General features: G+C 46.1%; 1 protein-coding gene across 3 annotated transcripts; it reads right to left on the minus strand.

Moving 5' to 3' along the window:
- Window positions 1-21117: 21117 nt before the first annotated feature.
- Window positions 21118-45633, minus strand: LBH (LBH regulator of WNT signaling pathway). 3 transcript variants are annotated; one of them, XR_013994625.1, is made up of 4 exons: window positions 45388-45633; window positions 42708-42810; window positions 23442-23777; window positions 21119-23006 (listed from the first exon to the last, which is right to left on the minus strand). XR_013994625.1 is itself a non-coding variant. In XM_081068565.1 (4 exons), exons 1-3 carry the CDS (start codon window positions 45411-45413, stop codon window positions 23589-23591), a joined length of 318 nt encoding a protein of 105 aa, XP_080924691.1. In that variant the 5' UTR covers window positions 45414-45633; the 3' UTR covers window positions 21119-22988; window positions 23567-23588. The 3 variants fall into 3 exon arrangements, 2 of the variants coding, with proteins under 2 accessions (XP_080924690.1, XP_080924691.1); XM_081068565.1 differs by having other exon boundaries at window positions 21119-22988; window positions 23567-23777; XM_081068564.1 differs by having other exon boundaries at window positions 21118-23777.
- Between the last annotated feature and the right edge of the window lie 26215 nt (window positions 45634-71848).

The raw sequence follows: 71848 nt of genomic DNA on the forward strand, positions 1-71848 counted from the left end.
CTGGATTTCAGGGTCTCACCTCAGAGATGCCTGCCTGTAACCCCAAACTTGACAAAACATGGAAATCTCCGTGTGTGTGAATAGGCCCAAAAGGATCAGGGACTCTCTCCCAGACGTAACCAGATGGCAGGGACATGTAGGTCAAGGACAGGTGAGGACCCACAGCTGGGGCCTCATTTCTTTTCCTCGCCTACTTTTCTTCCAGAATAGAGCAATCACCCACAGTCCACCACACAGGTAAGTACTCCAGAGCTGTCTGAGCAGCCCGACTCTCCCCGGATTAGTGCCACCGCCACCAGCCAGGCTCTCTGAGCCTCCATTTCCTCACTTTTCCCCTCCACCCACCTGTGAGAGTTAGGTTCCTGCAAGTCCCAGCTCCCTCTTATCACAGAACAAAACCCATAATTTTCAACTTGGAATGCTCTGTCAATCCTTATTTTTCCCTTAGCATAGTGATGTGCATTCATATCTGTTTCCCCACTAGCCTGCCTTAGCGAGGGTACCCCAGAAGGCAATGTTAGCGGTACACACTGATAAGCTAGTGCTTTACTAGGGGGTGAGTTCTTGGGAAGCAAGAGAAAATGAAAATGGGGGTGAGTCAGGAAGTCGGGAGGGCCAACATGCAGTTCGCTACTGAACTGGCCCCCACTTACATCGAATAAACCAACTCCTTGGCATTGTGGGGCCACCTTTCAAGAGGTATATGAACCTCTCAGAACCGTCTGTTCAGGGCAAAGGAAGGGGGAAGAATGTGTCCATTATCTCCTCTCTCCACCAAAGTTCTGCCCAACCTTACCCTTTCAGGTTGTGCATATGAGGCCCCTTCACAGCATCTCACACCTCAGAGGAAGCATGGAAGCCCCAGGTAGGAAGGAGAGGTATGCCGTGCAGGGATGAGGCGAAGGGCTTGCAAGATTGTGCCTCCTTGGAAATTCGCCGGAGCTGCTGCTCAGCTGGTCACCTCAGAAACAGCTGGGTGTGGCTCAGAGGGTGAGGTGGTCCATAAGCGGTGTCCCATGTACACTTTAGCCCTGCATCTACCACATGCTGAGGGTTCCCAGAAAATATGTGAGGAGGGATATGTTCTTAAATAGGACAATCTGTGTAAAGTGCTTGGCCAGCTGCTTTGGAAATGCTCAATAAATGTTAGCTACTATCATTATTACCGTATCATCCACAATGTCAACCTGGCTCCAGCTCTCTGATCCGGAAAAGGGGGGTGTATTTTTACCCTCCCACCTCACCCCTCCGCTCCCCTGTCCCCAGCACTGTTCCTAATACAAGGCAAGTGGTCCTTTTCCAAGGCCATTCCCCTCCCCAACATCACCCTTGTAATTCAGGCAGTGGAACTGGCCAAGGGAAGAGAAAGTGGGCCTGAGGGTAGGCAGGGTGGGGCTATGCTATGCTGGGAGGTGGGGGCCCTCAGCTGTATTTCGCCAGATGACTTCCCCTGGCTCTGCCTCGCCCTGCTTCTGCTTCTCTCCACTTGGTTGACAGACGTGAACCAACACCGTCAGCCTCCCACCCAGCTGCCTGGGGCCAGGACCCACATATATACAGTGGTAGTTCTGAGGGTGCAGAGGCCCTTCCTCAGACTGAGTGCCTCGGGAAAGAGGGAGCAGCTGCTGGAAAATACCAGGAACTTCCATTTTAAGAGCCTGGCCATGAAGCATCTCTCCCTCATTTCTGCGCCCTTGATACAGACCTTCTCTTCACTCCATCCTGGCCTTGGTCTCTACCTATCACCCTTAGTCTGGAACTAAGGCCTGCTAGCTTTGAACAATTCAGTGGTTCCAAGATGGGACCTAAAGCAGAGTCAGGCTCCCCCAGAAAAACAGCTCACTAGTAATGGGTGAGTGGACAGGGCTGGGACTGCACCTTCCCTTTCCATCCCCAGGAGCAGAATGCCATCGCCTTCCCCACTCTAGAAGCCCAGTCAGTAGCCTGCATCAGAGACCTGCTCCAGACCTATTTAGAGAAGCCCAAAAGGAAAATCCCGGAAGCTCTGACCAGACGGGTTGCAGCACAAAAACTTTACATGTGACTCAAGTTTAGCACATAATGTTGTGGAGCAATTCGTATTTATGTTCATTGCTTTAAATTTAAGTAATGGGATCACTTTAGCTCATTTATTGGTTTATTCAGCCAGCAAATGAATTATCAACACTAGAAGAAAGACATAATCACGGAGTTCCGCTGCAGCAGGAAGAAGGTCCATAAGCAAATACCTAAAATGCCACAAGAAGGAAAAGACGATCAGTTTACAGAGAAGAAGGAAACTAATTTCTGCCAGAGGGAACCAGGGCATTGTGGAGATGGGCTTTTAAACTGCGTCATGAAGAATAAGTAGGAGTTTTCCAGGAAGAAAAATGAGGAGGTTGTGGACAATGTTGGTGCATTTCAGGCAGATGGAAAAGTGCACCAAACTATAGGGTCTAAAGGAACATGTATTTGTTTGTTATCATTCTGTAAAAGTTTATTAAAAACCTAGTAGGTTCCCAGTAACTGGGTTAGGTGCCAAGATGCAGCAATAACAAGGCAGATATGATTCTTCTCTCATTCTAGTGGGAAAACAGAAATTAAACAAACGAAAACCACACAGGTAACTATATTTACAATTGTGCCAAGTCCGTGAAGGGGAAGAGAAAGCTAAGGGAGCACTGAATGAGGTGAGAGAGGGGCCCATTTGATCTGGGAATCAAGAAAGTCCTCCCTGAGGAAGAGAGAATTAAGCTGATTCCCGAAGGATGAGTGGGATTGATCAGGCAAAGTATTCCAGGAAGAGGGAACAGCATGTGTGACGGTCCTGAAGTAGAAAGTGCATAGGGTCCAGAGTATCTGAACATGTGCCAGAATGGATAGAGCCCCCAGGCTTGCAGGAGGCAGGCAAAGTGAGATGGTACAGGACAAGAAGGCTTTGACCTTTATCCGAAGAGTTAGGGGAGTGAGGTAATGAGACTTGCATTATGAAAAACATCCCCCTGGCTGCCATATGGAAAATGGACTGGAGCAGTAATGGATGTAAGGAGTCCTGTTAGAGCAGTAAGTCTCTTAGCTGTAAGTTAGAATTAACTGTGGAGTTTTTAATAAGGATGATTGGAGCCCACTCCCAGAGATTATTTTACTTAGTCTGGAATGAGGCTTGGACATTAGTGAATTTTTAAAGTTCTGTAGGTGACTTTAAGGTGTACGTAGGGTTGAGGACCCTAGCGTTAGAAGGATGTTGCTCTAAAAGAAAAAGAAAAGAAAGAAGGATATTGTTTTACTCCCACTGATAGAAGATGGTGGTTTGGCCTAATGGTGATGGAGATGGAAAGTAAGCAATGGGTACTTTTCGGAGGCAGAATAGTAGGAACCAAGAAGGACTGCCAGATTTCTGGTTTGGGCAATTTCTTGAGAAATAAAACATTGGAGAAGTACCAATTGTGGGATTCATGACATGAATTCAAGTTTGGACATGTTGAAGGTAGGGTACCTACAAGCCATGTGAGTGGACAGCAGGCAGTTGAATGCATAGACCTGGAGCTCAGAGAAGCTTGGGTTAGGGGTGTACATCTGAGAGTCATAGGTGTGGAGATAGTATGTGAGGTGTGGCTGGGATTGCCTAGCAAAAGGAAAGTGTGTGGGGTGGGAGGAGAGAGAGGGCCTAGGATCGGACCTGATGTAGTCCCACATTGCAAGTTAAGTAGAGGAGAAATGGACTTGGCAACAGAACAGAATCTCTGAACAAGAGGCTGGGGAGAATCTTGAAGCCCTCCAATGTTCATGGAGGTCAAAAAAGATGAGTTCTGAAAAACGTTGATTTGGAGCATGCATTATAGGAGATAAGGCTAAGGAAGGGCTTTGGTAAGGTTACAAAGGGCTGAGGATCCAAAGTAAGGGATTGGAGTTTCACCCTGTAGACTGTTTGGAGTCCTGGGTGGTTCTGAGGCAGGAGAGTGGTACAACAGGTTTTAAAAGGCTGACTCTGGGGCAGGCTGGATGATGGCTTGGTTAGGGAGAGCGATATTTGAGAAAGAGAACCAGAGGCCATGGCAATAGACTCGAGAGAGGATGGTGACTTAAAGTGAAGATTGAGAGTGGTTATGAGAAGGGAAAAAAATGGATTCAAGAGACAGCTGAGTAGTCTTACAGGTTTCCCAGCCAGCCCTCTTCGTTGTGGCCCAAGGGGACTCCCCTGATGAGGAATCAAGCTGGGGTGTTGGGTATTTTAAATATCGGGAGGAAGGGCAGTGTGGAATCTCCCCAACATGGGTGGGGGACGGCTAGCTGTTTCCGTCTTTGTGACATGAGCATATGCAGCGGGGGAGCCTCTGAGAGGGTGGGTAGGGTTGTAGGTGGGCCCAGTTGTTCAGGGAAGGTGGGGATTTTCATAGAGCAAGAGGAGCTTTAGGAAAAAACAGATTTTGAGAAGCAAGTGAAGGGTGGGCTGATTCAGAGTAACCAGCTCAATAGGAAAACTTAAAAGGTAAGAGGAGGAGGAAACAGGAAGCAGAGAGCTGCCGGGTGGAACCCAGGCTGGGTGGGACTGAGGTGAAGGTTCAGCCGCAGAGCTGAGTGACAGGGCACGACGCCAGGCGAGCCAGCTAAGCCACGGGCCTGTGGTGGGCTGGGGGGCCGCCTGGGGCAGGGTTACAACTACTTGCATCATTAGCATTTGGCAATGGGAGAACTTGTCCACATGGGTTCCATTGTAATCTCACAACAGGGTGGAAAGACAGGCAGGGGTACAGCCTTCACCTTCCTGTGAGAGGTAAAGAAAGAGAGGCTCAAGGAATGCAGGTGACACGTTCATGGTTATGCAGCTCGTACATGGCTGAGTTGGACGGTGAACCTGGGGTACCTTGGTCCAGGCCAGTGCTCTCTCTGCTTCATCGTGCAGGCCTGGAAGGCCCCACTCCTCCAGGGGCCCAGATGGACAAGAGAGAGAGTGCCTGCTAGCCAGAAGAAGCAGCAGCAAGGAGAAGGATCCCAGAAGCTGGACTCTGGAGCTCACTTAGGAGAAACAAGGCAGACGTGAGAGTCATTATGGAGATACAGAGATAGCTGGTAGAATCAAAGTGTACGAACGCAGTGAGGCCTCTCCACGGAGGCATGGGAACCTGGAACCTGAAGCTGTTAGGAACCCCAAAGGCAGTCTCTCTTCCTCTCTCCCAATACCCCATCCCCTAATATCTCCCCACCACCCCCGGCCCACGTCAAGCTCTGTCTCAGGCCTTACCTCCTTCTTTCTCTCTGCACATCTGCTTTACCCACTGTTTCCTTGGCTTCTGTGTATGTGTGTATGTGGGCTGCACACATGGGTGCACCCCATGGCTCCAGAGGCCACGTCAAAGCTCTACCTGAGAACAGACCAGACCCCTAATAGAATCTCCTGGGCAATAGGATCCAATAGGCCGAGGAAGAGCAAACACAACTGCCACCCCTGTGACTCCTAGAACAGGGGATCACTGTGAGCTGGGGCCTGAGAACTGGAGTCTGCAGCAGGGAGTATGAGAGACTGAGGCTATACAGAAGAACCAGGGACACGAGAGTGACTCATCTGGCCAGGCCTGCTCCTGGCCTCAGGTCTTTTCACTTGCAGTTTTCACTCTCTGGAATGCACTTCCCAGATGTCCCTATGGTTCTGCTCCCTCAGGTCTTTGCTATCTTTTCCTATGTATCTTTTCCTATGACACCTTTTATGAACACCCAGCCTAGAATTGTACTCCCAACCCCATTCGGCATTCCTTATGCCCTGCCTCATTTTTTCCTGTTAAATATCACTATCATTTTTTTAATTGTCTCTTCTCTCCTTTTAGAATGTAAGCACCACAAAGGCAGGGATTTTCAACAGTTTTGTTTACTTTTGTATACCCAGTGCTTAAGCATACAGTAGGTGCTCAATGAAGATTTGCTGAATGAATTAATAAATAAAATATCTCTTGTCTTTTCAAACGTCCTCTCCCTGGAAAAGTAAATGTAAAATGACTGTCTTGTGAGTGGGGTTCCCTGAATGAAAAAAATAAGAAAGCTTATGAGCCCAGGGACAGATCTGTAGAGAGGAAATGTTTTCTTTTCTGATTCTTATGGGTTGGCAGAATTAGCTAATGGTTTGGGAATGAAAACAAAGAGATTTTCTAGGTAAAATAAGAATAATTAGAGATGTGACAAACTCCATGAAATGGAAGAAGTGGTGTAAATGTTATCAGTGAGGGCTGCCATGGGGAGGGGTTCACCATGGCCCTTCCAGCGACACCCCATAGGCAAACACCTAGCCTTTTTATGACTAACGCTGGCTTCCCTCAGCCCAGACTCCTTCCCTTAGTAACACAAAGCGTGCTACCAGATGAGGAACTCTTGGCCTTAGGTGTCATTGCTCAGATGCCAGGAAGAACCAGGTCAAGACTTGGGCAGGGCCAGGCCTAGGGTAAGGCAAGCCAGGTGCCCAGGACACAAAATTTAAGGAGGCACCTGCTCTGGAGTCAGTAACAGTGCAGGGTCAGTCCTTCCAGGAACCTGAAAATGAGAGCCTCCTTAAATCCTGTGCTCAAAATAGGATGTTTACTCTTCGGGCAGGATCCATGATGACTTCTTTAAAATATATGTATTAAAATTATATTTCTGAATTGCATTGATATAGAGACAAATATAATCCAAGCCAGATTATATTCACTTTCTTTCTTCTGATTTTAAAATAAATTAAAACTCTTCATGGCCCCTATCATTGTCCTGGACCCCAGGCACTGTGCTTACTGTGCCCTGGGGAGGGGGGTCGTACAAATCTGAGAATGAGTCCTCAATTTTGTACCCTAGATGCCTCACTTGTCTCACCTTGGTTCCAGCCATGGGCACAGGAATATTTACAGTCCTTAAATTAGCAACCTCCATTGGGTGATTTCATTTCCTTCATTCTCTGAGTTTCAGTATCCTCATGGTTAAATTGGTTATAATCGAGTCAAAAGTTTTTTGTCGCAACATAAATAGGAGAATGTAATAGAATCACCGTATGATCCAGAAATCACACTCCTAGGTAAAACCCAAAAGAATTGAAAGCAGGAACTCAAACAGATTCTTATACACCCATGTTCATAGTATCATTATTCACAATAGCCAAAAAGTAGAAATAACCAAAAATGTCCAAAAAACAATGTACTGCATAGGCAAAATGCAGTACTATATACGTATAATGAAATATTATGCAGCCATACAAAGGAATGAAATTCTGATACAGGCTACAACAGAGATGAATCTGATAACATTTTGCTAAGGGAAACAAACCATACACAAAAGGACACGTACTATATGATCCCACTTATACAAAGCACCTAGAATAAACAAAAGAGATAGAAAGTAGTTCCGTGTTTCTGATTGGGATGATGAAAAAGTTCTGGAAATAGTGATGATGGTTGCACAATATTATGAAAGTACTTAATGCCACTGAATCGGACACTTAAAAATCATTAAAATGGTACATTTCACATATATTTTACAAAGTGCAAAAAGGAATATACGCATACGCACTTTACACAGGGTAAAATGTCATGCAAATGTAAGAAATCATTACTATCATTATTGATAATTACTGTGCTGCTTGGCAGACAAGCGCTTCAAAGTTCCCAGACAGACAGGCGGGCATAAAACTGCTTCGTAAACACAGACTTCTCCAGCCTAGACCTGTTCCTCACTGCCTGCAGATTTAATGGCCAAGTCAGAGAGTGAATGGACAATAGCCGAGATTCTAGAAGCACTGGGTATCACAGCGTGCACTTTCATCCTGGAAATCTGTCTTTCTTTGCCCTCCATTAGCATTCCCTTTGGGGGACCAGGGATTATGGACTTGGCCAAGATATCTAAGTTAGTGTTGGTGCTGGTGGCACGAGGAATGACCTGTGAGAGGCCAGGCCTTGACAGTGAGCACTTTGTGCTGAGGTTGGCCTGATCCGATTTCCTGGTGTGGAAAGAATGTCCTGGTATCTGACTGAGCTAAAAGGGGAGCTCTGGGAGCGTTATGACCTGGGACAGGGAGGGACCCATAGACCACAGTGTTGGAGCAGCTTCTCTTTCCACTGGTAAACCCTATTGGCCAAGATGAAATCTTAGAAAACACACAAAAGGGGTGAAGTGGGAGAAGGATCCCCAGGAGAGGAGGACACTTCGCAACAAATCCACCCAGGGTTTTTCAGATAACAAGTCTGTCCAGTACAATTTGGGTTCCAGGACACCCCGCCTCTCAGGGGAGCCTGTGAATTTCCTGGAATTTGTAAGCAATATGTGGTATTTGAGGGGAGAAAGTCTATAGCTTCCCTCAGATTCTCAAAAGAGTGTATGGCCCCCAAAATGCCACTGTTTCTGTGAATTTAAAATGTGATCTTAGAGATCAGTGTTTAACTTCTAGCCAGTTTTCAGGGGGTGTATTGAATTTTTCAAATGATGTCTTAGACGTACACATCTGGAGTCAGAAGAGGTACAATGCTTGGGTTGGGGGGAAGAAATTGCTCAATCCTTCCACTCTCTTCTCCTAAGTGAAGCAACTTTTTTTTAAACAAGCAAGCTTTACATCTGTGCACAAATGCTCACCCCAAGGGACAGCACATTTCCTTAACACGATTCCTCCCGACTTTTGCACCTGTGTGTAAATGACACGCCCAAATCACCAATCAGACCAGAGCACTGAGCCCATAAAAGAATGACCCTCCATGCACCACTGATCCCTTTCATAACTCTTTGCGGTCTATTTTAAGTTTCCCCAAACAGATCTTAGTCGATCCGTAGGGACTTTTGTCCAGGCTAGCAAGTGCCAGGCAAAAGCCAGCTTGCAGGGCCCTGTACTTTCCTGCACAGGGAGGTGAGGCCATAAGGAGAAGGGTCGCATCGAGTGGGTAATTTACAGGCTCTAAACAGTGACTCAGACATGCCAATGGGGCTTTTATTTTTCCTTTTTGTTAATGTGTGAATGTAATCGTAGTAATTTTTTCCAACGAGTTGGTGAATAGTGATTGTCCATGGAAGCTTGTGAGCTGGAGCCATTATCGAGGATGAGTCCACAGGCCAACATTCTTCTCTCTCCTACCCCCACACCTAAGATAACCACCCCAAGCCTGAGGCTAGAAGTTTCTTGGCCCCAGGAATTTTAGCAATGGTGCAGGCTGCCAATGTCAGAGGAGGCTGTCTGGGAAGGGTGGCCATAGAGGAGTATTGGGAGCTTGTGAGCTCAGGCCTGACCTCCAGCACCCCCCCCCCACACACACACACCCTTTGTTACTAGGGATGAAGGAAAAGCGGATAAATGGCTTGTTCTGAATCAGAGAGATGCTCATCAAGAAAGGGACAGGAGACACAATGTTTGGTGAGCACCTTCTGTGGGCCAGGAGCTCAGCCAATAGACCGCTTTCACATGCATCTTTTCATGTAATACTCACAGCAGGAAAGAATTGTTTAAACCTGAATGCATTCTAGATGCCAAACATTGTATATAACTGATCTCTGCAATAATTACACCACTCAATTATTGCCATCTCCCTCTAATTTGCAGACGAGGAAACTGAAACATAGAGAATTAAGTCACATGGCCTGTGAGTGAGTGCTGGAGGAAATGGGATTTGAACCCAGGTCTGTTTAACTCTAAAATCTATCATCTTGCCACTGCACAAGGCTTCCCCCCCATCTGAGAGCTGGCCTTGTTGGCCCATGATGGCCCTGCATGCCCAGCTGTGGCAATTTGTTAGCACCTTCCAAAGAGGTCATGACGTGTAGCTGCTCATGGTTCCCTCCTACCAACCACAGACACACAGACTCCCAAAGAGCACCTACTTTTCTCCTCACTGGTCCTGGTTAACAGACCTGCTAAGGCATAACAATGGGCAAAACTAGCTGGGGGGTCCTGCAGGGTGGCATTGCTATCTGCTGTCATTTCTCCTGGCCTAGGGGAAGGGGCAGGACAGCAGTTCTTATATTGGTATCACAATGCCAGGGACATAGCCCGCACCTCCGTGGAGAAATTCTCTTTGGTGGCAGGACTGTTGGGGGACCCTCAGGCCAGGACTCCATTACCCCAACTAGCCAGTGGTGTTGAGGGCGGGGCGCTGTTTAAGGGCATTCTAGATGGACGGCTCTCTCTAACCTTCTTGGTGAGACGCCCTGCCATAGCAGTGGGGCCAGCCTAGTGGTAAGAGATGGAGGGGCATTTGGGAAGGAAGTGTTGGTGAAGGTTTGACTGGGCCAAGCAAGGAGTCAGGGGACTCAGAAGTGAACACAAGGTCTGAGGCAGAGATTAGAAAAGCGGCAGGACCTTTGTCCAGTGAAGTTTGTACTAAAGACTGGGTGAGGTTTGGACCTCCACGGTCAATTTTTAATTAAATCCAAAAGCTTAATACTCACAATTTTAAACACAGATGGGTAGGGAGGGGCAGGTGATTTAGTCAAGAGAGTCCTGGTGCCTTGGAGTTACAACTGGCAGTAGCACTGTGGGTCTCTGCGCTGCTGTTTCTCATCGTTAAAATGGGGTTACTACTCCTCAAAGGTGGAGTTTTTAGGGGGCCTGGGGGTAGTTCAGGAGTCACTTTAATATTAATTCCACTGAAGTTACTTGTTTTTCTTTCTGGCTGCTTTTAGGATTTCTTCTTTGTCTTAGGTTTTCTATATTTTAAGTTGTTGTGTCTAGGTATGTATTTCTCTTTATCTTTTTGAGGAAATTCAGCAGCTTTCTCAAATCTGTGGAGTGTTGTAGCTAACCACGTATGACAAATTCTCATCCATTTTCTTGTTAACTATCATATCCCTTTCATTCTCTTTCTCATCTCATTTGGAAGCCCCAATGGATGCACATCAGATATTCTTTCTCTACTGTGTCTATACTCAGTGTTTTTATATTTTTAACCTCTTTACTTCTCTACCCTCAAAGTTGTTGATAACATCTGGCACATGGGAAGCACGTGACAAATCATTGTACCCTTTCCTAGTAAAGGTGGGTAAATATAAAATTATTTGGGTGGGTGATTGAGCCTTATGTTTCAGAGACCAAGTGAAAAACGTATCATTGCAAAATGTACTTATCTGAAGAAGCTTTGGGGCGGCAAAAGGACAGGGGCAGAATGGTCCTTTGTGTCTTTGCTCCTCAAGGTGTGTTTCCTAGACCTCACCAGTAACATTGGAATCTCCTGGCTGGTTTGCAGAAGTGCAGAATCTCAGGCCACATCCCAGACCCTTGGGAATAGATTCTGCATTTGTGACAAGAGCCCCAGAAGATTCCTATGTAAAGTTTGAGAGGCGCTTCTGCTGTACAAACTTGGGTAAGAATATTGGAACCTCCCGAGGAGTTTTAAAAACTACTGGCGCCTGGGTCTCCCTCCCAGAAACACTGATTTCCCTGGTCTGGGGTGAGGCCTGGGCACTGAGTTTTTTTTTTTTTTAAGCTTGTCTGTGATTCTGATGTGCAGCAAGTGTTGAGAACCACAGTTCTGCCACCCTGTAGATTCAAGCTCCAAGGGGCATCTGGTGGGGGAGGAAGAGAAAATGCTCGTGCAGCCTTTCCCAGGCAAAACCCTCCTGGCCTGAGAGTCTGCCTTGACTTTTGCCCCAAGGAGGCAGCAGGGCTTAAAGGAAGGATGCTGCCCTGGGATTCTGGGTTCTAATTCCAATTCACCTCTCCGAACAGGCTGTGTACCTGAGCCCAGTCACTGCTGGTCAAATGACAGGTCTGAACTGTGCCTCTCTGAATCCTGGAAATGAAGATTCAGGATTCAAATGAGTCTCACTTGAAAATGAGGCTATTTATTCCCTCCAGCCATGAGGCCTAATGTTTCCCTACATTCTCTGTACCGTCCTGTGTCATGCTCTTGCTGAAGTGGACTTCTCCCAGCCGGGCTGTCAACACCGAGACCATTAGCAGCTTCTGGAGTATTCATATAAATGGACATGATTCCATTTATATGAAGGTGGCTGGGGTCAGAACAGTGTTACCCTTCGGAGGAGTAATTGACAGTGAAGGCACACTTGGAAGCCTTCTGGGGAGTGATAAGATTCTATATCTAGACCTGGGTGGTGGTTTTAGGGTGTATGAGCCTTCAGTGAGCTATTCACATGGGAATCGAGCTCTTTATGTAAATGACGCCTCAATTAAAAACAAAGAGGAAGTCGTGCTCTACAGGCACCAGGAGAAGGAAAAGTTCAAATCACTTGACAGCCAGGATCTGGAGACTTCGGCTAGCTTGGGAGCTAAAGCAGAAGTTGGGTAAAAGGGGAGAGAGTGAGAGCCAGAGAGAGACCCAGAGAGATGTGTATACACAGAGATGGACAAACAGACAGAGAAGGTGCTTATGGGAATAAGTTGACCCAAATCCCAGGCAGTTGAACTAGTCCTAGGTAAAACGGGTAGGGGGGCTTCCCATGATCCCTAGTTTTACCGCCAAAGTCTGGGAAACGTCTCAGGCCAAAGCAGTGGGGACTGCTTATCACCATAATCCCAGGCTGCTAGGGAAGTAGAGCAGGCCCAGGGAGAGACCACCCTACCCAGGGCCCCATGACTTTTCAAGAGAAGCTGTCAAGGGGTTAAGTACCCGGGCTCTTTCCTCCTGGGCCAGAGGGGGCTGTGAATCCACCGAATCTGAAATGAGGTAGTGGCTCCCTGCTTTGTGGCCCTCTCAGGTATTCCCCAACTGTGTCTGTCTATACGCTCTCTACCTGCACAGCACCCACCAGGTTAGTTTGCAGTTGTTTATTTGCTTATGGGTTTTTCCTCTTGGCTTTGAGCCCCTGGGGGTATGGGTGAGGCTTCCTTGCTTTTGCACCCTCTACTCCAGCTCTGCTCAGGCCCCAGCACCAGTCTCATGGGGGTTTTAATCTTTGTATGCAGTGGATCCTTTCAGCAACTGGAAGGAGTTTTAGTCCTCTTCTCAGAACAATGCTTTAAATGCATAAAATAAAATGCAGAGTGTTGCAAAGTCGGTGAGACCCAGCTATCAAAAGATTTTTTAAGAAACACATTTGTGATAACTCATAAGCGTCCTCCTTTATTAATGCTTTACCTAATGCAGCCCAGCAGCAGGTATGGTGTGGAGGTAGCAGTGACTGAATGGCAATTTGTGACACCTGCCACAAGCGTACTGGGAAGACGAAAATCGGTGTGGCTCTTATTGGTGACATCACAGGTACTACTGACACCACTGTGCTTTGTTCTCTACGTCCTAATAGCAGGAAATGTTCAATTTCACTTCGTAGTTAATGAAAATATAGATGTGATTTTTGCCCAACCAGATTCACACACACTCCTCAATTCTACCCGTGGGCCAGGTGAAAAAATGCTGTGTAAGCTTTTGCAAACTGGAGCGCAGTGTTCTTGTGAATACGGTATGTCCTCCAGGGGTGTGGGTGCTTGTCCTCCAGGGGTGTGGGTGCTTCTGAGATAGGTGGGGGGGGGGTGCTGAAAAGCAGGCTAACACCAGATTACTAGCCTGCAAAGTGGGAGGCCAGAAACAAACAGGGAAGCCCAGGCTCTGTGTTTCCAGATCTGGCTGCTTATCCTCACTATGCTTTGTTGTGGTCAAAATAATACTTGGCCTGACCCTTGCCTCCTCCCTCCATTCCCCAGTGTGAGGGAGGATGGATGGCTTGCAGAGCTCGAGCACTGAGGGAGCCTGTCTCTTCCTCCTGGAGAGGGGCCTTCGAGGAACAGCTGGAGGTGCTTTGGGGTCAGCCCAGGGTCAGTAGCCAAGGAAGAGGCTTTGAGGGCTAGTGGCAAAACCTCCATCCTCACAGTGCTCTGAACATACCCATGTGAGACAAGCTTTGGGTAGGCCCTCCTGGCACCCTCTTTTAAGATGAAAGTCCATCTGGGAGAGGTGATGCATTCAGAACGTAAGGTCTTAGCATGAATGATTTTTCATATCCCCCTGTGCAAGAAAGCAGAAGAGCAGAAATCCTGTGGGCAAGGGGCCCCACTCCTGGCACCAGCCCAAATGACCTCCAGCTGAAAAACTGCCCTCTAATTAGCAATCAGGAAATCAAGGCATAGCACAGCACCAAGTAGCATGACCCCAGCCATAGCCTGGTGACATTTCGGCCCTCGGGACAGCATACCCCTGCCCCTGCATGGCAGAGCTGCAGACCCCATGGGTTATTTTTATCTAATGGCGCTATTGTTGGTTGTCTGGTACTGCTGTGGTGGGTTCCACAGCCGTGAGAGCTTGCAGCCAGGATTTCCTGTGCAGTTTCCTCCTCCTCCCTCATGCAATGTTCCCTCCCTCCTCTAGTGCTCAGGAGGCAACCCAGAGCTGCCTGGAGGCTAACCCTGGTGGTGGGGGAGACCAAGGGCACCATAGTCTTCCATGGCTCATCCCCCTCCCCGTCCACACACACTGGCCACTCAGGCTCTGCCCTTGTATGCCCCAGCCCCATTTCCTCTGCAGAGAGGGGTATAAAGTTACTTTTTCTAGTTGCCTCTCCCACCCCACAGCTCTTTACAGTAAAAGCACTGCTTTCTAGAAAGCTAGGTTCACCAAGTCAGTGACTCTCAAACTACTTGGACTGAGACCTATACAGAAAAGTATCTGTTTTTTTCATGACCCAGTACACACATCCATACATATGTAGGAATGAAACAAAGTTTTCAGGGAATAACACGTAATCTTCTCATGTCTGCTGCACTCTTGATTTTTTTTCCTGTTCTATTCTAGTCTTTTCTATTTGTTTTCTTTCTTTTAAAAATTCTAGTTGCAATCCACAAATAAATCAATTTCACAACCCAGCAAGTACTCATGGTTCATTTTGAAAAAATACGGTACCAGACACTTCTTCCTAGAGGATTTCTCTTTTCTGTCTGGAGGAAGGGCACTAGAGTTTATAGAGGCCTCTGAACTAGGCACTGCCCTGGTTTTGGAGTTACATCCATTTTACAGAAAGGGATGTTAAAGCTCAGACAGGCTGAGTAGTTTGCCCATGAAATCAGCCATGGTGGGAGTACTTATACTACAGAAACTGGCAAATGCTACAAATGAGGGCTTGCTTTTTTTCTTTCTTTTTTTTTTCTTTTTTTGTGCCCCTCACAGAGCCAGCTCTTACACATTTACCAGCCCTTTCTGGTTCCAAAGTTGGCATATTTTGAAGCCCTCTGACCTCAGCTTATTCATCTGTAAAAAAACATTTAAAATGCCAGCTTCATGGGGAAAAATATATTCATTCAGGTCATTCTGGTAAGAGGGACAATGACTGGAAGGAAACAAAAATGCAAATAATTGGTTGCTACTGAGACAGGATTTGAAAGATGAAGTCCCCAAATTTCATCATCTTGTATGATTTCCGTCATTGCTAAATGTAGCTTGTGCAAAAAACAAAAAATTCTATACGTGAAAAACCACTCTTTGCCAAACTGTTGTGAATTTTTTAAAAAGGAATGTAAACCTATAGCCCAGTGCTCCATAAATGGTAGCCAATATTTGAAAAGAGTGAATTCACGTTTTTTAATTGGAAATGGCAAAGGAAGTATTACAAACGAATTCCATTTCAAAGTAGGACCTTCTATCCACGTAAACGGAGAGAAGGGAGTATTGTGAGGAATATTCTGATGCATAGACCATATTGATAACATATCACACATCAATTATTCATTTTTAAAATTCCAGAATGAGGGCTTTACAGCCTCAAATTTATCCAGTCCCAGTGCTGTAGTTCTCCCTTCATCTGACCTTTGCTTCTGACCTTCACCTTTGCCTGGTGACACCCAGAGAAGAAGCTGAGCTTTAGGAAAGTGTGGGCCCCAGCGGCTGGAATGTGGCCTCCGCCTGCCTGGAACCCACTCCCATTCGCTGCCACTCTGCTGTCTGAAGCCACACAGGAAAACTCTGTATCATCATCATCATAATCATCACCATCATCACCATAGTTAGGATAACAATGGTTGTATTCACTTCCTATTCTGTCTGTAACAAATTGCCATAAATTTAATGACTTAAAACAACATAAATTTATTATCTTACCGTTCTCGAAGTTAGAAGTCTGAAATGGGGTTACGGGGATAAAATCAAGGTGTTTTCAGGTTTGCTTCCCTTCTGGGGGCTTTAGGGAGGATTGCTTCCTTGCCTTTTCCAGCTTCTAAGGATGCCTGCATTCCTTAGCCAGTCGCCCCTTCCTCCATTTTAAAGCCAGCTGTCATGCGGGGGGGCCTGCGAGGTCTCCGCTCCCGCTTCCCACATAAGAATGCAGGACATGGTGAGGCCAAAAAGGAACACCCACGGAGCCATAAGAAGGGGAGTCACACCATTATATTCTCGCTGGCGGTATCCGCCTCTCTGCAACCCGCTCTTGCCAGCTCAGCCACAATCTTCTTGCTAGCTCCCATTTGCTGCTAGCGTAGCCACAGCAGTTATATTAGTGGCCAATGGCTCACTGGTTAGAGCTGACGGCCAACTAGCCATGGCTGATGGCCATCCAATCACAGTTGATGGCCATTTACTACCTGAGCCAGCACCTTTCCACGTGAGGGCGAGAGCCTGGAAACTGCTCTCTGGGGCTCTGTCCCCACATAGCAGTATCTCATCTTCAAATCTCTCTGACTCTGACACTCATTCTTCTGCTTCCCCCTTTCATTATATTGGGCTCACTTGGATAATCCAGGCTCTCCCCAAGCCAAGGTCAGCTGATTGGCAAACTTAATTCCACCTGCAACCTAATTTCCACCTGCTATGTAATATATCATATTCACATGTTGCTGAGACTAGGATGTGGGCATTTGGGGGAGTGGGGAGCATTATTCTCCCTATTACAATGGCTAACATTACTTGGGCACTTACTATGTGCCTGGTATGGTCCTAAGAATGTTGCTTGTAATAATGCATTTAAACCTCACCACAACTCTTGTGGGGACAGAGTCCCAGAGAGCAGTTTCCAGGCTCTTGGCCTCATGTGGAAAGATGCTGGCTCGGGTAGTAGATGACCATCGGCTGTGGCTAGTTGGCTGTCAGCTGTAGCCAGTTAGCCAATTAGCCACTGATATAACTGCCGCGGCTGCACTGGAGAGAGGGAGTCGGTCTGTTGGCAGGTAGAAAAGTGGACAGCAGGTTGCATGTCATGTGAATCCAGCCTCCAGTGAGACTATAGTGGTCTGACTCCCCTACCTATGGCTCCGTGGGTGTTCCTTTTTGGCCTAGCCACATCCTGCATTCTTATGTGGGGAGTGGGAACAGAGACCCTGCAGGCCGCCCCGAACGACAACTCATTTAACAGATGAGGAAAGTGAGATACAAAGAAGAAAAGTAACTGTCAAGCAGGTGGCATGCGGGGTCTCTGGTCCCGCTCCCCACATAACACAGGACATGTTGAGGCCAAAAAGGAACACCCACGTAGCCATAGATAGTGGAGTCATACCACTATATTCTCGCTGGCGGTTGGGTTGGAGACACAGGAAGCAGGAGCCACACTATCCGCAACCTGCCGTCCACTTCTCTCTGCCAACCTCACTTGCTAACTGCAATCCTTCGTGCTAACTGCAATCCGCGCATGCTAGCTCAGCCACCATCTTCTTGCTAGCCCCCATTTGCTGCTAGTGTAGCTACGGCAGTTATATTATTGGCCAACGGCTCACTGGTTACAGCTTACTAGCCACAGCTGATGGCCATTTACTACCTGAGCCAGCACTTTTCCACATGAGGCTGAGAGCCTGCAAAGTGCACTCCTCTGGGTCTGTCCCCACAGTAACTTTCACAAGGAACACAACTAGTAAGGGACAGGACTGAGCTACACATTCCAGAGTCTGATCTCAGAACTCATTCTGTTAGCCACAACCACCCTTCAGTAATTGGAGGACAGATGTACAAAGAGAACTCTACTTGATTTAATCCTTTGATGACCCAGAAGCCCCTTCAGGATATGACAGTGCATCAGGTCCATCAATGCTAACTCATTTGTCAGGAGTCAGACAACTTTGGATGGACTGACCAGTAGACTTCCAGGGGCTGGGATGCTTGATGAGCCTGCTTCTTTCCCCAGAGGGCTTCTCATAATGGGTAATAGTGATTCTCTGTGGTATCTGACCGTAGCTACTCTTATTTCCTTGCACTCCAGCCATGCCAGCTTCACAGATATTGTTCAAAAAGGTCAAGTCAATTTCCACTGCAGAGCTTTGCACTGGGTTTCACCTCCACCTAGAATCCCTCTCCGATCTACACAAAGCTCAACCATCACTTTCAACTGGTCTCTGCCCAAGGATTACCTCTTTAAAATAGGAGCCAGGCATCTGGCCCACCTTGATGGGAGATATCTTTTTCTTCCCTCTCTAATATTTTAGTGGACAGAAGGCATTAAAATTCCCTTTTTCTCTCTGCTCTCCACCCCCCAACCACCTGCAGTGATGAACAAAAGGGGCAGACTAAGGGAGTTGTGTCTGCAGGTAGGGAAGTCTCTACCTTGAAGCTCCCCTTGACTCTGGTGTGCACAAAAGACCCAGAGCAAAAGGCAGGGCAGAGAAGGCATGAGTTAGTTCCATAGGCACTAGATCTTCAAGGGAAAGAGAACAAACCCTGTCTTGTGGAGCACCTACTGAGTGCTCAATCTTCACACCCCTGGGTAGGAGGTACTAGTCTTATCTCTGTTTCATGAAGAACACTGAGGATCCTGGACATTAAGAAATTGGCCCCAAATCACCCATGGAGGGGCAGAGCAGGACTTGAATGCAAGTCAGCCTAAATAACATGGCAAAGTTCACCAGTTGTCACCCAATGCTCCTCCTTTAGGGAGAGAGGAGGTGACCTGGTGTGGAATCAGAACAGTATTAAAGGAATTGGCTAACCAGGAAAAAGGATTTTTTTTCTAAATGAATAATTATTCTATTTAGAAAATCACATGGAGGAAGCCAGTTTGCTCAGTGGCTAGAGAGCTATGTTCATAACTCCAAGGTCACTGGTTCAAGGTCACCACATGAGCCAGTGAGCTGTGCCCTCCACAACTAGATTGAGAAACAACCACTTGACATGGAGCTGATGGGTCCTAGAAAAACACACTGTTCCCCAATATTCCCCAATAAAAATTAAAAAGAAAAAAAAAAAAAAAAGAAAATCACATGGAAACAATAGGAGACAGAAGTGGAGACTGATGTTTCCACCCTAGGCACTTGTTGCATATGGATATCCAATTGTTTCAGCACCATTTGTTGGAAACAATATCCTTTCTCCACTGACTTGCCTTGCCACCTTTGTCAAAAATCAATTGACCATGTATACGTGGATTTATATTTGGACTCTCTATTCTGTCCCATGTATCTATTTGTTTATCTTGTTGCCAATACTACACTGTTTTGATTACTGTAGCTTTGTAATAAGGTTTGAAATTGAGTTCTTTGTTCTTTTTCAAACTTCCTTCTTTTTCAAAGTTGTTTCGATTATTTTAGGTCCTTACATTTCCATATAAATTTTGGAATCAGATTGTCAATTTCTACAAAAAAAAGCTTGCTGGGCTTTTGATCGTGTTGAATTTATAGTTTGAAAAGAACTGATGTCGTAACATCATGTCTTCAGATCCATGAACATGGTATAGCTTTCTGTTTAGTAGGTCTTATGTAATTTCTCTCCACAGTGTTTTGTAGTTTTCATTGAAGAGGTTTTGCCCTTCTTTTGTCAGATTTATCCCTAACTAGTTTATATTTCTTGATGCAAATGTAAGTGGTATTTTCAATTTCAATTTCCAATTGTTGATTGCTACTACATAGAAATATAGTCAATTTTTGTACATTGATCTTAGATCCTGAGACCATGCCAAATCCACATGTCAGTTCTAATAGCTTTTTTAGAAAGATTTCATAGGATTTTCTACATAGATGATGTTATTTACCTGTTAATAAAGTCAGTTTTCTGAGGGACTATATTCAAGGACACTGGATTCTAATAAACTCCATCCTTAGACTATTGGAGGAAAATAAAGGGACAATCAAAATTGAGGGTAGTCAAAGCCTGCAAGTTATCCTCAGGGCAGCAGATCTAATGGTTTAAGTTAGGCTAATGTTAAAATAGATTGATATTCTATTAATACTGGGGACACTCTCAGCACAGATCGGTTGATTAGCTATACTCATGATGGTCACGAGCCCAGATGTAGGCTGAGTGAAGGCAAAAATATCCAGCCTCAGGTTAGAAAAACGTCCAAAAGCTCCTTGCACGAAGCACCGCCTTCATTCTGACCTCCATGAAGCCTCATTCCTGGTCTCTGGGCCTTCCATCTTGCCCCCTCCAATCCCATCTCCACAGAGCCAGTCTGTGTAAAAATGTAAAATATTATTCTAGGCTCTGGACTTAGAATAAAATCCAAACTGTTCACCCAGGCCTAAGCAGCCCTGCTTGCACTATTTCCTCCTCCCCACCTCCATTAGTCCAGCTCATTCCAAGGCTTCTCTCTGCCAGAAGCACTCTTTCCATGCACCTAGCCCCCCATTTCCACTCTGTGACTTCTTCAGATGCCCTTCCTGACCCCTTCAACAAATACTCACTCTCAGAGCACCCTATTGTCCTTTCTCTCCTGCCTTGCACTCACCATATTTGTCATTTAATTTTACTCGAAAGCAGTGCATTCAGGGCTGTGGCCACTGCTATTTTGTTTACCCCAAACTCTTAACAATGCCCGATACGTGAAAGGCACTCATAAAGGGTCTGGATGGGTGCTGAGCTCTCTGTAGCTACATACACACCCCTCTACTCACCCCCAATCTTTGTGAACGAACTTACAACATATCTTGGGAATTTCTCTTCCCTTAGAAAAGTAGTTTAAACCATGGCTGTGTGTTAACATCTCTCCAGGTGATTCTAAAAATATTAGTGCTTCCACTTCACCCCTGCCCATCAAAATCAATTCTTGGGGTGTGGGACTCGGGGATTTGAATATATTTTGAAAGGTCGCTTGGTGATTCTGATGTGTATCCAGAGTTGAGAACAACTGACACAGAAGAAAAGTCTGCTTTCATGTAGCCAAGTGATTAAAAATAAATTTAAAAAATTTAAAAACATGGATGGGCTCACCCCGGAAAGGCCAGCAGGTAAGATATGTAAGGAACCTCACATGAGGCTCCCCCTAACCCAGCCTCCTATGAGAGTAACAACTTGGTTTCTTTGGTGCTCTCTCCATTCTAATGGAGCAGGAAGAAAGAAGGAAACCAGACCAGAGTGGAAAGCATTTTCAAACTTTATTTACAACTGTCACAGTGACAAAAAGTAGTTTGGAAAAAAAAAAAATGCTAGATTCTCCCTGAGCCTCAAAAAAGAACAGATAGAAGTTACAGGAGGGTCATCTTACAACAGGCATTTTTACTGAAATACTAAGGGTTTTTTTCCAATACAATCAGTTAGAAATACACACAAGATACTTAAAAAAAAAAAAAAAAAAAAAAGAAGAGGCCGGACAGGAGGCTCAGCCACTTGTCCATGAACAGCTGGGTCCCCCCAACATGCTCACTGCTGAGGGTCCTGACGTTAGCTGGTCAGCCTCTGGCCTGCTCAGACTCCAAACGGTCATACAAAGGGGTCTAGCAACCAGCAAAAACAATAAACCACCCCCATAAACACACAAATACACAAAGTAGATCTGTTATGCAGTTTACAAGCACGTTCCCATCACACGGACAGATGATACAGGGGCGCAGATGAGAGGTGGACATGGAAACACAGAATTTTAAAAGGCAAGACCCCATCCACAAGGGAGGCACAGGATGAGAAATGCTGCTGTGAGGGAATGAGAGTCAGGAGGAAAGGCTCTCTGCAGCCAAAACAGAAGGAAAGGGAGAGCAAGAGAGAGAAATACCCAGCAGTACAGGCTGCAGGCCTCTCCCACTTCCTCAAGGAGCTGGAAGAAGTTATTGCCATCAGTGTGTGTAACACAAGCAGACAACACAGAGGAAGGGAGCAGTGGGGCAGAACGGGGGAAGGGGGAGAGGCAACTTCCCAAAACCAAATCCTGCTCATGTGTCAATAGCACACACTGGACCTACTACCCAACGTTCCCAAGAGCCACATGAACCTTGAGGTATTAAACACAACTCCACACTCAAGTCCAAAACCAGGGTCAACCTGCACTGACCAGAAACCCAAGGGGGCACGTGGGTGCCTTGGTTGGCCCAGTTCAGCCCCAGGGAGGCTCTCGAACCCACCTCTTGGTGGCATAATCTGTTCTGAGATGGAGATGGTTAGAAGAGTTTGTCCTGCAACCTGCTGCTCCTGGTGGTTCTGAACTATGAGAAGAAGCTCTCAGTCCAAGGCTCTTTTTCATGCAACTGTGCCCTTGCAGGGGATGGGGTGGGGGGGAGAGGACAACTGTTCCATGCTCCCTCACCACACCATCCTCCCACCTGCATCCAGGAAAACACGGGAGAAGCCGAGGATCTCATGACGCCCTTCAGTTTTAAACTTGATCCCCAGGCTGCTGCATGTGAGCCTCACCCCCATCTAATAATTCCCAGGCTTTGCCAGCTCTTGGGACCTGCAGTAAAGCTCACCTCCCCACAAGAAACAGAAAAAGATTCCTCTGGTCTCCACTCAGCTCTCACCAGAAAAACGGGCCAAGAGCCCCCATGGGGGTGGGTAGTGTGGCTGGTTGGGCTGGCCGGAACCCACTGCATGGTTGGGAGCCACCTTTTCCTGATGGCTGTGCCTGGGGGTGAGGGGTGAGGGGTGGGAAGGAGAAGGAAGGGCCAGCCGAGGATTGCCTGCCAGCTCTGCTAAGACTGAAAGCAAGTCTGGGAGGAACAGTTGGGAAGTAACCTTCATGTCCAAGTGTCCACCTCAGTCCTCCAACAAGGGCAGGAAGTATTCTCACTACTCTCAAAAGGGCTAGGGGGCAAAAGGGATAAATCAGGGGAAAGAAGCTCAAAAGCCCTGCCTCTTAAAAGAAAATCTCCAGATTACCGCTGGTATGTGAACCTGCTGTAGCCAAGAGCAGAGGGTCTGTGGAAAAGGAATGGGAGGCCTTTTCCTTACCCGAGTATCTCCTCCAGCTTGCTTTGCAGGCAGCGAGCCTCTACTGCATTGCTTTACCTGCATCCCCTGAAACAGACAACACACCTGGAATAAAAACAAAGGCTAGTGGTGGGTGAAGCCGGGGAGAGAGATGAAGATTTTGTTGTCTGATGCCCCGGCAGCCAGAGTGAATGCTCACTGAGTAGTACTTCCTGGCTGTACTTCTCTGCTCAATGTTTTCTTTAAAACGTGTATTTTCTCTTTCGTCTCATGTTTGTGTTCTTACCTCAAATGTTCCTTGTTCGCTGTGCACATTCCACCCCCCCACCCCACCCCACCCCACCCCCAGAGCCCACTGGAATCCCACCAAGGCCTCGAGTTGCTTGAGTTCAGATAATGATCTCAAAGACGCACAGCTTCCCGCACCCCCCACCCCTGCTCGAAGCAGCTTCCTTTCTCAGAAGGCCTTGCAAAGTGTCCCAGAGGGCTCCACGGCCCGACACAGTTCAAGAAAAGAAAAGAAAAGAAAAGAAGACCAACTCAGTGATTTGCAGGTGCAAAAACGAAAGCCATTGTCTGACATTTCAGAACGCTTGTGGCTCACTCTCTTCTTCCATCACAATGGGAAAGAACACAGTTCAGGTACAAATGCTGTCTGCTGTGACCTGCCAGGTGTCAGCGAGGACTCTACTGCTCCTTGTTCTCTGGCGCTGTCTCTTCACAGTTTTCCTGCTCATCCTCCTGGACCAGGAACTCCTCGGGGGGCCATCGGAGCTCCCCACTCTCCACCTCCCCCTCTGTGGGCTCCACCACTATAGAGGGCAGCCGGTCCTTCAGTTTGCAGCAACGGTCGAAATCTGACGGGTCGGGAAAGATCTGAAATAAAAGCAGAGCAAGCACCCAGTCACGTACTGGTCTGAAAAGAGAAATTCCATTCCTGCATTTCACACACACATGCAGGGCTGAGCACCTGCTACATGCCCCGGGCTGTGCTACTCCTGGGGATCCTGCTTAGGGGTGGAAGGCAGGAGCCAGGGAGCAAATCTGGGGGCAACATGGGAAACCATCCCTCGGGGCAGTGCCATCAAGTCTAAAAGGTGGGGTGGCTCTGTTTGCACTTTTTGTTTCATTTTATTTTTAGATAAAACAATTCAAAATCATGTCATCCATAGTACCGTGTTTCCCTGAAAATAAGACCGGGTCTTATATAAAGTTGTGCTCCAACAGACGCATTAGGGCTTATGCTCAGGGGATGTCATCCAAAAATCACGCTAGGCCTTATTTTCCGGTTCGGTCTTATTTTCGGGGAAACACGGTAAGTCACATCTCTACCTGCAGCAAGCATTTAACTGCAGCAGTCCAAAGCATAGCCTGGAAGTGGGTGCTGAAAGGAGATTCAGACCCACATGTTTGACTCCCAGGCCCCAATACCACCTGCCCTTCCAGCAGATGGGTCCTCATCTCAGTGCAGCTGTAAAGTCAAGGCCAAATAAGGGTTGAGGGTGGCCCCCAATCACAGACAAGCTGGGAACAAAATCTCAGGCTTTTTCACCTGTAAACAACTCCTGATTCCTTGACAGCTCTACATCTGAGTTTACTTCTCTTTCTAGAGTCCCATCAATGAGGCTTTTTTGCATGCCTACTGTGTGTTCTGCCTGGAGTTGGAAGAAACCTCAAACTCCGGGCCCTCAGGCTATAAAGTCAAGGGCCACATCTGGCTCTGTGGATTCCCTTTGCTCACACTGCCCTGTGACTACAGCTGACCCAGTTCTTTGCCCAGAAGCTTAAGTACTTAATTCAATGGACTGCTGGTCCCTTGCCATTCACAACCCGCAGTGACACACCAGAGAGCCAGAAAGAAGAACCTCTGTCTGGGACACTGGGGCTCACAGAATCACAGGGCACCTTCAAGGCCGTCTCTTCCAACCTCTCTGTTTGATAAATGAGGAAACTGAGGCCCAGAGCGGTCAGGAGACTTGCTCGAGGTCACACAGCTTGTTAATGGTGAAAGAAAGGAAAGCAAAACCCGGCGTGGGTGGAGACGTACATTTGAAGAGATCCTGGGGAGTGCCCATACCTGGCTGAGACCCAGACAAGCCCAGGGCAGCAGACAGGTGTCCTCTGTTCCCCAGAGGTAGAACAGAGGCCTACAAACTCAGGCCTTCCCAACTTCCGTGGTGTTATGAGGGTGCTTCATCTTACTGCACCCCAATCCTAAGCAGTGCTGTCCCAGTCAAATCGCTAACCATGTCACAGGTCACGTGGGGCTGCTGGGAATCACGGGCCTCAACAAAACCTCCCCAATTCCTGCAGACAAGTGATTATTAACCATTTATCCAATAAAGCCCTATTGCTGGGGATTAAGTCTTAAGCCAGCTGCACAACCAGGCATCATTAAAGATTTAACAAGCTTTAAGAAAAGTACCATAATGGCAGCCAGGAGGAAAACAAGGCAGGGGAGGGGCTTAGGTGAAGGGGAATGAAAGAAGGCATGGGGAAGGTTGACCGTCACTGCGGGCTTTGTCTTCCTGACGTGGCCAGTCCTACAGTTCTGCCCTTGGACTGGGCTGTGCACACAGACCCACATGTGCCGAGCAGGGAGAGGGCCGAGTGGGTCCTTGGGCCCCTGCCCACGACTCCTCATGTGGAGCTGGAGCTCTGTAGGTGACGAAACAAGGTGTCCCTCCAAGCATGAGCGTGGTATGTGAGCAACAGGATCCCCACAGAGTGCAAAGCATGCTAGTTTATACAGCTCTTTCAGACAGCACCTCCCTTAGGCCTCACCACCCCCGAGGAGAAGTGAGACTCTGAGGCTCTGAGACTCACACGGAAGAGCCAGGATTCAAACCTGGATCTGCTTTAACAGTGCCTTTTGAAAAATGAATGGACGCTACTGGGTCAACATTCCCATTTCACAGACAAAAAAACTGACCAGGGAGCATGGGCAAGACTCTGGGCTTTAACTGCCTATTCAGCTGCTGGAGGCCCCAGGGTGACCCTCTGAGCAGCCAGGTCCGGAAGCTGAGCTTGCCAGTCAGAACAGTTGTTCTAAATCTTCAGCACCTGAGACAAATATCAAGCAGAGATGGACACCTGGCCCAGGACAGACTTGGGCCCCTGTGTCCACCCTCTGACCTCAAGCCCAGGGCTGTGCCTCTCTTGTGACTCCCCAGCTGAAGAAGGTGCCAGCTGGATTCTAACTATCTTGATCACCCAAGCTGAGGAAGAGTGAAAGGGACAAGCAGCAGCAAGGCCAACAGGAGGAGGAGGAGGTCGGTAAAGGTGGAGAGCATGGAATTTTGTTTTGACCTGGGAATAGGTCTTTAACTAAAATTGGGCGGCAGGCGGATGTTAAAATATTGATGATAATGGACGACATGGGGGGCATATTTGTTGAGCAGAATCTCAATTTTCACAGTAATCCTATGAAGTGTGTAGTGGTATGATCCCTGTTTTACAGACAAAGAAACTGAAGCACAGAGAGGGCAAGTGACTGACTTGAGACCACAAAGCTAGGAAGTGGCTGGTGGGGAACCCAAACCCAGCCCTAAAGGACTTCAAGTGAGGTGTTCATTTGATAACACATTGTGTCAAGCCACAGACCCCCGATTCTCACTATGTCCTTGACATCACTTAGATAACCCTAGCCAAGGCCTCTCAACCACCTGTGCCTCATTTTCTCCTTTTGAGAAGCATAGTGACCTTCTTAGCTCATTAGATGGGTACAAGGTCTTGGCAAATACAAAGATGATAAAATGCTTTGAGGACATACGCTAAATTTAAATTGGAATGTCCTTTTTGGAACAGTTTCAACAGGACTACGGTAAATATTCAATCTCCAAGCAAGAGGCAGCAATACTAACAGTAATTAAAATAACTAAACAATGCCTATCATACCAAGAGCTGCAGAATTAAGTCTTTTAAGTTCTTGGGGGAAGTCTGAGCGTTGAACTTCTGATTCTGCTTAGTTGCCAGAGAACTTTGCTCCCTGAATTGTTCATAGCAAGCACCATCCAAAAAAAAGAAAAAGAACAAAATTTTAACAGCCTGTTAATTACATTTTTTAAAAAAATCACTATAATAATCTAACGCTTCCACCAGAAATTTTACTTTATTATCAGATAACACCAATTTGTGCCTCTGAAAATTTTAGTTCTCTCCAAAGACAAACAAAAGGCACCCAGAAGCAAACAGCTTCTCATTTCCTTACACACAAGACAGAAAGCCTTGAAAAGTACTGCTGAGTATTTTGCCAGCAGAATCTTATCTACAACAGCTGCTTAAGAGGCTGACCCTAAAGAGGTCAAGATTTTTCCACTAAGTCATGCTTTTTAATCATCTAGGCAGCAGAAAAATGAGAGGTTGCAACTGTAATTTGACAGGGTGGGGAAGGCAGTGGAAAAAAGGACTCAAGTCAGACTTGCCAAGCACATGACAAGGTACGGTGGAGGCAGCAGGCCAGCTCGGCATGCTGTTTGCCTGCAGGAACTGGCAGGGAATAAGGAACTGCCCCGTCCCAAAAAGAAACTGCTTCTGGTTCAACCTCTTACCCCAAAGTGCCCCTTCTCTCAGACAAGAAAAAGGCAAATAAATAAATAAATAAATAAATAAATAAATAAATAAATAAATAAAATAAAAAATCCTTTTCATTCTGCAGCAAAGGCTCTTGTTTAAGAAGTTGAGACAGGATGATGGGGAGGGTCTGATAGGCATTTCTCACCCTCACCCCTAGGACAGGGCAGACCTAGAAGCACCCATGCCCAACTGTGATTCTTTCAGCTCTGCCCCTTCCTCCCTCTGCCAGCCCTGGATTCCACATCCAGCTGTCACATTTGGCGGTCAGGGCTGATGGCCTGGATGAAACTAATAGACAGCAAGTTCCCTCCTTTGTAAATGGAGTGAAGTTTTGAAGATCACACATACCAACCATATCCCAGGCCCCATATGTCCCACTGTGTAGAAATAGCAGGCATTCGAACTTGGTAATGGTACATTTTATAGGAGACACATTTTCAGAGGTAATGCCAACAGGCCCTGGCGTTTTGGGAACTCAAATGAGTTCACTTGAAAGGTCTAGGGAACTTTAGGAACTTCTACGAGAAAGAAACAGCCTGTGAAATGGAGTTTGAATGCCAATATACTAGAACCATGTTTCCCCGAAAATAAGACCTACCCGGACAATCAGCTCTAATGCCTCTCTTGGAGCAAAAGTTAATATAAGACCTGGTCTGATGTGATGTGATATAATGTAATGTAATATAATATAACATAATATAATACCTGGTCTTATTTTACTATAAGACCCAGTATAATATAATATAATATAATACAATACAATACAATACAATACAATACAATATAATATAATAAATGACCGGGTCTTATATTAACTTTTGCTTCAAAAGACACATTAGAGCGGATTGTCCGGCTAGGTCTTATTTTCGGGGAAACACAGAATTTCTGGTTGTGTAGATCAGAGCTATCCAAAAGTACTTTCTGTGATAATGGAAATGTTTTCCATCTGTGCTGCCCCACAGTAGCCACTCGCCACGTGTGACTATTGAGCGATTGAAATGAGACTTAAAATTTTAATCTTCTTTCATTTTTATTAACATAAATTTAGGATATATGTAAACATAATATAAATTTAAATAGCTACATGTGGTTAGTGGCTACCGCATTAGACAACACAAACATAAATGTTTAAATATGAGGACAATGAAAGCAGGACTGTCCAGGAAAACTCAGGCTGTTTGGCTGATGGACCAAAATGGGCAGCCTCAAAGCAGAAGGCTGGGGTTGAAGGTGAGCCCCTTGGAGATGAGGAATTAGCAGGTTTTTTTGCTGAAGTATAAAAGTTGCCAGTTAGTCAGCTCCCATTCTAGCCATGGAGTGGAACTGAAAGGCAACACCAGGGCTCCAAAGGCCCCAAATTTGGGGGCCTAGCTATCAATTGTCTTCCTCTAAGCCAGGTGACCTAAACCTGGCTATCTGTGGGGTGGGGAGAGGAGAGAGGTATCTGGCACACAGGATGGAAAATGTGAGTGATTCTCGTTGAGCAGCCCTCCCCTGTGTGCGTGTGTCCCTTAGCCATCATCCCTGACAGACAAGCTGAGCTGGCCACAAAGAGGGCGGAGGGCTCAGCAGAGCTGAGAGATGCTAATAGGGAAAGCGGACACCAGCAGGTAGAGGAGATGAAAGGTGGTTAACTGGACACAAAGGGCTAATTACCAGCTCTGCAAGCTGAGACTTTGGGAGCTTGGACGTCCTGCTACTCTCTGCTGGGATGGAACAGAGGAAAGAGGTGTGCTGGGGTGGGGTGCGCAGAGGAGGTTGGGCAGAGGGCCTGAGATGAATAACCAGGTAGCTCCCCAAGGCACTGAGAGAGATCTGCTTCAGCGTACAAAACCACACAGTTACCTTCCCCCCTCTCTGGTTACAGAGGGGGGAGAAAAACCAACCTCCAACCTGCTATGGAAAATTGCCACTCCCTCAGGTAGACCAGCAGTCTGAAAGATCTGGCTCTGACTTGGCCTCCATGTCATATCGTCTCCACGATTACGCTCAACTCAGTTTAACTTCTCTGAGTCTCAGTTGCCTCCTGAGTAAAATGAGGAAGGAATTTCCACTTTACAGTATTGTTGGAAGGATTCCCTGATACTGCATGTTGAGTGCCAGCACAGTCAGGCTCAAAGATGTAGAGGTCCATTCCCTTCCCCTCTACCCCCATTCAGCTATAAATTGGGATTAATGCTCATTCCTACCTTTTAGGGATGGGAATTAAATACAGGTATGTGTAAACATGTTCTGTAAACTTTCAATGCCTAGTGATCATTCTTATTAGGTAAACCTGGGGTCTCCAAGGAGCATTTAGAGTGAGGGACTGGAAAATCAATATGGTTTGTGACAGGAGCAAATTAGGAGCTCTCTTGGGCTTGCACACACCAATTCTAGGCGAAGTGGGTTGACTTCATCACTTCCCTTCCAGTGCCTCTGTTTTCCAAGGGCATGGATTCGGCCAGCTGGAACGTCAGCCACCCCCCATCCAGATCCTAGGCTTTCAGTGGAAGCCCCTCCCGCAGGAGGTCCCCCCATTACGCATCTCCCCCTCAGCCTACTGCAGGGCAAGTCAGACCCCTCCTGCCCCTCAACTTCCCAAAGTCTGGGTTTCTTATTTTTCCTGGAGAACAACAATGAATTGGCCCTGTGTGTTTATTCCTTTCGAGGAGGGGCTGGTTTATAACGGCAGATCTCTACGGGCATCCTGCTTTCCAAGGGCCGAATGAATGAGTAGCAACCAATTCAAATAATAAGTACACATTGTTTTTTACGCCCCAACAGTAAGTGAAGGCAAGAAATATGTTCTTTGAAATACTTGACTCCTGCCATCTTATCATCATCTTTTGCATTTTAATGACTTTTCAAAATGAAATGTGGCTGGTAAAACCAGAAAGAACTAAACAAAGGGGCAGAGTGGCTATTGATTGGATTCAGAGAGAGAATAACATTCTCCAGTCTCCATTCAGATTTGAGTCCCCTAATTCTTCACCCTGGAGACTCTCATGTCGCTCAAATATCCCCTGGACGGGGGCTGTGGAATATCCACCTCGCCATCTCCTGCTCTTCTCTGGTATCTTTAATCCTACAGGAGACTTGAGCAGAGATTTCAGGCTTTGTAATAACAGTTGGATCTCCTTCCTTTAGATTAAAGATTCTTAAGTCTCTGGCCTTGAAACTTAAAAGAAAAGGAAATCCTCTGGATAAGCACATCTTTCATAAACATCTCTCAAACACACACCCATCCTGCAAGTCAAGAGTTCCAAATGCCAATTAATTAGCACTAATTAGTACTGACAATTCTGGGACTGGTCAGCTGATGGGGCTTTTGGAAAGTTAAAGCATGCTTCTCAAAGTTCTCCAGGGTGAGAAAAGACGGCAGTTATCTGGCATAGATGATTCAAATACCCGCACCCTACAACTGTATCATCATTGCCCTTTGGAAAGAAGACATGCTTCCCAGCCGCCTCTGGGGATGACAGATCCCTCTCTCTATCCTTCTCCATTGGTGCTACCCAAATGTCCCACAGACACACCTCTTCTCAGAAAGTCCAGACTGACATGCCTGCCATTTTTAACCATTCCCTCATTCTTCATTTTGGCTGAGCAAATGAAGATGCAAGATATTGAATCTTGAATCTTTAGCCTGGTTCCACAGCCATCCCATCCTTGTCTGAAATTCCCTTCCTAACCCGTACCACATGGCTTCCAAACACATCCCTGCATGGAAACAACTCTTTCAAGTGTCTAGGACTTCCTTACAGCCCTGCCCCATGGCCTTTGCTCAGCCTTCAGTCACCACCACCTCTGCACATGGCCAGGCCAGTAAGCCTGCTTTGGGCGTTATGCCCTCTCCTGATGCTCATGACCTTGCTCACCTGACCTGGTTCACCTGACCTATCTAGACTCAGTGTCATCCTAGGGTTTTCTCCAGACTCAGGCAGCTTCCTGTCTTCACCTGTATACCTCAGGCTGAGAATTCTCTAGTCTACTGTTGCATTTCCACCTTCTTACCATCTGTGAAATATCTCCACTTGGATGAGACCCATCACCTCCCATTCACCTTGTCCCAAAGTGAGGTCATCAGCAAATTTACCTGTCTTTCTTGAAGTTAAAAACTGTTTTTCCTCCCAAACAGGAAGACTGGCTTGATAGTAGGTCCTATAAAAGAGGCCTGGAGATTATAGTTGACCACAATTGCAGTACTGATGCTAAAAAAACTGAAGCAAACCGGGCTATATTCCTAGTGGTCACTCATATCATGGGGGCTGTCTACACTAACAGGGAGGTAGAGTCCTGCTGTCCTCTGAAAAGACATGTTCTGGTCAGCCTAGAGCAGTGCTTCTCAAAGCTCAAGTCCCAAGATCCTTTCAGAGAGGAGGTGTCCATGGAGTAAAATATTTTCTTAATAATACTAAGATGTTATTTGCTTTTTTTCTGTGTGTTGACACTTGCATTAAGGTTATAAAAATCAATGGTGGGTAAAATTGCTGGCACCTTGGCGAAAATTAATGAATGCAGCGGCAGCAGACTATACTCGTATCATTATCTTCATCCCCACCTCACGCTCAAGGTTAAAAAAAACACCACTTAATATTCGTGATGAAGCAGTAAAAATTAATTTTCATAAATAATGACCCTTAAGTGCATGTTGTCTTCAGATTCTTTGGATGAAATGGAAAGTCAGCAAAAAACACTTGTGTTGCATATCGAAGCACAGTGATTACCTCGAGGAAAATAAGCACTTACGTGACTGAGTTGCAAGCTGAACTAGCCACTTTTCCTGTGTAACACCATTTTTACTTAAAAGAATGATCACTAAACTATGGTTATTCAGACTTGGGGATTTGGCAGACATGCTCTCAAAAATGAGTAAAACGAGCCTGTCACTTCAAAGAAAATGAGTGACGGTATTTGTTATCAATGATAAAAATAGAGCTTTCAAGCAAAAATCAGAAATTTGGAAAACGTGTATCAACCACAGTAAGCTTGAAAATTTCCTAATACTTGAGGAATTTCTGATGAGACCCGTGGAGATATTAACAAATGTGATCTTTGTTTTATATTACATAATGAAATGTATCAACATTTGGAAGATCTGCATAATTCCGTGAACATGTATTTTCCAAATGATCAATGCACCATATTATGAAACCGAGCGTGGGTAAAAGATTTATTCAAAGTGCAAGACAGACTAATAGATTTTAATGTAAGAGTACAGGAAGTTCATTGATAAGGTTTCAGATTCCACATTGCCACTAACCTTTAAGAAACTACTATTTGCTGAGTTTTGGTGAAATACCAAAGAAAATATATGAAAAGGCTATTGAAATATTTCTTCTTTTTCTAACTACCTACCTGCAATAGGCCAGATTTTCTTCATTCACTTCAACCAACACATACCACAACAGACTGAATGCAGAAGCAAATATGAGAATCTAGCTGTCTTCTTTTAAGACAGATACCAAACAGATTTGCAAAAATGTAAAACAATGCCTTTCTTCTCACTAAACTTTTCTTGTTTTAGAATATAGGATTGTTGTTATTATAAACATTACATTATAAAAACATGTAATGGTTTTATTATTTTTAAAGGAATTGATAAATATAAATTTTAGAAGGTATAATCCATAAAAGATATAATCAAAAGACATAATCCACATAAACAAATATCTCTTGGGGTCCTAAAACATTTTTAAGAATGTAAAAGGGACTGAGACCAAAAAGTTTGAGAACCACTAGCGTAGAGAAAAAAACACCCTCAGGATGATGGTAAGTCAAGGTTGAAGGTCAATATATTTTAAAACTGGAAAAGATTTGAGGGGAACATAAAAACTGCTGTCAATATCTGAAAGGCTGACATAAGGAAGAGAGATTTTTAAACTCCAGGGGCCAATCTAGGATCAGCATGGAGGATTTCACCTCATTATACAAAGTTCTAACAAAAATGGTACAAGCAACTCTCCCTCACAGACGGGGACACCAAGGCCCAAAGAGGTGATGTGAGTTGCCTGATTATGATAAACCCAAGATTAGAAACCAGTTACCCAAATCCATGATCCATAATCCTGCTGTGGTGAGAGGATATGAGCTCCGTGTCACTGGCAGTGTCCAAAGAATCACTAGGTGACCCAATGCCATGCTACTAGAGGGCATTCTCACATCCGATGGGGGACAATCTCCAAGGTGCCCTTCTGTCCTGAGATGCTCTGGTGCCACAGTTTTGATTCCAAGAAAAGTGTGTATGTCCCAGGTCTCCAAACTTTTTGTTTGTGTACTCCCTAAAGGAATTTTGAAAAACTGTGTCTCCTTTCACATGTTTTTAAACTGATATCCTTCTGATATATTATAAATATTAACATTTTAAAATAAGACTTTTATATCATTCTTTCCAAAGCACTCAGAAGCTTATCAATGTCATAATGATTTGATATCAATATCACCTATTTTAAAAAAAAGACGCATAAACAAGCTCTTAAGTCAAATCTGATTCCTTTCTCTACCTGAAACTGTATTTCCAGTGTACTTCCCTATCGGATTTTTCTTCATGTATTTTTATGTTTGAAAGTGTTTAGTCATTAGCTTTCCATACTTCTTTGCAATAAAAAGATGTGTGTATGTATGTATGTATGCAAATATATATATATGTATGTATATAAATTGACATTTAATAGTTTTATGTCTCATGACCCTAAGGTTTGTTAAAAAAAACAAACTCTGGATTGGCTTATTGTAGCTATTAATACATAACCAATCAATAAACATACCACGAATAATTACTAAACACAATGGTCCATTTTTGGAGATTGGTTTCTTAATGTGACCAATGGGTGGGATTTATGGAGCTTTCTAGACAGTAACATCTTGAATGGTCCATTTGATGTCCCCAAAGTTTCTATATCCTGGGAAAAAGCACTTTAAAAGATTCAGGGAGGCAAGAGGCAGGTCCTTCTCTGATAAGGGGGAGGAGGGCAATTGTGACAGGAAAGGTAAGAACAGAAAAATGGTGAAGCCTGCCTTCAGGAAATGCAATTTTAGAAAAGCAACAGAAGGAAGTTGAAGATGTGGAAATTGATTTTCCAAAAGTGCTCTCTGCTGTCATATCCCTTGGAAAGTTTCCGCGAACCCTAGGGGCAGCTGTCCTCCGGTTTTAACACTTTGTTAAAACGTGAAGTAGTATATACATAGACCATTATTAAAAAGTAATTTGGCATGAAAACCTCCAATCGTAGGATGCCAAGAATACAGACAGGAAGGAGCCTCAGCTGCCATGTCCAAGTGGGCAAATGACCAAAGAAATACAGATATCGTAATTTAGTACTCGCTAATCTTTAAGAACGCTTCTATCCAAGAGGATACATTCAACTCTTGAAGAAAAAAACACTCCTTCATGGTAACAACAGTGACATCAGCCTCTGGAAGTCGAACACCACTGTCATCCTTCCTTCACACCCAAGCACACATTATGGCTCAATTATATTTTTCCTTTACTCACTTGCTTAAAACATTTTTTATAATGAAACTATCACTACATAAATGAAAAACTAGTATTACTTATCGAAGGTAGTAACCATAAAAACACACTAACGTTTGTAAAGCCTGTCTGTGTAACACCTCAATTAACTTGTTCATCTGTCAGAAGTATGTGGACCCTCCTGAAACAATGGCCTGGGCTGTTGACTTGTTGTAAAGCACCTGGAGCCTTGCAGAGTTGTTGGGTAGAAGACCCTTGAGCACTGGGCCCAAGACTTCCAGCACGTTCAGATCTACTTCTAAGAGCCCTGTAGCCTTGATTTTAGGGAAGCAATAGTTTTAAACCATGACCATTCCATGAGCCAGACCTGGAACCCCAGGAAAACCAAAATGGCTCAGGGGACTAAACATGCATCTGTCCAACCTTCATGGGTCTCTAGGCGACTTCACTGGTCTTCTTTAAGGTCACACGGTGCTCCAATGTCATTAGTAGAATAAAGGAGAAAAGTAGGGAAATATATATATATATATATATGTATATATATATATATATTATATGTACAAATGTACATATAAACGTACATTTGTAATCCACAGAGTATGTCAACATCTACACTGTAGAACAAGAACATGATCACCAGCTATTTTGTAATGCTGGCTAATTGCCTAAACATCACCTATTGTTATCATCTCAAAATAAGCAATTAACGAAGTAGAAGATGTACAACATCTCCTAACCACTTTAAAATAACCCAACACCTTTCTGACTCAATCTACGAGGCTCCTCCATTATTCCATCTCTATGGGTTTTGCACCCCTGAGAGTCTATTTGCTAGAGCTTTCAATTCTGGGTGCTTATAATTTGATACTCTTTTATTTGTTTTCTGTTTTTAAGATAAGAAATAATCAAGAGGCTTAATGAGGTTGAATCTCTTTAAATCAGTAACTCCACTTCCAGTAATTTATTCCAAGGAAACGAAGCAGACCTGTGTGGAGATTTATATAAAATGAGGCTCAGAGCAGTATTCTTTGTAAGAACAAAATATGCCACATCCTAAATATTCAGCAATAAAAAGTGGTATATAACAAAATGAAACGTCCCTTTACGAAGCAAACCAAATGACAGGAACATAGTCACACTATTATAGCAAGTGAAAAAAAGATTCACTATAGCATAGACAGTGTTATCTCAATTTAATTTTTTAAAATATAAATGCATAGAAATACACCGGGAGTAAACATACCAAAATGTTCAGTGATAGGAACATGGGGTATTTTTTTCATTTGTACTTTTCTGTATTTTCCTAAGTTTCTAAAAGGAATAACTATTACCATTGTAATTATCACACACACACACACACACACACACACCCCTTTGGGAAAGCCAAGGATGCCTCTCAAATCTAGGCTGAGCAAGTGTTTCCACTCTCCAAAGTAAAGGCAGAGGGTGAATTCAAGGTATACTATTAATTCTGCCTGGGAACCACCTTCAGATTCAAGTTCGGAGAAAGTCAGACCTAGAGACCAGGCACCTCTGGACTGAGGGTTGTGAATGCCCTCCCTGTCAGGCCAATTCGACTGTGAGGGAGAGATCCAGAACCTTCCTTCCCATTGGCTCCAATAAAATTCCTGATCGAGACGCAAGCAGTCTATGCTGCTTCAGCTAAATGCTTGTGTGCCTCTTCTGTACAGTTTACCCAAAAAAAGCTCCTGACAGAGGCAATTAATTCTAGTGGAGACGGGGCTCAGAGCGCTCCCAAACATCCCTTGAGGTCAAAGTGCTAATTGGACAACAGTCTGGAGAAAATTTGGCTAATTTTAATATTTTTTCAAAGACAGATCTGTGTGATAAGGGGCCCTTCCCTAGCCGAGGAATGAAGCAGCAGACACAGGATTTGATTTCCTGATACAGAACACTCCTGAGCTGGGCTCAGGGACAAGGAAAGGGCAGGTGGCGAAGTGAGAGGCAGGAGGTGGCACAGAGACTAGAAGGAGCAAAGCCCCGTCACCTCTGAGCTCTGTATGAATGAGGGCCTGTTTTCATATCCTCCGAAGATTATTTCAGGACTCGGGCCTGAAAGATCATTTCAGGACATTCCCTAGACACCCAGGAATAGCTCTTGGCTCCAGTCACAAGATTCACCACCCAAACTCATCCCTTTTCCTAATGGTACAATTCTCCTTTCTATCCAACTTGGGAGACTGGGTTGACAGAGAAAATGCGGATCCTACAAAAATCTACACCAACGATGGTCAAGGTAGAGGTATCGTTCTCCGTGCAGGAAAGGGCAGGAGGAAGGGTCCAACACGTGGCTCAGCACTCAGTAAGCAACTATTGTGGGACACTGTGTCCAGCATTGTAGGAACAAAGCACAGCCTAAGGCACAGACCCTGCCCTGGGAGTGATGAACACACAGCTCTTGAGAGGCATCAGGCCTAACACAGGCCCTTTGAGAAAAACTCGGGTTGTATGGTCCTAGTGTGTAACGTGTTGGCTAAGAAAGTGAAGAAAGCTTGTTCTCTCCCTGGCGGGGCGGGGCTACAGACTCACTGCTGTGACCACGGTGTGTGTGCTGGGGGGGAATCCCCATGGGAGTAATTCCAGCCCTCTGCAGGCCCTAACCCAGGGGCATTCCAAAATGGTGAACACAATGTTTGTGTCAAGGCTTTCGGCCTGGGAAGGAAGGTGCTGGATCCCTCATACAAAGTAGACTTCATCAGCTCCAAGTATATACTGACTGAAAAGGAGGCAGTGTGTGCAGACCAGGCCCAGTGCCCCTCAAAGAAACTAGCTCCTTGTGCTTCTGAACCACGTGGCCCTAACTGTCTGTTTTGTATCACACGATTATGATTTGTACCAAGGAGGGAGCGGGGTGAAGGGAGAAGGGGCAGGAGAAAGAAAACTTGTGATTCCAGTAATGTGTCGTGTCCAGGGCTAGACGTCTCCTGCCAAGTGCTTTGGAATTTTAGTTTTATGTCTCTCCGGGGACGACTGAGGCTTTTTAAGTCTGATGTTGTGAAAGATGGTTTCCTGGTGACCATGGGACTTCCATGCGGCCGCTTAGCAGAATATGTTGGGTACCACAGCTGGGGGGTAACCAATGAGACAAGGCACGCGAGAAGGAAGAGACAAAGGTAGTTGATGAGTTATGACCAGAAGGGCCTCGCGAGCAGGGGCTTGTGGGAGATAGTGGCAGGGACACAGAGCAGGAACCTCTCTGAGGGCTTAACCCAGGGAAGGAAACTCAATCCATCACTTATTTCAACACGTGCATTTCCATAGGTGGGAACAGCATAGGGAAAGCCAGGCTCAGGGCGTCTTCGCTGAGGAAGGCTCTGCATAGATGGGAGTGAAGACCAAATGCCGCCTGACTTCAGTGATCAAACTGAGCCTGTTTTTTGACCGAGGAGTTACTACTTCTGATAATGAGTGAGGACGGGGAGAGAAAGGAGCTGGCTACTGTTGGGCCGGGGAGATAGAAGAGGCTGAGAAATCCTGCCCAGGGAGAGGCTAGCTCTCAGCTAGCGCAGTGCTTTGAACCTGTCCTAAAGCAGAGCTAGAACCAAGACCCTTGTACTGTCAGAAACAAATGGCAGGACTGTGGCAAGCAGCGGTCACCCTCTACTCTCCCTCCTCCCTACTGTATAAAACGCCAGGAGATGCCTCCCTCCTGTCCTGGGAAACGCGGGGGAAGACGCAGGAAAGCTCTGAGCTCTGTGGATCAAAGGGAAGGCACGGGGCATGAGGCACAGTGGCACGTGAAGACCAAGCTCCCTCTGGTTTATAGCACGTCCTCTCTGGCTTTCCTGAGAAGCAGAGCCCGCTGCCTGTGTGACTGGTAGATGAACATCAGATGGTAGGAGTACGTGACCAAGCACAGCAGAAGGAATACAAAGGGCAGCCCATGAGGGACATGTGTGCTGATCAGAAAGGAATTTAAAGAGTCTAGGGAAGGATAAAGTTATCAGATCTTGGTCTAGATGCTTTAGAAAGGACAGTTTTAAATGCAAACCAAGGAGGTGTATCTCTATCTAGAACTTAGCAAGCGCGATAAAACTGCAGAAGCTTCCGCATGCTGTACTGGGGCCCTTGGGTTGTGGCATTGTCAGTGTCCCCAAGCAAATAAATGCCCAGGACTCTTCCCCATTCAGGATCCAGGCCAATCAGGGGCAGCATTCAATCAAGGAGACCCAGTCAGAGAGGGATTCCAAATGCCACATTCTTAGAGCCCCTGGAACCAAGGGAGAGCCCTGCAAGGCAGCCACTGACCTGCTTCCTTGAATCAGGAAAAGGAAGAAGTCCTTAGGTGGCAGATATTCCTGTCCCAGGGGCAGGAGAATAGGAGGTCCCTAGGTGCAGTGTGGCGAGAGAGCTGTAGCCATCAGAGCCATAAATGTCCTCGCGGAGACCTCCCACTCAGCTCCAGTGAGCTGGCTGCCACCCACAGCCCGCCTAAAATGTACTCAGACTTTCTAGTAACCATTTACTCACCCACTCGGCGGGTGTTATAATTCATGCTAAGGGAGTGTGCAGACATGGATTTCATGTACTGATTCTCTAAATAAATGTTAAGACAAAACAAGGCATTGGCTCTGTTGATTTTTATACAGGCTCACAAAAATGCACTAACTTCCTAAGCACAAGAGACAGGGCTTACCTGAGTCTTTCAGGGAATAAAAAGGCATTTATGTGAAGCTGTGACAGGCATGGGCCTAAGGAGGCCCTTCACAGATCTTAAAGCAGAGGTGAAAGTGGCCAGCTTTAGAATGAATCAGGAGACTGGACTTCGCTGAAACCACCACCATCACTTGGGGTCTGCTCTGTGAAGGTCCTGAGCCAGCAGGCACATTGGGTTGGGGAGGGGTGCGACAGGGGTGATGGCTGATGGGCACAAAGAGGGTAAGAAGTCATGTCCTGCCCTCAGAGACCTGGGCAGGGAGAAGGTAAGGCAGGACCCATATCTTCCACACCTAGCACAGCATCATTTCAGAACACAAAATGTCACAGGTATTGAAAGAGATCACATCTGGGGCAGAGAAATCAGGAAAGCTTCACCCGTGGTAGGTCTGGACGGTGGGGAAATGATCAACAAAGTCCAGTGTACCTATTTATTTTACGACCTCCTTTCAAGGTCAAATGACAAGCCTGAGATTCTATTTCATCTGCAAAGTTGGGACTGATGTCTCCTTCCCACTTTTGGTTCCTTGGAAAAGCAGGTCTCGGTAAAAAGCCATGTGCTATTATTACCCTTAGGCAGAACGCCAAGAACAGAGCTCTGAGATCTCCCCTCCCCAGATCTGAGCCCAGCCTGAGCATGCACAGCGGACGGGCTCCAGCCAATCCCCAGAGCTCTGGTGGGAATGTGTTTAATTGGATGGTACTAGCTTTGAGTGAATATCAATCCTATGGCAGTTAGCAGGCCAGTTCTCTGCAAAGCCCTGCACCTGAGCCAAGAGGTATCTGAAGGAGGTGCCCTGTCAAAGTCCTAATTTTCTTTCAAGTCCCAGCCCTAGTTTGACCTCCTCCCAAGCTTTCTCCTTGCCACCCATACCTGGATTGACCACGGCTTTTGTATCGCTCCTCCAGACTGCCTGTGTTCCAGTTGTTATGTACCTGCTGGCTTCCCACGTGAGCCCTGAACCCAATCTCTGCAGACGTCAAGCATAGCACACCGCACATAGCAAGTGGCCAATCAACGTTGCTTGGTTAAAGGTTACAGCTTCTCCCCCTTCTCTTCTTCAGGCAACCAGAAGACTTCTGAAATCTTGTGACAGATTGCTTTGAAGTTGCAGGTAAGATATTTTGGAATCGGATAGTGGCCCCAAGCCAGGCAGCAGGGACAAGATTCCTGAGGGGCTGTGAGAAGTGGGGGGACCCTCAGTCCAGCACCACAGGGAAGATTTGGGGGTCTCTTTCTCAGGCAGCACTGAGACATTTCAGGATCCCCGAGGTGATTTTATTTAGCTCCTGCCCCAAAACTGCAGCCCCAAATCAGCCTTCCTTACCCAGTGCTGCAGCCCCTTCCTCCAGTCACCTGCCCTCACCCTCAGACCCAGCAAAGCAGCCTGAAGGACTTGAAGGGCTGAGAAAAGTGCTCTGTAGGACCTGGCCCTTTATCCTGGGACATATTCAAAAGGAGAATATAAAAAGCACACATAGCACATACCGACGACTGTGTTTGGAAAGGTTCTGTGATAGAAATCTAAAACTCAGAAGTGAAAGAAAATCTCACCTATAACCACAAAGAGATTCAGTCTGATTCAGTGGCTTGGAAACTGGTATCTAAAAACACCCCAGCCGGTGAGCCAGGAAACTTCTAACCCCCCACAGGCTGTGGAGCCTTCAATTGTCTCGCTCAGACCCACTCTGGGCACGGAGGGAATAAAACTATCAGGGAAGGGTATTCCCCTCTCCCCGATACCCCCTCAAGCTACCAGAATATTTATTTCCAGCCAGCAAAGGGGGTTTGACTGCACTGACACAAAACAAAGGGGCCTTCTTGAACCTCCCAAGCATGTCTGTGGGTGACTCTTTTGTCACCTGCCAAGCTACCTTACCCAACCTTAGCTTTCATCTAGGCAGTCTTGGATCCCCTCCCTCACTGCACCCACGTGGCTTTCTATTTGTTTCTTCCTTTACAAAATAAATGCCTCTGGAGTGGTCTAAAGAATGACTAGCCAGAGCAAGTCTAGATTCTAGCCAAGAACCAACCCAAGGTATAGACACATGACCCGTCATGAGAGCAAGGCTTTGTAGTTCGAGACCCAAGTCACCTACTCAGTCTGAGTCTGTTTCCTCATCCATGGAACAGAGCAAGAATTCCCACCTCAGAGCTATGGTCCAGAGTGAATGCGAACCATCTGTAAAGTGTGTGGCCCACAGCAGACATTCAGTTAACATCTGCAGAATGGGTGCACCACACCCCCATTTTTCCTCCCCAGGCCAGCCACCCTACACAATTTCCTTAGCCCCAACGTCTTCCCTAAAAACAAACTCCTTCTTCCCCTAGGAACTCTCCTTGGAAACCTTAAACAGTTCACTGCCCCACAGGTAACTGAAGGTGTTCTGAAGCCGTCTGCAGGCAGTGGAAGAGCAGCATGTCAGGCCAGAGAGAGCACAGTGCTAAGAATCTAAAGCTCTTACTTAGGTCACTTTTTTTTCTTGGTCCTTTATGGATTTGGGATCTACCGCACAGGACAATTTCTAAGCTAGAGGTAGCCTCTCTTTGGGGAAAGCTCTCCTCAACTCCAAGTAGTTTGAACATTAACTGTTGGAATTAGTTCATCAACTCTCAACGTGAGGAAGAAAGCAGTATTTGACAGAACTATTCCTCCACCATACCACCCTTCCCCATAAGTCGCCCCTCAGAGCAATGTTCCCACTTCCCTAGTGGCTGGGAAGGGAAGTTATGTCTGAACTGACAGGACATATTACTTCCTCCTTAGTGGCCATGAATGGGAGAGTCCACAACCACCAGGAAGACTAATTAATAGCAGCGGCTCATGTTTGCTGAATCCTTAATGTGTCCCAGGGACTATGAATACCTTATATACATCCTTGCATTAAGTTGAATCTTCACCATGATTCAGTGCAGTAAGGAGTATTGTTGCTCCATTTTACAGATGAGGAAACTGAGGCTTACTGGCATTAAGGGACTTTCCCAAGGTCACACAGCTCTTATAAGGGGCACTGGGACACAGAACCAAGTCTGCCTCCAGTCCCAGCAAAACCCACTAGGCTGTAAAGGGCCAGAAGGAACCCAATACTGAACTCACCTGATAGGAAAGGCCATCCTTTCGGGGGTTGAGGCCAATCTCTTCCATGGATGGGGTGCTCATCATCACCTCAGTCATCTCGGCCGATCTCAGATAGTCAGGGCTGTCAAGAAACCCAGACCCAAAGTTAACAAACATATGCACTTTCACATTCCTACTCTTGGTGTGCTCTGCTGTTAGAGCAGGGGACTGTCTGGAGGCAGGATGAGAGGTGTTCAAAACAGAACACGCAGAAAAACAAGCTTACACCCGGAGGAAGTGCCTTCTAAGCCCAGAACATAGGGCTGTCAACCTCAATCAACAAAGGCCATTGTCTGAAAACCTCTCTGGCAAACCTCCTCTTCCCTCCTCTCCTGTACTAGTCTGCACTGGCACAGAGTGACTCTGGATTTTCTTTTAAGTGACAGAACTAGAGAAAAAACAAAATAGTAGGTAGCTGAGTCCGTCTGTCTGTATTAACACCAATTCAACTCTTCTTGGGGAACTGCATATTATTATCATTACATAATAATAACAGGTCAACCTCAGGGAAACCTAATCTAATAATGCTGCCTTCCTAAATTTCTGTCTCTCTAGTGTTCCTTTTTGCAAAATGTCCCACTTAAACGTCCCAAAGGGTCAGCTTTCTACAAGCTTCACATCTGCCATCCAACCCCCTTCTCTAGCCCCAGCCACAGCAGCTGCAAGCTCACAGCTTGAAAAACATCCCCTGGATTAAACGCCTTAAGGATACCCGGACTCTGATTGCAAAGGAAATTTCCAGAGGGGCCACGCTGGCCCACCAATGGCTGACATGTGAAAGTGCTTTGTACTCTGTAAGCAGGATACAAACGTTCCATTGTCCTCACACAAGCCATGGGCACATACAGGGTCCCAAAAGCATAATGCCAAATGGTACATACCAAAGTCGTCCTCACTACACAACACCCAATGTTTTCACCATCATACCTTTACACATGGTTTAAAAAAAAAAAAAAAGTGGGGCAGGCTTTATGAAGACTATGTCTAAGGAAACAGGGGTACCAAACTCTTCATTTTATGCTTACTATGGAATAAAGATGGCATTGGGTTTGGAAATGGAAGCGATAGGTTCTGGTCCAAGCTCTGCCACTCAAGAGCTGTGTGATCTTGAACAAGTCACATAATTTCTCTGAGCCACAGGTGCCCTGTTTGTGGGTTACCATGGTGCTAATAATGCATATGTCACATTTATGCTAAAAAAAGGGCTAATCTGGGGGGGGGCGGAGAGGAAGTGTTACAAACTATGAAGTGCAACTATAAAATAACCCCAAAACCTTAATTTCTCTGGGGTAATAACCCCGATGGGCTCTAACACCCACCTTGGCAAGTTTTGAGTGGCCAGGAACACAAAGCCTCCAATCCATATGGCACCTGGCTGTTCACACACCACGGAGGTGGGAGGGAAGGGGCACCCAGAAGGAGAAAGGTATGCAAGCCTCGGGGGTGGGGGAATTTTTACTTTGTTTTTAGAGTTCAGTCTCTTCTCTAAACAAAGCCAGGCTGGGATGAGGGGAGGGGAGACTAAGAAAAGACGCTGGGTTTAGGGGCAAGTTTCCGGCCAGGAGCCGGGACTCCAAAGGCAGTTTCCTCCGGGGTCAAGGAAAGGCTGCCGCCGACCCCGCAAAGAATTGGGCCAGAAGAGCGCGCACAGAGCTCTCACCAGGCTCTTCGACGGATGTAGGGGCGCTCGCTCCTCGCTCGGGGCTGAGGCGCGGGCCAGAAAAGTTGAAGCGAGAAGCATTAACTTTCCGGTGCCTGAGCCGCACAGGACCGCGCCGAGCTACAGCTCGCGGGGACGGGCTCTGGGCGCCCGCACCTGAGAGCGCGCTCCGGAGCCGCCAGCGCTCGCCCCTCGGCCGCTCCTCCTCTTCCCCAGAGCAGGAAGGAAGCAGCTGCCGGCGCGCTAGCCCAGCGGCCTGGGGCCTCGCTCCACAACGAGCCGGGCGCCGTGGCGCATCCCTCTGAGCCCCGATCCCCGGTAGGGTGCAAACCTCCTCGGCCCCCTGCCCGGCCCAGGCTCCTTGCAGCCTGGGCCGACGGGGGCGGCTCCACCCGAGCGCAGGCCCCCACAAAGGCGCGTCAGTTTTGGAGGGGCTATGGAAAGGGAAGGGGTCGGGAGGGTGCAGCATGTGCCTGTGCTGCTGCTTGTGGCTTGAGACCGGTTACGTGTGGGGAGGGCGTTTTTTCCCCCACCCCTTGGAAATCTGTAAACGCCGCCGCTGCACCAGCTCAGCCCCACTGCCTCCGGCCTCCACGCCGAGACATGCATACAAACAAAAAGAAAAAGGGGAGGGGCTCGAGGAGAGCAGGAGTCTGTCCCCCCACCCCCCGGTGCCAGGCAGGGCCCACGCCTCCTGCAGCCCTCCGCATTAGGGGGTTCAGGCGTGACCCCTGGTTCTCCCCCACCCCATCATCATATACCTTCCCAGCGGTCCCTGAAGTGTGGGCTTTGAGTTCACTTCCTTTGTCTGGATGCTCTCAGCACCACCTCCCCCACCCCCACCTTTGCAACCTTGACGTTGACTCCTGCACCGGCTAGGGTTACTGCCCGGCGCCCGTGCTGCCTGCTGCCCTCGCACCCAAGCTGGCACGAGCAGGAGCCAGAGTCCCGCAGCCACTGCCGAGAGATGGATGCCCGCCGAGGGCGCAGCATACTCACCAGTGAATGGGGAAATATACAGACATGAAGTCCTAGGGGAGGCTGACCCACGCCCTTGTGATTTAAAAACGGTCACTGAGTCCCGAGTAAGGATGTCACGGACGCAGACAGCCGCGGCAGGCAAGGAGCAGGAGTCCGAGTGCCGGCACGGGGCGTTCGCCCGTCCGCCTTCCGGAGACAGCCCCACTGCCAGCTGCGTCCGCAAAGCAGACGGAGCTCTCGGTTCTCCACCGAGCTCGCGGCCCCACAAAGAACCCGGGAAGCCGTATATATAGGGGCGGGGCGGGGCTCGGCCCCGGGAGGCCCCGCCCCCCTCGCCCACTCTTGGAATAACGTCACCAAAATCATGAATGGCTTCAACGATCGCAGATCCTGCGGGCGGCGGCTCGGGGACGCGCTCAGCCCTGGTACCGGAGAGCCGCGGTTTGTTACAGCGTCTAGCCCGGCCCCCTCCCCACGATTCACACACGCAGGCACGCGCGTGGATTCGCACGCACCGGGGCTGGAGTTCAATGTCAATGCCGCTTCGCGCTTACAAACCCGCCAGCGTCGGAGCCCGGTTCCCTGCACGCACCTCCGCGGACTCGCGGGGGGAGGACCGTGGGCATGAAGAGGGTACTGGGCCGGTTCCGGACGTGAACGCTCGCCCTGCTGCGCTGCGCCGGGGGAGGGCGCCATGCTTCGACCCTAGTCCCTTGGTGCCCGAGCCCTCCTTTACACCCACTGGCTCTCCCTAGCCCACAACTCGGTACCCCGCTTCACTGTTTATCTCAAACTAGGCCTCTCCCTGGCATCCTCGCCCGCGGCACCTCGATCGCTGCGCGGGAGGTGCGTCCCCTTTACATTCTGCAAGCTGCGTGGAAATGGGAGCACCGCTAAAAAAGAAGCGTTGAGAAGACGGGAGGAGCTGGGAGGAGCTGAGAGCCTGCGGGGGTCTCCTTAGCTTGCGAGGGGCTAGTCTGCATCCCTGAGATCTATGGAGGGTTTTGTTTGTGTGAGAAAGGAAGTGGTGTCGTCTTAGGGTTTTTCCACAGGACACATACACACACTCCCGCGGAGCAGGGCAGGGGTGCCGCTGTGCGCCGCTCATGCACACCCCACCAGCCTTGGCTCCCAGATCTGCTCCAAGGAGAAGAAACAAAGAGCTTCAGCCGAACCCCTCCCACACTGCTCAGGAATTGCAACTTTGGAGGTCTGTCCAGGCGGTCAGGCTGCACAGCCCCCAGAGCCTGGATGGGAGTCTGCCCCTCTGTGGCTGGAGTGCGTTGCTTCACACCTCTGCTTCAAAACTCCTGTGAATTGGCCTTACAACCCTGACCAAAGTGTGTACTGGGGTCGGATGAAGTGTGTGTGTGGGGGGTGGGGAGTGGGGAGAGGTCTGAAAAACTTGGCAAAATTGAATGTGCTTTGAAGTCAGTCAGCTCCTTGAAAGGTAGTGAATGTATAGAATCCATTTTTATGTGCTTAAAAGTAGAAATACATAATCCTCTCTTAAGTAAAGGATGGTAAGGTTAATGGTGAGGGTTTAACAGAGGCCCTCATAATTTTCATCAGCATTCCTAAGCCAACCAAAATAAAAGTAATTGGTAAGAATTGACAAGGATAATTAAATTTAAAACAATTTTGCTATTTTTACTATTTTATTTATATATACAACCTGAGTAAAAACAGTGTATTTTCTAGGAAAATGCAGCTTGAAGACAAGCCCCGAGTTGCTCCCTCCAAGACAAACCTCCGAGTTGAATTTCCAAGTAGGGAAATTCAGGAGCTTCTCCCCACCCCTACTCCACAAAACAAATCAGAAATTAATGTGTGCTGCCCAGTACCACCTTCACTCTGCTCCTTTGGAGGCACTGTCCCGATGGAGGTCAATGCTTCTACAGACAGGAGCTGATAGGGGATACTCCAGGTGTGGGGCCACTGCTAAGCTTTGGGGCTGTTTGTGCCTTTTGCTTAAGGTAGGAAAGCTTCTCAAAGGCTGGCTGTGACATGTTGTCATTTTCGAAGCCAAAGGAGAAGTCAATGCTTAGAAAGCTGGTTTCTAGGCTGGGACATTTAGGGGCCTGAGGTAGGCCCTGGGCAAGCAAAACTGGTACCTTCTGCCACTGCTCCCTAAGAGTAATCCCTGGGAAGACCTGGATGAGAGGACTATCTCACCACTTTTACACACTAACAGCCCTGCAGGACATATTTGTGATCATGGCTTTGTGAAACTCTCAAAACTCAAATGGCCACCCTTTCCCCCCCTCCACACACATCTTAAGTATCAAAATGGCCTCATTTTGGAGAAGAGATGGGACACAAGGCCTCCGAGAGCAGATATCTGGCCTCCAGGAGAACTCCCTACACTGGCCAGCACTGAGATGATTACCTGGTGCCTACTCTTGAGGAAACATATTAATGCCCATTTTAACTAAATTTCAACTCTGTCAGTAACTTGGCATGGAAAGCAAGCCCTGGGATGTGACCCCAAATCTACGCTTACCGTCTCCTCTCTGGAACTACAATAATACGTTTATTTCATTTGAAAATATCGGAGGCATGGGAGTAAACTTTGATACAACCATAACAAGTACGCCATTGCTCAATCACAACACTTTGTATAGTGCCTTGCAGTTTTGCAAAGCATTTCATTATCTCAGCTTTCAAAAGAATGTAATAAGAGTAACATAGCACAACTTAACAGTTCCCGGTTAACAAATATGCAAACTGAGGTTGAAAGAAATTAGGGGATTTGCCAAAGTTCCCCTAATATGCCTATATTTCTTTCAGATCTTTAAAAACACATAGCATTTGTCATGCAGACTGACCATTTCTTCTTAATATCCTATGAGATAGCTTTCTTTCTGCACTACCTTTGAATAAATGAAGAAACAGAAACACAAGCAAGTGAAGCTACTTAGAGCCCCAGAACCTTAGAGCTGAAAGAGACCTTCCAAATCACCTAGTCCAGTCTCCTCGTTTTACAGGTGAGAAGACACTTAAGAGATTAAATAGCATGTCCAAGGTCATCAGGCTATTAAGTAGTGTAGATGGAACCTGAACATAGTCCTTCAGGCTGATGGTCAAATGTTCTTTCCACTACAACCCTATGCCTTGTACTGCACTTGCCAAGAAGTCAGCAGCAGAAGTCAAATACGTGACCTGGACGCTAAACCACCCAGTTCACCAATAACATTTATTGACCATCTATTATGTGCAGATCAGTGATCTAAATACCCGTTCAGAGGCTTCTGTGCTCCCTCCCTTTCCCACCTTTGTCCCCAGGAACTAAAGGGTTGAATTGCAATTCTGCTTCAATAAAAATCCAAGTAGACCAGAACTGCCTTGCTTTCCAACATTATATAAATCCAGGTTTACAGTTCCTTCTCTCCCTAAAATAAGGATTAAAAAAAGAATGAAGGTACTGAGCTTTATATCTTCTAGGAGTTACCTCAGGCACCATTGTGCCGTGCAAGCAGGACATGTAGCTAGTTATTCATCAAGTGAAAAAAAGTCTCCACCTAAGTTTATTTAGCAACACATTCCCACACTTTACCTCCCTTCTGGCTTGCCAAAAGGTAGAATTGCATTTAATTTGCCTTGTCATGGTGAAAGTGTCCCTTTGGTTAGCTGTAAGGGATTTCATAAAGTAGCTGTCTGATGAACGAGGTACCCTCATATCTGTTGGCACACTTATGCCTCATGACCACTTTAAGACATAGGCACTATTGCCCCATTTTACAGATGAAGAAAGAGAGGCTCTCAGAGGTTAAGTAACTTGGGCATGGCCACCTGACTCTCAAATGACTGATCCAGAGTTTGACTCTGGGGCTTGTTGGTTCCAAAGCTTATGTTTTCCCCACAATGCTACACTTATCCTGGCCTCTGGTTTTGTTTGTTTGTTTTAACAGCTAAATTATAAACTAAATACAAAAGTGTTGGTTCCAGTAGCAAAGTCCAGGACTACAACTGTCCATCCAGCGGGTGCAGGGCTGGCAGAATAAATAAATTTTCCTCCCTGGGAATCTGGGAGCTTCTTGAAGATATCAGTCAGAGGCTTGGGGTTTAACAAAAAAGAAAAAAAAAGTGAGTAGGAGAAAGGGAGTTTCTAGCCAATTTTTTGGTGAAACTCGTTTGAGTACATAAGAAATGTGAAAGGCAAGAATTTGTGTGGGTGGATGTGAGGCTGAAATGAGACAATGTTGTGAAAACACTCCGTAAGTTGGAAAGCACTGAGCAGACACATGGCTTGTTTTTAAGGTGTTTGGGGGGAAAAGGGGAGTTTCATCAGAGTTGATTGCATCTGCTTCAGTTTTTTCACTCATTTCAACCACAGACTGCCCCATTTTCCCCTGGAGCCCCTTGACTGAAGTTTCCAGCTTTTGGGAGGCAGAGGCAAGCAGTGAAGCTCTGCCTGGTGAGCACGGCTGTGGTTCCAGGGTCCCACCATCTCCCCTCACACCCCGCAGTTCCTCCCATCTTTGGAGGAGCTCCCACAGGCATCCAGCTGCACATACGACGAAGGTGCTGCGCCTCAGAGTGTGGTCATGCTTTCCCACCTCAGCAGTTAGGGAATTAGCCGTCCACAACACAAGCAACCCAAACCAGCCAGAAATCCTCTCGTCTTTGATTGGCTACGCTGTAAGTCCTCAGGCAAGTTGCATGACCTTTCTGTGTCTCAGACTCCTGAAGCAATAAAGCAGGCAATAGAAGTTCCTTTTTAGCTCTCAGGGTGCTAGTAAGGCTGAGAGAAATTGCTTCTGTAAATGCTCGAGAGGAAAGTGCTTTGCTTCCTATCATCAGGGCCCTGCGGCCCAATATAAAGCCCGTGGGTACTCTCCCCGTGTGCCATCTCAGCAGAACCCTCCTTCTTTCTGCCCAGAACCCTCTCACCCCCAAAAGAAGCCTGGGATCTGGTGACTCATGATCTCTTCTTGCCTTCCCAAATATCAAAGAGATTCAGCCCTGGCTTTGTCTTTATTTTTATCAAGGGGCCTTTGAACCTAAGGGATTTTTCAGAGAAAGAAAACGCTATGGAATCTTTAGGGTCCAGGCTCTTAAAAGAAAACACGAAAACTGGAAGCAGTCCAAGGCTCTTGTGTCCAATTAAGGAAATACTCACATTCCTGTCCTAGCTCTGACTCTAGCATGCTTTCTCTCTTTCCACAGCTACACAGGAATGCACTTTAACAGCCAGAAAAGAGGTTACTATCACCAGGACACATATCATATAGCAGAGGGCTCCTTGGCATAGGCTCCGGCGGGCTGATCCCTTCCCCAGATCAGACAAAGAGCATGGGCCACGGAACCGTCCAAATTTCCTTCATAGTACGCTGTCCTCCCCCAAGCCCCATGCCATTTCACCCACAACTCTGGACCAGAGAAACTCCATTGTATCTGTGGGGTTATGAAAAAAAGAGGAAAACACTTACAGTAGTTTCTTGTGAAGAAAAGCACTTTCAGTTTTCTTTTCAAATATACAGGATGTCTGCTAGCGTCCTCCAGGGGCAGCTGTGTCCCTGCTGATTTCACACCCACTGCCCCTCCTTGGAGGAGCAAGCAGTGAATTATGCACAGAGGAGCAGCTCCTTCTGACCGCCTCTGCCAGCTCAGTAACCCGAGCTCACACCAGCTCGAGGGAGTCCCAGGTGTGTTTCACACCCACATGGTGCCCAGCCTTGGGATCAGATAGCTGGGTCCATATTACACCTTCCTGCCCTATCAACAACAATTGTACCAACAGGTATTAAGGACCTACTGTGTGCCAGATGGTGGTGGTTCCGAGGAATCACCTTAGGAGAACTTTGGTTCTCTCCCGTCTCCATCACCCCCAATACTACCCCAAATAAACACACAGTCTAAGTGATAGACCAACACAACTTTAAGACAAATTCCCTAAATTGCTTTAGTGATCCCCTACATAATCATAAAGCTAAGTGAAAATAGCACGCATGCGATACATTGCAGTTTACCTAGAAGACTCCTAGCCTCTGCCCTTCTCGCCAGATTTGCTTCTCCTGAGTTCTTTTCTAAAGCAATCAGGGGCTGCCTCTCGCGCCTGGCATGGTGTCCAATACTGCGGACACTGGGAGAACCAGAAGCCAGCCCCCTCTAAGACCATATGATAACTGCTGCAAGTAGAGTCATGTACCCATGGGGGTGATCACTCTTATCTTGGGGAGAGGAGTGCTGACCGCCAGGTTAGAAATTCTGGAAAGGTAAGGATTGAGTCTCTTTTCTCTACTGCGGGACCTCCACCCCCTGGACGAGTGTGTCCACATAGTAGGCACTCAAGAAATATTTGTTGAATGTATGAATGAATGAATGAATGTATGAATGGTATCAGGAGAAGCTAAAGGGAAAGTATGCTGTTGAGCTGGCCTCGAAGAATGAATAGAAGCCAGGCAAGGGCCGTCCTAGCAATAAGCACACCATAAACAAAGGCCCAGGGGTGAGAAAGTGCCAGGGGTGTGTTGGCAACTAAGAGTGAGCAGAAGAATCTAGATCTTGAGATGGGGCACTAGACCCCCCCCCTCCCACACACACACACACACACAACTTCAAGTCTGCACGCTAAATGGAATGCTTATTGGTTAGTAAAGGGCCTTGGGCTCTGCTGAATGGACTGTGCACAGAATTCCCAGCAGGAAGAAACCAGTTGTCACTTCTGTTTGCGCAACCAATCCAGTTTCCCACCCCTCTACCTCATTTGAGTTAACATCAACATTTCTCCTGCCCTTAGGTGGGGCCTAAGCCAAGTGTTAAGTAGGTCAAATTGAGGTCATGTGAGATGAGTCTTCTGAGACTGCCCCTTTCCATTCCCTCTTCTTTCACACCTCTCTTTGACCCGGCCCAGACACCCACTGATCTCAAAAAACTGAGGCTCCCTACATGACAGCTTTCTAAACTCCAAAACCAGCCTTTTCTTTCCCATTGAAATGGTCATCCTTCAGCTCCCTCATCTCGGGCAGCTGCCAGACAAGCAAACTTGATCTGACAAAGAAATTCACAGTATTGTGAGAATGACATGCTCGCAATACCTCGCAGGCCTCCGTCCAATAGTGGCATTTCAGGCAGGGTAAGTGGGAGAAAGGGAAGCTCTCTGTGGTCACGAAAGCTGATGATGGTTAGTGGTGACGGTCGGAGTATGAGGGAAAACCAAGCCATGGTAAGACAGAGAAGGGCTGGAGTGGGTGCAACCAGAGAGCACATAGTATATAAAATGACTTTCCCCACTGGTCCCAGCCCTTCTGGAGGGATATGATTGGAATCCTTGACCTCAGCTCTAATCTGATGACAACATTTTCATTCGTTAACTCCAGTGACCAAGGGGGGGTGGCGTGGAAAACGTCTCAGCAGACCCTTCTCTTCCTTCCTTTTCAGTAAGAAGGGACAGAGCTTCAGACTGAAGGAGACTCCTACAAATGGGCCCTGGGCCCCAAGCACAGGCCAGGCCGAGCAGCCAGGCCAGGCCGAGCAGCCCAGGTGTGCACCAGGAGAGGTGGCCCTGACCTCACTGCAGAAGTCCTGAGCCACCTGAGTAAAGTTGATGACAGGTCATGATGGGGAGAAAGGCCTAATGCCTTTTCACGTGCTTAATGGGGCCCTACGGGCAGCAGAGACTTCTATGAAGGGCTCCTAAGCCTAGTGAGCAGATGGTGTGGCACATCTGGGGCTCGGAGAGCGTCAGTGATGTGACTGCTTGCCAGGTCCTGAGGACAGTGGGGCATCTGGCCCCCCACACTCCAGCCCTGCCTTCTGAGGCCTGTATGGCTGCAGGAAACTTGCCTTGCACTCCCCACCTGCCCTCTCAGCTAGTACCTGGCTGCCGTGTTCCTCCTTATCCAGGCCTCATTTTAGGAAAGGAAACCAGAAAGATGGAAGGTGACTCTCCCGAGGCTGTTTTCTAACTTCATTCTTTAAAGCCTCTGATGTTACTATTGTAAAAAGCTAGATCATTATGTATGTTTGAGTTTTTCTGGACTTTGGGGGCCATGCCCCACTCCTATCCACCCCAATCTTTTTTATTTGGGGGTGGTTGGAGAGTGCACTAATGAAAGCCCTGACTCATTTTGCTTCCAGTTCCACACTAGAGAGGGTCCCCTTCACACAAACTCCCCAGGGTTATTCTCCTTTTATTGCCTCATCTCCAGGACCCTAACCTTCCACAATGCTCATTTCTCCATTTAAAAAGAAAAAAATATGAAGACTAATGAATCACACACCGCATATGCTGTCTGACATTCTTATTAAGAGAACAAATAGCTCTCTTCACTTGTCTAGCCTCAGTTTACTCTTCTGTAAAATGGGCCTGATATTCCCCACCCTCAGCTCATCACACAAGAAGGGAGCAATAGTGGAAAGCACTTGGCTTCCTTGACAGAAAGGTACAGTATTAAACTATCATCTGTTAGATCTGCTTGAAGGTGCACAGTAAAGAAGGGAAGTGAAACCCACATGGACTATTTCATTTTGCTGCCTGTTACAGGAAAACACAGCAGAGGCAGCAAACTTCTCTTCTGAGAAAGACCAAGCCAGTTCTCTTCGAAGAGAATGATGCCAAATATAATGGTTGATGTCCCATCTCTCCCTCTTCCCGGCACTTTTCTTGGAGTGTTTGCCCTGGGTCCCACTCTTGCCAACACCGTGGCTGGAAGCACACAGGTGTGTGACTTGCTGCCTTCCCATGGCAGTCCAGGGTGGTTACACTAGCCCTCGTTGGCAGGCGTACAGACTCCCACCTTCACAGCCTGCCCTTCCACATCTGGGGACATGGGCATCGTAAAGCTATTTGTTCAACAAGGAATATTAAGAAATACCCTAGTATCGGGTGCCAGCAAATCATCTTACTCTTTTGTTCTTGGGACCTCCGCAGGTCCACACAAGCTCATGCATTTGTATGCCAGGGGCATCGCGGCAGTTGAACAAGTGCTCTGTTTTCTGGATCTAAGTTAGGGAAATAACTCTGACCTCAATCGCAACGAAAACAGAAACTTCTCGTCCAATTCACATTGCTTTACCACCTTTGTTTGTGTTTGGGTATTTGTCATAAGCAGCAACGAATACCTCCTAGTGACTTCAGGGGAAACAGGTGTGAGAGCCTGGTGTGACTGCACTATATCTAGCATTGTCTTCCTTCCTTAGAGCAATGACAGGGAGCAGCAGGAGGCGTCTCGGGGACAAGAGCCCACACCGGGATAACCATCCGACATAAGAAAGGGGGGGGGGTGAACAGGAGAGAGGGAAGTCAGGGCGGGGGCAGCTGCGATGGCCTGGGAGGGAGGTGGTGTTGGTAGGAGGTGCGGGTGATGGTGATTGGCAATGCAAAGATGGAGGCTTCAGAACTTTGCAACTGTTTAGATGGAGGAGTAGGAGGGAGAGGGAATTGGAAAAGGCTTGGAGTTCTTGAGCTTGGGTGACTAGAAAACAGGCACCATTCACGGGGGAGAAAGCAACGTGTAGAGGGGCTGGTTGGGGGAGAGTAGGGTCACGTCTGTTGTAGACGGCTGCGCCTCCCTGTGACAACTGCCCGTTGAGCTGCAGCTGTGGCTCCAAGTGCTGTCGTACCATTCATGCTAATTGTTTCTCTTGCTCTTGGGTCCAGGTGGCTAAGGCTTCTGTTCTGAAGGGCATGTGCCTGGCAAGTCTCTGTGCCCTGAGTGCTGGACCTGTTGCACATTGGATTCTTCAGAGGCAGATGCAGAGAGGTAGGGTTTGGGACCAAGATCAATGAAAGGAAGGGGAGGGAAGAAGCAGGCTTGGGATGAGAAAGAAACCTAATTGAGATGTGGGTTTAACAAATCTCAGCCAAGCCTGGAGGGACAGGGGCGAGGGGGGGCGGCAAATATTACCTGTCAGCATGTCCTGCATCGTGACAAAGTGCCTGGGCCTACCACAGACCCCAAAGTTCACAACGCTCCTTTCTTGCCTTCCTTCCGTTTGCCATGCATTGCGGAGGGCTGTGGCTGGTAGAATGCTCAGGGAAGGGGCAGGCTAGATGCTAGTCTATCTTCTCCATTTTGCAGGCAATGGAACTAAAGGCCTCTAAAGAGAAGTTGCCTTTCCTCACTTCTTACAGACAGTAAGACCAACACTTGGTCCACTGGCTCCCTGGCCTGTGCTTGCCCCCAGAAAGGAGACTGCTTTGTGCTTGGTGGGTCATGCTGGGAAGATCGTTGCTCCAAGCCTGTGGATGGGCTACATGTTGTACCTTTTGGTTTACCTTTCTATGTCTTCAGGTTTGCTGGGAGCACTACAGACTCACACCCCAAGTCACTGAGTAAGAGTGGAGACTTGGGGAGAAGACTGAATTCACATTCCCAGAGAGGTAGGGTTGGTGGGAATGGGAACTTAGAAATTGGCTCTCCAGATTCCTAAAGCAGTTCCTTACCTTTGATTTTCCTCCTGGGATTAAGTTAGCTCAGCAGGGGTCATGCTGGAGTCTTCCATCATTTCTCTTGATGGGGGGCGTAGGCTTTGGCATGGCCATCAGCCTACATTGGGGTGTTATAGGAAACATCCCCATGAAATGACTGACCGGTTTCCCCACAGAACTGGTGTGAAGGACACTCTTCATGACATTCCATGGTGTCTTCCAATTGAACCTTGATTGTCCCTCATGAGGCCACACGGGGAGCCCCAGCATTAGGAAGAGATGTTCTTCTCTGAAGCAATTGTTTCATTTTTGATATCAAGTACAGTGAGCGCCATACACGATTTTCTTGCATTTTTGCTTCTTAGGTTAGGAAGTCACAGCTTGGTTTGAAGGTACATTAGTCCAAATACAAGGACATTATAGTATTACCTGGTATGGTAATAACCATACCAGGCTTTGTTCTCTTTCACCTTTTATTTTCCCTTCCCCCATATTCTATTTTTAAAAAAACTTTGCTCTATTTTATGGGGTTCCTGTAAACTCCCTCAAATACTTTCCAGAATGATGTAGTAGGTAAATAAAAAGTTAAAGATACCTTCTTCAGAGGCCTTCAATTTGCCCTGGGACTTGTTGCCCCAAGTATGTTCTTCCAGGGATGGAGCTGTGATGGAGCCCCCAAAAGGGACTGTACAAATCATGGTCTCATCTTGTAACCATGGCGAATGAGGTTCAAATGCTGATGGAGTCCTGGATCAGGCCCACTTGTGGAGTGGTCGCCGGAATTCAGGTCTTCCAAGGGTGTCAGGGGAGTCTTCTAATCTCCCCACTTGGCCCTGTGTGTAGCATAGAGCCACGCCCAGCCAGTCAGGCCACCCTTACTCCTTGCAATCCAGACATCATACAAATTCATACCTGGAAGCTGTCTGGGTTTTGCAAGAGCACATCACAGTTCTTCGAGGTACTTAATTATCTCCAGGTGGGTCAGTTGGTTATCATTGCCTTCACTTTGCTGTTGCCACAAGCTGGGGCATTTTTTTTTTCTCCTGAAGTCCTGAATGGCCCTTAAGAGGCATTCTTTCCAAGCTGACTCATCAATGCATCTCCACCTGGTACTAAGGATTTCAAATAGCATGTCCTAGGGGTGAACACACTCGCACTAGAGGGATTTGAAAACCAGAGTTGTCCACCTTTCTGAGCAACTCTCTCTGTTGAGGCCAGGGCTTACGAGGTCAAACATTGATCCTAGAAGTCCTGAATTCCTGTGCGTGGACCCCAGGATTCTGTACAAAAGGAATTACTCATTCTCAGGTCTCAAGAGGACCAATCGCCATAAGCAGACAATGCCCATGCCTACCGTGGGGTGTTTATTATCCTTTGTCTTTGGGTTATTTCATATCACTAGGAAAAGGAAGGAAGGTAGCAATAAAATCTCTTGGAAGTGTCACATATGTAGCACAAATTAACCTCCTTTAGCTTCAATCTCCTTGCCTGCCAAAGCGGGGGCAGGGACAATGACACCCACCTTGCAGAGCTGGTATGAAGAGTAAAAGAGCGAGGTGACAGAAAACACCTGGTACAGCACCTGTCACAGAGGCAGATAGAGCCCCTTATGCAGTAACTATTTCGACTGCGTGAAATGGACACGGTCACCTGAACATTAAGACTTGGCTAGCTCACAGTGTGGCCCGTAGACCAGCACCGTCAGTGTCACCGGGCAGCTTGTTAGAAATGCAATTTCTCATCCCTGCCCCAACCTGCTGAATCAGATGCTGCGTTTTAATGAGATCCCCAGGTGACCATGTGCATGTTACAGTTTGAGAATCATCAAATTAAGGGATGGCCATTTTACCTGTGAATCCGGTGGACTTGATGGCATTTCTCTTGGCAACCAACAGTCAGTAAATGAGTCCGTCCATCAAATCTAGGCAATATTTACCCAACACAGCCTGCTCCCAGGCCTGGCTGGCTCTGCAGTAGTTCTGGCCAGCCCTCAGCTCACCCTGCTCACCTGCCTCCGGTGGTCACCTGCTCAGTGGCCAAGGCTCCAGGGAGATTGAGGGCTCCTTGTTTACTGGGCAAGCACAGATAAGGTTTCTCACAGCCCCACCTGAGCGCCTGTGCCAAGGTAAACTTGCTCTCCAGAATTGCTCCCTGACTGGAAAATGTGTCAGTCTATTTATTTCTCACTCCCACTGGAAAAAAGGTGGGGTCGGGGGGAGTGCTTGGTCATGATGTCATTCTTTCCACGGAACTTCTCAAAGGCATCACATTTCACGGTAACTTCCAGGCACCTCTTGTGTTTCGCTGCAAATTACCCAACAGAACTGGCCAAGAGCTTGGAGTTTCTCTTTCTTCTCCCAGCACTCTGACCCCTCCTGCCACCTCTTTCTGGGGTTTTTACTCCCTGAGGGTTTTGCAAGCAGCCTAGGAAAGGAACCTGGAAGCCAAGAGGTGTGGGAAAGTTTTCTTAGCATTTCTTAACAAAGGTGACTTAAATCTAGGTTAATAGTCACTGGATGGTGGGAATGGAGGGCAGGTGCTGGCTCTCAGAGGACAAGAAAGAGACTCCCTGGGGGCAAGCCTACTGCTTTCTGATACATCAGAGCATTGGGAACAAAGGGGGAAACATCTTTCTAAAAGGCTTACAAAGAGTCAGCAACAGTTGGAGCCAGTGAATTTATCACAATTCTTGTTTACATTTCTCTGGAGAAGAGCTAAGACTTTCTAGTTGGGTTTCTGGCTCCCACATGCTGATGGCTAGTGTGAACCTATCATTCATTCCTCTGATGAAGACGCTCCTGTAGTTCAATTATGCTTCCATCCCAAGTTTGAAGTAGTTAAGAAAACAAACGTTAATAAGAGAAGGGCCTTGCACAGACCAGTCAAGATAATGTGCCATGAATTGAGAAGTATGACTAATCTAGTCCAATTTTAAAACTGTTTTAAATTTTTATTTGTAGTATTTTAACATGTAGGTAAAACCAGAGATTAATACAGTGAACCCTTGTGGACCCACTTCCCAGTTGTATCAGTCAGAACAGACTTGGTTGTGCTATGGTAACAAACATCACCAAATCTCAGGGACGGAAAGCAACAAGGGTTCACTTCTCACTTATCCAGCTGTCCTCCATGGATTGCCTAAGGACAGCATGCCTGCTCAGGGACTGAGGAGGAGAGAAGCTTTGTCTCTGGGCCTGCCAAGTCGGCTAAAGCTTTTGTGCACTGTTTCGTGGGGCCAGAAACACAAGTCACTTCCACTCCAGCTCATTGGCCAAAGTAAGTCTCTAGGCCATCCCTAACTTCAAGGTGAATGGGAAATGCAATCCTACCATGGGCCTGGAAAGCAGAGAGCCAGAAATATTTGGTGGACAGCATCAATGATGGCCACATCAGCTTTAGCAAATATTAGCATATTGCCTTATTTGCTTCAGGTCTTTTTACTTCGGAGAAAGTAAATATTAAAGATATAACTGAGTTTGCCCCTGTACTCCTCCCCATCCCACTCTCCTCTCTCATTTCCCAGAGCTAAGCACTGTTTTGCTGTGTTAATCATTCTCATGCATGTTCTTATGCATTTTTGCTATTTTTATTATTTTTATGTATCATAAACATTTGAAAGTATTATTATGTTAGCTTTTAAGCTGTGTGTGTGTGTGTGTATAGTATTGTATATACAGAGGGTGCCAAAAAAAGTATACACATTTTAAGAAAGGAAAACACTGTTAAAATTATAATTTTCAATATATACTGATAACAAAAGATGGATACAAGTCACGTTTGACTTCTGCAATTACAAGAGGTACTCAAAGTGGTTACCATCAGTGTCCAGACACTTCTGATTACGGCAAACTACTGCTTGAGCAGCACTGACAAAAGTGTCTACTTGTATACATTTTTTTGGGCACCCCAGTATATAATATAATCTTCTGCAGTGTGCATTTCTCCTTTAGTATTGCAATTGTGAGATTTTAATCTACGCTGACATATGCTGTATTGTATAATACAAGTTTGTCATCCATTCTCTTATGGACGGACGTTTAAGTTGTTTCCATGCTGCAACAAACATCTTAATACACATTTCCTTGTGTACACATACAAGACTATATTCCTAGGAGTGGAATTTCTGGATATGACCACCTACAATTTTACTTTCCAAAGTACTGCTATCAACTTCCAGTCCCACCAGCAGTGACTGAGGCTCTGTGATTTAACAGATCTTTGCTAACACTTGGCATCGGCTGACATAAATTTTTGTTGATCTGGTGGGTGTGAATGGTATTTCATTATTGCTTTGATTTGTATTTCTGTGATTTACAGTGACAGCAAGCATCTTTCTGTATTTTTATTAACCTTCTGGGGTTCCTCTTCTACAAATCGATACTTTATGTTCTTTGCCCATTTCATCTCTCCACCCTGTGTTATCTTTTTCTAATTAATTTGAGAGATTTCTATACATGTTATATTCATTGCAAATATCTTCTCCCAGGCTATGGCTTGTTTTGTGTGTGTGTGTTTTTGTTTGTTTGTTTGTTTGTTTTTAAGGAGGGCACATGTCACAGTGGCCCATCAGGGATCGAACCAGCAGCCTTGGTGTTATTAGCACCACGCTCTAACCAAATGAGCTAACTAGCCATCCCCTATGGGCTTGTTTTTCACTTTGTTATAGTAATCTTTTGTTGTGCACAAGTTAATTTTAATGTAATCAAATCATCGTTTTCGTGTGTGTGTGTGTGTGTGTGTGTGTGTGTTTAAAAGAAATCCTTCTTTATCTTAAGATAATGAAGAATTGTCCTATATTTTCATCTTTTGTTTTAAAGTTTTGTTTTATGTTGTTGTTTTTTTAAAAGATTTATTGGGGGAATATTGGGGAATGCTGTGTTTATCCAGGGCCCATCAGCTCTAAGTCGTTGTCCTTCAATCTAGTTGTGAAGGGTGCAGCTCAGCTCCAAATCCGGTCGCCATTTTCAATCTTTAGTTGCAGGGAGCGCAGCCCACCATCCCATAAGGGAATTGAACTTGTTGTTGAGAGTTTGCGCTCTAACCAATTGAGCCATCCAACCACCCAGCCGGCAGCTTGTTGTCTTTAGTTGTGGAGGGCGCAGCTCACTGGCCCACGTGGGAATTGAACTGGCAACTCTGTTGTTCAGAGCTCACACTCTAACCAACTGAGTCATCTAGCCGCCCCTTGCCTTTTGTTTTAGCTTTTAATCTACCTGGACTAAATCTATCTGATCTAAGGTAGAAATCTAATTTTGTATTTTCCATATGGATAAAAGTTGTTCCTAGGACTCATTTATTAAATAGACCATCACTTCCACACTGCTTTGTAACATCCTCTCTGCGTTGTATTGTTTTCAAACATGAGTGAGCCAGTGACTGGGCTCTTTGTTCTCCATTGGTCTATCCTTTTTCCCCAAACTCTATTGTCTTTATTACTAAATATTTTCATAATAAGTCTTGATAGGGCAAGTTCTTCCACCTTGTACTTTTTCAAAATTGCATCTCAGTTATTCTTGGTCCTTTGCTCTTCCGAACCAAATTTGGGATCAGATTGTCTAGTTCCAAACAAAACAAAACACAACACCCTGTTGGACTTCAATTGAAATTCTATAGATGAAATGGACATCTTTATGATTTCAAATGCTCTGTTGTATTCATTTCCTTTTGTGTGGCATGTGCTTATAATTTCCAGTCCCTCCATAAGTCCCCTCATTTCCTCCTCTCCATTGCTCCCCTCTCCAACCCTCCTTACTTTGACTGAAACATTGCTTGCTTCCTGTTTCTTATTGTAGCTTCAGTTTCTTACAGCAGTTATCTCTTTCATAGGTCTCCTAATTCTTCCAACGCTTGTCGGTAAAACCCAGACACACAATATAAGGGTATAGAGATGGTAGAAAGAGCATGAAAAGGTTCTGATAGTTTCCTCTGAGGAGCTATGACAGCATAATTACATATGGGGGGGTGCACAATCATCTTTTCTGAGTTTCAGAAGGTAGTATGGGTAGGGGTTATGAGGCCAGAGGGCTGAGTTTGAATACCAGCTCTATCAATTACCAACTCCAATCTTGGGCAAATTACTTAACCTCTCTGTGCTTCAGTTTTCCCTTCTGTAATACAGAGATGAAACTATTAATTAGCTCATAGCATTACTATGAGAAATTAATATGCTAATGTATGTAAAGTACTTGGGACAGTACCTGGTATATTGTGTGTTATCTATTGTTGTCATTACTAAGATAGGATTTCCATGGCACACTGGGAATGTGGTTAGTTTGAATGTTCAAACTAGATAATGTCAGAGTAAATCACTCATCTTAACACCAAAGAATTGCTGGTTAGTGTTGTATCTTCTCATTAAGCAGAAGGGCACCACCCACATAGTTGAAGGTTTAATCATGAGTGATCCTCAGTGGTGCTAATTCAGTGTTAACCGTGTTGCAAATTTCACAGAATCAATCAGTTCAGGGTTGGATGGGGCCCAAGATAATCCAATTTCCCACCTCATACTTGAAACCTCTTAAAATAATGCTATAAAAAGAAAGACTTTTATGAAAGAAGATCAGAAAGGCAGGAATATTGAAAGGGCATCAGATCTACTTAAAAAAAATAAAACTGAGGAGATGATAGAAAAAGCATGACTTGGAAAAGGTTCAAAGTTTGCTGGGAGGGGCCATTAAAAGAAGCTTAAAGTGAGGCGGTGGTTCTAGAGAGCTGATAGCTTAGGTACAGGAGGATGTCTTCCAGAAAAATGTCTGAGCCTTGGAAACCAAGGCAGTATTTCTCAAGATTCTATATCACTGTCTAATGGGCTATTTAAGAGGCTTATAGCATCTTCTTTCCCTCTCCCTGACACCTGACATTTCTACCACTGGTGCCCCTTTGGATTAAGACTTTGTGTGCCCTATTCGAAGAAAATATATATAACTTAAGAGGAGTAAGTCCATATCATCTACCATCCAGGAGACAGTTACACTGAATTCCTCAGCTTAGGCCTGAGAGCAGGGTCACACTGTATATAGCAAAGGAAGTTCTATTGGACAGAGGGGAAGAGAAATGCTCAGAGGGTGGGGCTGTCTTACAAACAAGGAGGGCTAACATGGGGACTCAATGTAACTAGAGGAAGGGATGATGGGGGGGAAGGAGCAGGGAAAGATAGTACAAGGGTGTAGGTGAAGGTGGAGGAGAGGGTGAAGGGTGGACAGAATCACCAATACAGAGTTGCTTCTCCATTGGGATAGCAGCTGACTCTGGTTCCCAGAACTTTCTTCCCAATGATATAAAAAGCCACAAACCTATGGCGAGTCTTGCTGGCTTCTAAGGAAGCAGGATTAGATCAAGGACTCCACCATATCACCATGTGGGATCTCCCTTCAGAACTCAGACTCCAGGCTAAAAGTTCTTACACGCACTGTGGTACATATCTGATAATAGCCACACCTGGTTGTGTGCAGCTCTTCACACTTACAAAGCACTTAAACATCTCTTTTGCTGTTTCTTACACCCGTGGAAGCTGGACAGGGTGTGATATCATCCCCAAGTTATGAAAGAGAAAAGTGAGGGAGAAAAAGGAGGACAACTTGCTATAGGTCCCACAGCTGGACAGGAAGGAGCCAAACAGGCCTGACCTCAGGATCCCCACAGCTGTCAGAATGGAGTTTCAGGCCAGATGGAGAGCTGGTTGAGCAAACAGCAGGTACTAGCCCCAGGTCATTATCTCAGAGCATGGCTGGGCTGGGCTGTCTGTCTAGGTGCTAACTCCCACAGGGAGGGATGCACCCTGATAGAGGTCATGCACCTGGACACACAGGACAGTCATGCAGCGTGGTTGCTGCTCTGGCCTCATAGCACCTCCTGCTCCAGCCCTGTGGCCACCCCAACTCCTCCATGCTTAGTCCATTCATTCATTCATTCAACGTGCAGTGGGCACGGCTGCACGAGAAACACAGAGACAAAATAGGACCCTATCACTGCCTTTTACAACGTGGTGGAGGGAGACAGTACCTAAACAGACAAGGGCTATAAAATGTTGATTCTCTTTTCAGAGAGGGAGAATGGTATAGTGGTCAGGATCACAGGCTTTGGAGCCAGAATGAAAATGAATTATGGAGAGAGGATATATTTGAAGGTATAATGACTGAGAATTTCTTCGAAATAAAGAAAATATAAAACTTCAGATTGAAAGGATTCAGTGTTAAATAAGATAGAAAGAAACTCACAACTAGATATAGTGTAGTAAAATTTAAGAACATTAATGACAAAGAGAAAAGTCTCTAAACATTTATAAAGAAAAAGAAGATGAACTATAAAGGAAAAAGAATCAGAATGACATGACACCTCAATAACACAGATGGATACAAGAAGACAATGAAGTTATCATTTAAAGGTTTGATTGAAAAGGATTTCAAACCTAGTATTTAATATCCAGCCAAACTATCATTTAAATACAAGTAAAATAAAAATGGTGTCAGATATATAAGGGTATATAAGGCTTCAGATGGCTTATCTCCCAACTGCTTTTTAAAACATTCTTGAAGTTAAGTTTTCAATGCAGGAAGAAACCTAGAAAAAAGCTCCAAAATAAACTTAAAAAAAAGAAAAGCAGAAGATGAAGAAGAAAGGAAAACACATATAAGGTCAGCAGAGAAATAGAGTGCAGCAACAACAAGAAATTAAACAAGCTGGTTTTCTGATAAGGTTATAAAATATACAAATACATGACAAAATTAAAGGAGAAAAGAAAGAAAATGTAAACGTGCAATTAGTACTGAAAGAAAAACAAACACACAGAAAAGTCTTAAACTAACAATCATATTATGAAGAATTGTAATTTGGAGACTTATTAAAATTGATAGAATTCTGGAAAAATATGAAATTCCAAAATTGGAAGAATAGCAAACTGAGTTGTCAAGTATTCAGTTAAGAATTACAATATAATCAAAGACACGCCCCCACCCCCAAACACACAAACCTACACTCTTCCTGAAAAGCCCTAGGCTCAGATGGTTTTATAGATAAGTTCACCCACTTTTAAGGATAAGATAATTCCCTGACATATATAAATTGTTCCAGAAAAATAGAAATCACTTTCTCCTTTGTTATAAGACTGGTCAAAACTTTATTACAAAGTCAGATAAGAATGGTTAAAAAAAAACTATCATATTTGAATATGGATATGAAAATTCTAATTAAAACATTACCTAACTATATGAAACAATGTATTTAAAAAGCTGTGACCACGTAATGCTTATTTTAGAATACGGGAAAGTTTAATGTGAGAAAAAAACGATTAATGAAATCTTGACCATTAATAAACTGAAAAAGTTTTTTTCATGATTATCTCAAGAATTTTTAAAAAAGCATTAAATTTTAATTAAAATTAAAATTTAGCTCCTTAGTCACACAAGCCACATTGCAACTGCTCAATAATCACACATTACTAGTGGCTACCACATTGAGCACAAAATAGATAGAATATTTTCGTTATGTTCTGTAATGGACACCACTGCTCCATCATTCAACTATTAAAGAGTATGTCAAACTTGGAAAAGGATCAAAATGAAAGCAAGAATATCAGTGATTTACTGCCAGCCTCATAAGGAATTCACTCAGACTTTTATGGGATGGTTGAGAATTGACCTAAAGTGATTGGTTCTGGACAACACTTGTCTCCAATTTGGATGAAGGACTCAAACGCAAGTACAGTGAATAAACAAATAATACAAAACAAGTAGGGAAACAACTCCAAGGTGATAATTAACATCCAGAATAAGATAAAACAAATCAGAAGCCAATAAGAATAAAACAAAGTAAGTAATATATTTAGCAAGTCATATATTTAGGGATGGCAGGAATGGGGGATGAGTAAAGCATATAGGATGGGGAATAACTTGGAGTATCGCAGAAAAGGACCAGAGGTTAGAGTCCATGAGTTGTGAACAATAACAAAAATGCTTGTTAAAAGCATTATGAACACATTATGAACACAGTATTGGTCAGAAATGTATCTGGCTCAAGCCTTTGAATGAATGAGTGAACGAACCAACCAACCAAATTGCCCCATTTGTGGGGCAAGAAGGGGTATAAAGGAGTGGAAATACAAATTGGGGATGATAGGAAAATGAAATAACTGAATTAAACAGGAGAGGATCTTTCATAGCTCGATAATGATAACGTGTCCTAAGTTGAAAATGATGGCCTTACATTTCTATACCAGAAATTAAAAGAGAGAGAAAGCGAGAGCTGCTGGAGAGATGGAAGATCTCTGTTGGCGGAAACATGAGTGCAAGGTGGTGATTTTAAGGCCATAGGTCAGGTTCTGAGTTTTTGTTTTTTGGTTTTTGGTGTTTTTTTTAGCTACTGTGTGACTTTGGGCAATTCGGTTAAGCTTGCTAAGAGTTTCTTCATCTTAAAAAAAAAATGGAGTTAAAGTCATATTTGTCCTATCTGCCTCTCAGCATTGTTGGCCTGATGAACCAAATCATGAATGGGACAGAGAGTTGTGCTCCTGGGCAGAACTGTAAACTGTTGTTATTGTGACAGGTGGTACGTGTGGGGTACCTGGTCTCTCCTGCTCAGCCTCACCAGCAGCTTTCCAGTTCTGAGCCTTCAGGCTGAGAGGGGACTCCGACCACGACCCCTGGGGCTAAGGGAGCTGAGTCACATGGCTGAAACTCGGGCCTCTCAGCTCCTACCCAGGGAAGTTCAGGGCTCTCCTCTGAGGACACAAGACCCCAGAGGTCAGGCAGCCGTGTGAAGCACAGCACATTGGGATGGAGTGTCCTGAGGTCAATGTGACTCTGACCAGACAATGGGGGCAGTAGCATCTCCTTCTCCCTCTGCCTGCCACCTGAGTGCCAGCCCCTTCCCCACCCCCAGCCTTCCAGCACAGGTGGCTTCAGAGCACCTTGTCAGCAGCTCATGTGCTAGTGAGATACTAGGGGGAGCACTTTTGAACTCACCTCAACTAATCTTCGGGCACATTTTATAGCCGGCAAAGTGCTTTTACCCAATTATTCCAATACTCCTGGGACATATTTGTTATTATTTTCTTTTTATGGATGCAGAAGCAGACGCCGAGAGGGAAAGAGACACACACTAGGCAATGGCAGATTGAGAACCCAAATCTTGTGCTTTCAGCCTTCTGGGTGCAGGCCACAGAGGGAAGAGCTATTCGTCCCATGTCCCTGGCTCTCAGATGCATGCTCCCTGAATCCGGCCTCCACAGCAGTCCACACTGGGGCTTTCTTGCTTTTTCTTTGGGCTCCTCAGTGAAAAGGTCTCACGAGATTTACTCCCAGATGTACTTGAAAGGATGTAAGCATCTAGAATGGCAGGCTTCTGCCCCCTCCTGGTGACTCATGAGCACTGCCCTGACAGCTAACCCATCCACCCAACTCTCCCAAACCCGTGTCTTCTTCGAGATCATTTTCTTTCTTGAAGATATATATGTACTATGGATTTTTTTCCAGCTCTTACTGTGTCTGAATGGCATAGAAATCATGATATCATACTATAAGCATCAGATTGAAAGCCCGGAAACCCGGGCTTAAACCACTTGTCTTTTGTGGAATATTGGGAAAATCTTCCAGCTTCTTTGCGCCTCAGTTTCTTTATTTGTAAAATGTGTATAATGTCTGCCCCTTGGAGTTATTGTGAGGGGTAAGCGTAGAACGTATTTGAGCGTCACAGAGTGGATTTGAGGAGAGTCCCAGTTAACCTTTGTTCATCGCTCCTCCCAGCTAAGGATTGTCCACTTGAAGGAGACCTCCTGAATTCCATTCAAATACTTCAAAAAATTGTAGAATTGGAAGGCAGTGAAAGGCAGGCCATTAGGGTTTTTAGAGGGTCCCTGTAAGGCACATTACAAATAGCCAACATCCGACCCATTGTTCAAATAGTCCTGCCCCAAAACATCATCCCATGTCCTCACACAAGGTTTCCAGTGCGGAAAATCACCATCTGAAAAAGCAGTCCAGATCCTCTTTGGCCAGCGCTGCCTGGGGGCAAGCGCTCCTTTCCTTGTGAAACAGGACCCCACGTGACCTTACTTGCTGAGGCCAAGAAGTGAAGTCAAGGGGCAGGCTGGGGACATGCGCTATTTTTTGTCGAAATCTGTTTGCTTTATTCTGCTGTTGATTAAGTTGGGGCTGCCTGGTGTTGTATTTATTAAATGATTTCATTCTTGAATCCCCCACAGTAGGATGGCTTTTGGAGGAATAGATTCCTATGTTACAGTGCAATGTTCTTGAGCCGGTCTTGGCCATTCCTAGCTCGGTATGGAGTCCAGCCCAGCTCACTGACGCCTGCAGCACAGGTCAGAACTATCACTGGTGAGAGGTAATCTGGGGACAGGTAAGCCTGGATGGGGTGAGGGACATAGAACAGGGAGGGGACGGGCTGAGGCCCTCTGGGTAGAAGGGCACCCAACGGTGGGGGCTGCTAGAAAAAGAGGTGGGAGGATGGCAGAGAAGATGATTTTAGTTACTTGGAAGTTTTGGCAGAGAAGCTGCTGGTGTGGGAAGCTTTTGTATTTCTGAATTAAGATTCACCTAGTCTGGAAGGCTACATACTTTAGCCTCCCAGAGCCCTGCCCATTCCCCCCCAGAATTCAAATCTGAGAGCCAGGTATCTGCCCTGCAACTTCACTGTGTTTCTACTTGATCTGTTTTCTATTCCCTCTGGGAGGAAGGGAGAAGAGAATTAATATGGCAAAGAAGATAAACACAGGTTAGCCCATTCCTTTTTCTTTTATTTGTATTGGCAGGCAACATTACCCTGTTTCACCCTTTGTGGGGCCTCCAGGTAAAATTAATTCTGTGTGTTTTATCTCCCTTGCTAGACTGTGGGAACCTTCGAGATAGAAACTGGAACTGATGTACTCCTATCTCTGAAGCCTCACATGGTTCCTGGCATACAGAAGCGTGCAAAAATGTGGGTTGAATTTAAATGAACAGCAAGTCATCTGAATAGTTTAAAGTTGGAAACTTGACATCATTTAGTCTAGTAGTTTTCAAACCTGGATGTGCCTTAAAATCATCTTGGAAGCTTTAAAAAATAAAACTAGTGCCCCACTCCCTCCTCAGACCAATTAAGTCAGAATCTCGGCAAGAGTTTCACAGTTAAATGCCTAGAAAGACTTCATCACCTGAAGACCTGCTGCAGTGAAAACTGATTTATAAAACTGATAGCATTTTCTAATGCACAAAGTTATCCATATATACGTAACTTAATTTTTTTTTAAGTAACTAGGAAATGTATAAGGGAAAGGTAGTTTTCACTGGGTATTCAGAGACTTGCCCATTTGTGGAATGGCAAAAAATTCAGCCTAGTATCATAATGATTGAACTGAATTTCATTTAAAAAACAAAAAAGACAAAGCAAAGGTATAAATGGAGTAAAAGGAGGAAGACTTCCCCTCTCCCTACTCCCCCCCCCCCCATAAAACACTTCATGTGACTTGTTCGGACAGATTCTGGTCGGAAGACACCTTCTTTGGGAATCTGTGTATATCTGAATGACCTTCTGTTTAAAGACAGCAGGAGTGATAAAAGTCTAAGTGTGGGTTTGAATTATTTTCAAGGATCTGCTAGGAGAAGCTCGCTTGGCCAGCATCTTGCCTGCACAGACCCAGCTGCATGAAGCATTTATCAATCACAGCATTTCAGGCCTAGAGCGAGGTAGAGACAGGAAGAAACTCCACGTGGTTTCTCTGAGCGTGGTCCTGAACCAGCAGAGTGGACCTCATCCAGGAGCTCATTAGACCCTACTGAATCTGGATCTGCTTGGGAACAAAGATCCCTGGGCGATTTCCAAACACACACAGATTAAGAAGCACTGCCTTAACGGGTGCTCCACTCAGCCCCCTCTGATGGCTGCTGCTGGCTCCACTCGGAGAGGGCTACGTCTTCTCCTTCTCAGCCCAGTAGCCAGTATGTAATCACCCTTCCAATATTTTAACAACCTTTCTGAGCCCTCCTGACTTTTTCTCTTTACAGGGAAAAGAAAAAAAATAAATAACAAAGAAATGAAATAGCTGTCATCGCTGAGTTGAGGCCCAGAGGGAGAGAGGAAGACATCGAAAGTCAACATCTGTGATTCTGCAAATAGAAAATGAAACGTTTCCCAGGCAGGCTGGGAAGCAGCTCTCAGGGCTTGGCTGGTCCTCCAGGATCCCATTCAAGGTGGCTGTGCTCAATCCAGAGCCTTTAAAGGAAGGCGCAGTGCTGACCGTCACGGAGCAGTGGGAGCGCTCAAACTCCCTGGTCTGCAAAGGCCTGGGTACCAGGAGAGCGGGGCACTGTCAGCCCTTCTGCTCAATGGAGACCTTTAAGATGGAGCAGGATGAAATATGACCTGGATGTGGGACACTGCTCGTTATCTCCTCTGCACCCTAGTTCTGAGTCAGAGCCTCATCCTTCCTTTCTCTGGGGACCACGACTATCTGGGAAGCATAAAAGTGATGCAGACCCCTGAGCCTTCTCTCTGGTGTTCCTGTTAAGTTGTTGCTCTGAGAGAAAAGGCAGAGTGTTGCAGAGTAATCAAGCAGCCGTGTGCTGGACTGGGGACAGACATGGGAGTGAGGGAGGTTGTTGGGGTATGAGGAAATTGGTTCCAGAGAATAATCCCTGTGGTCCATACCTGGATGGGCTTCCCCATCAGAGCTCTTGAAAGAGATGACGGAAGCAAAAGAATGTTATAACAGGCTTTAGTGAGCTTCTCCTGTGGACCAAACATGATGCCAGGTTCTTTGCTGCCACCCTCCCCGATAATCCTAACAGGAACCCTAGAAGGCAGGCAGCCCCATTTACAGAAGAAAGCTGAAGTTCCAAGGACATGCGCACCAACCTCAAAGAATTAATACAAGGCAGAGCTGAACGGGAGCCCAAGGCCTGTGATCTTTTCCCTACTGCAACTGCCTCTGTATCCAGGGATTGAAAAGCAGCCAGTTCTCATCCCAGTTCTTTAATTTATTGGCCCCGTAACGTTAAGCAAGGCCTTTTGTTTCTCTTGGCCTTGGTGTGCTCATTTGTAAAAAGGGGAATATTAATAAGCCTCCCATGTATTGTAAAGCGCCTGGCACATAGCAAATCCTCAGTGGATACTGGTTTCCTCCTTCTTCCTTTTAAAATGAAGGGATGGCCTTGGCCCTGAGATGTAAGTCACAGACGTTTAAGACGCTGTGACTGACCACCCCTAGGCCAGGACAACTAGCTGGGATTGAAGTTCCCTTGTGAGTCAGCCGGCCCTGTATCTCTGCTCTCCTTCACCATCATACCTGGCTGGCAGCTCTGTGTGCCCTCCTCCTCGAAGCCCAGGGACCTCCAACCAGACAGGTTCACCTTGGCCCAGATGCAGTTTCCTTTTCCCTGCTCTGAATTCCAGCCAAGAGCAAACGTCAGATGCACTGGCCTCAGGAACGTTGGTCCAAGGCCCCCTGGCAGTACTCCCAGCCTGGAGGGCTCCTACGAGGTGGGTGCTGGGAGCCAGGTCCGGAGCAGTCCCTATGCTCTGCCATGCGGTGTCGTCTCCACCTGCATTTCCTCTCCAGGGTGGGGAGAGCACGGGGAGAGCACAGGTCGAGCTGGGGAGGGGAGGCCTGGGAGCAATTCAGTATGAGAGGCTCTGAGCAGAGTCCCCTGGCACTGCTGGGCTCCTGCCGTAATTACTTAAGAAGCAGAGCTGGGTATCACTGAGCAACTATTCATTTCTGACCCAGTATCAGCCAAACAATCAAAATCAGATGCATTCCTGGCTTGAAGGTTGAGGGTAGAAAGAATACTTTCTTCCTTCGGATATTTTTTTCTAGATGTTTGGGTTATGGTTTCTTTGGGGGATAAAAGGATTAAACTTTGAATGTTGGTGCTTTTTAACCAATAACTGCATCTTTCTGAGGACATCTCAGGGATAAGAACCATGATGTCTACATACCGGTATGTATATGACATTGTCACTTAAGATGGTGAAAAATTGAAAATAGCATAAATGTTCAACAGGGAAATGGTTAAATAAATTATGATATAGCTTTATGATGGACAATGAGGCTCACTAAAAATGACATTTTCTAAAAATGTTAATGATTAGGAATATACAAGAATCATGTTAACT

This window comes from Rhinolophus hipposideros (genome assembly GCF_964194185.1).
Source record: "Rhinolophus hipposideros genome assembly, chromosome: 12".
Lineage (NCBI taxonomy): Eukaryota > Metazoa > Chordata > Mammalia > Chiroptera > Rhinolophidae > Rhinolophus > Rhinolophus hipposideros.

Coding starts and splice junctions, on each gene's coding strand:
- LBH (XM_081068564.1), bottom strand. CDS start 45,413: ATGTCTGTATATTTCCCCATTCACTG. Junction 42,811..45,387: donor GTATATTTCCCCATTCACTG/GTGAGTATGCTG, acceptor GTTTCTTGACAG/CCCTGACTATCTGAGATCGG. Junction 23,778..42,707: donor AGGATGGCCTTTCCTATCAG/GTGAGTTCAGTA, acceptor CTTTTATTTCAG/ATCTTTCCCGACCCGTCAGA.